Source organism: Beta vulgaris, chromosome 4, assembly GCF_026745355.1.
Source record: "Beta vulgaris subsp. vulgaris cultivar EL10 chromosome 4, EL10.2, whole genome shotgun sequence".
Taxonomy (NCBI): domain Eukaryota; kingdom Viridiplantae; phylum Streptophyta; class Magnoliopsida; order Caryophyllales; family Amaranthaceae; genus Beta; species Beta vulgaris.
Window position 1 is genome coordinate 1,334,002 of NC_079205.1, and position 71,175 is coordinate 1,405,176.

General features: G+C 33.1%; 7 protein-coding genes and 2 non-coding genes across 15 annotated transcripts in view; 5 read left to right on the top strand and 4 right to left on the bottom strand.

Moving 5' to 3' along the window:
* Nucleotides 1–7,669: 7,669 nt before the first annotated feature.
* Nucleotides 7,670–12,988, bottom strand: LOC104891817 (probable beta-1,4-xylosyltransferase IRX10L). Its single transcript, XM_010677573.4, has 5 exons — nucleotides 12,775–12,988; nucleotides 12,490–12,626; nucleotides 9,088–9,476; nucleotides 8,682–8,923; nucleotides 7,670–8,540 (listed from the first exon to the last, which is right to left on the bottom strand). The coding sequence occupies exons 1-5, from the start codon at nucleotides 12,933–12,935 to the stop codon at nucleotides 8,027–8,029; spliced, it is 1,443 nt and encodes a 480-aa protein (XP_010675875.1). The 5' UTR covers nucleotides 12,936–12,988; the 3' UTR covers nucleotides 7,670–8,026.
* Nucleotides 12,989–21,631: 8,643 nt separating this feature from the next.
* LOC104891816 (probable serine/threonine-protein kinase WNK11) lies at nucleotides 21,632–25,481 on the top strand. The gene is made up of 3 exons (XM_010677572.4): nucleotides 21,632–21,987; nucleotides 23,148–23,663; nucleotides 24,673–25,481. Exons 1-3 carry the CDS (start codon nucleotides 21,877–21,879, stop codon nucleotides 25,060–25,062), a joined length of 1,017 nt encoding a protein of 338 aa, XP_010675874.2. The 5' UTR covers nucleotides 21,632–21,876; the 3' UTR covers nucleotides 25,063–25,481.
* Nucleotides 25,482–31,401: 5,920 nt separating this feature from the next.
* TRNAR-CCU (transfer RNA arginine (anticodon CCU)) lies at nucleotides 31,402–31,474 on the bottom strand. The gene has a single exon. It is a non-coding gene; the product is annotated as a tRNA-Arg (tRNA).
* Nucleotides 31,475–32,593: 1,119 nt separating this feature from the next.
* LOC104891815 (probable ubiquitin-like-specific protease 2A) lies at nucleotides 32,594–36,825 on the top strand. 2 transcript variants are annotated; one of them, XM_010677570.4, is made up of 7 exons: nucleotides 32,594–32,847; nucleotides 34,402–34,498; nucleotides 34,584–34,718; nucleotides 34,972–35,100; nucleotides 35,192–35,273; nucleotides 35,790–35,903; nucleotides 36,407–36,825. In XM_010677570.4, the coding sequence occupies exons 1-7, from the start codon at nucleotides 32,775–32,777 to the stop codon at nucleotides 36,626–36,628; spliced, it is 852 nt and encodes a 283-aa protein (XP_010675872.1). In that variant the 5' UTR covers nucleotides 32,594–32,774; the 3' UTR covers nucleotides 36,629–36,825. The 2 variants fall into 2 exon arrangements, with proteins under 2 accessions (XP_010675872.1, XP_010675871.1); XM_010677569.4 differs by having other exon boundaries at nucleotides 32,600–32,847; nucleotides 34,584–34,745.
* Nucleotides 36,826–37,556: 731 nt separating this feature from the next.
* Nucleotides 37,557–37,629, bottom strand: TRNAR-CCU (transfer RNA arginine (anticodon CCU)). The gene has a single exon. It is a non-coding gene; the product is annotated as a tRNA-Arg (tRNA).
* A 1,630-nt stretch (nucleotides 37,630–39,259) lies between these two features.
* Nucleotides 39,260–44,035, top strand: LOC104891813 (heterogeneous nuclear ribonucleoprotein 1). 4 transcript variants are annotated; one of them, XR_789860.4, is made up of 6 exons: nucleotides 39,260–39,420; nucleotides 39,544–39,656; nucleotides 39,915–40,153; nucleotides 40,435–41,620; nucleotides 43,355–43,437; nucleotides 43,591–44,035. XR_789860.4 is itself a non-coding variant. In XM_010677568.4 (5 exons), exons 3-5 carry the CDS (start codon nucleotides 39,932–39,934, stop codon nucleotides 43,366–43,368), a joined length of 1,422 nt encoding a protein of 473 aa, XP_010675870.1. In that variant the 5' UTR covers nucleotides 39,260–39,420; nucleotides 39,544–39,656; nucleotides 39,915–39,931; the 3' UTR covers nucleotides 43,369–44,035. The 4 variants fall into 4 exon arrangements, 2 of the variants coding, with proteins under 2 accessions (XP_010675870.1, XP_048498459.1); XR_789861.4 differs by having other exon boundaries at nucleotides 43,595–44,035; XM_010677568.4 differs by having other exon boundaries at nucleotides 43,355–44,035.
* Nucleotides 44,036–51,413: 7,378 nt separating this feature from the next.
* LOC104891812 (protein TORNADO 1) lies at nucleotides 51,414–56,660 on the top strand. Its single transcript, XM_010677567.4, has 3 exons — nucleotides 51,414–53,247; nucleotides 53,724–54,961; nucleotides 55,155–56,660. The coding sequence occupies exons 1-3, from the start codon at nucleotides 51,741–51,743 to the stop codon at nucleotides 56,520–56,522; spliced, it is 4,113 nt and encodes a 1,370-aa protein (XP_010675869.2). The 5' UTR covers nucleotides 51,414–51,740; the 3' UTR covers nucleotides 56,523–56,660.
* A 3,075-nt stretch (nucleotides 56,661–59,735) lies between these two features.
* LOC104891811 (hypothetical protein) lies at nucleotides 59,736–63,059 on the bottom strand. 3 transcript variants are annotated; one of them, XM_010677564.4, is made up of 2 exons: nucleotides 62,658–63,059; nucleotides 59,736–61,287 (listed from the first exon to the last, which is right to left on the bottom strand). In XM_010677564.4, exon 2 carries the CDS (start codon nucleotides 61,262–61,264, stop codon nucleotides 59,975–59,977), a length of 1,290 nt encoding a protein of 429 aa, XP_010675866.2. In that variant the 5' UTR covers nucleotides 61,265–61,287; nucleotides 62,658–63,059; the 3' UTR covers nucleotides 59,736–59,974. The 3 variants fall into 3 exon arrangements, with proteins under 3 accessions (XP_010675866.2, XP_010675867.2, XP_048498460.1); XM_010677565.3 differs by lacking the exon at nucleotides 62,658–63,059 and adding an exon at nucleotides 62,240–62,639; XM_048642503.1 differs by lacking the exon at nucleotides 62,658–63,059 and adding an exon at nucleotides 61,934–62,233.
* A 7,129-nt stretch (nucleotides 63,060–70,188) lies between these two features.
* LOC104891810 (kinesin-like protein KIN-12F) overlaps nucleotides 70,189–71,175 on the top strand; it is a 6,892-nt gene continuing 5,905 nt past the window's right edge. The window contains exon 1 of the mRNA XM_010677563.4: nucleotides 70,189–71,175. This exon is cut by the window's right edge and continues 26 nt beyond it. Coding sequence (XP_010675865.2) covers nucleotides 70,914–71,175 — 262 coding nt within the window. The 5' untranslated portion in view covers nucleotides 70,189–70,913.

Genomic DNA, 71,175 nt, shown 5'->3' on the forward strand with positions numbered 1-71,175 from the left:
CCACCATACTAATGGGTCGGAAATCTTTAAAATCGGATGGTTTATCAACTTTGGGTATTAAGGCAATGTATGCCATGTTACAGCCCTGAGGGAGGTGAGAAGATCTCCAAAATTCGAAAACTGTTTCATACACATCTTCTTTAATTACCTCCCAAGCACTTTTAATGAAAGCGAAGTTGAAGCCGTCCGGCCCCGGGGCTTTATCCGAATTACAAGATGCAACTGCCATGTCTATTTCTTCCCGGGAGAAGGGTTCAATAAGTGATGCTGCCTGGTGAAATGATAGTTGTTTGAAGTCCAATCCCTCGAGTAAGGGCCTGTTGGTGAAGTCTTCTTTGAATGCTTTTTTAAAAAAATTTGATGCCTCCTTTCTTTTATTGTAAATCCCTATGAAGTCTTATCAACAAAAAATCCCTACTAAATTATAGGAATAAATATTAATATGTGAGAAATTGTTAGATTTTCCATCATGTAAATATCAATTTTTTTCATTTTTTTTTACAAATACATGATGAAATATAATTATTTTCACTTTCAAGCTCCATTCATAAAATAATTAACCACTAACTAATTTTACCGACACCTTTTTATATATAATGATGATTAAACAACCAACATAAACAACAAATGATCTTCTTAAAGGGGGAAAAAAAAGGTCAAAAAAATACCATATTATTAACAACCAACCATCAATTACCGAACACCTTAATAAAATATAGTTTCAGTAGTTAATTAAAACTCCTTTCGAGACAAGTAGAAGAAAATTGTGTTTGAAATTCGAATGCCTTGTTAGTTGTTAGTATACAAATCTGAAATAAGTGAATTTGGACCAAATTTTAGATTTTTCTTCAATAGTACATTATCCTTTGATACATGAATGATGCCAAACATGATAGATTTATGGATAATATTACAATATGATGATCAGAAGTTGAATAGTGGTACATCCTAATGATTGACACTATGAAAGTTTGATTATCGTGTCTAATTAAACACACTAGGTTGATAGACAAAAGGCAAAAAGCACCTAAAATTGGTCACATGGGCAAATCAAAGGACCCAAATCAATAATGATGTTCATGAAGAAAATCTACCAAAGGGTATTGATGGGACCTACAAAATATCCAAAATTTTCTTTTGTGAAACTAAAATAACATGAATATCACAAATGATTTAATTTGATTTCTTTTCCTAATTTAGGCAAACTTTGTCTTTTTTAGCATAAAAATCTTTGAGATATGAGCTAAATACTATTTCATCATAATCACAAGAAGGTAATGCAGAGGAAGTATTCTCTCATATCCGATAGGGGACAATTTGTTTCGCGGTTTTTAATTTCACTAGCAACTTGATATAATGTAACATTTACTCGATATGATTAGATGATGCACTCAGGATATGATATAATAGCTAACTAATATGATAAGATAATGTTAATATATGATATATTAGTCATGTAATACATCAACTAGATTTCAACTAATAATTCTCAAATAAAAATATATGATTTTTTTTAATTTATAATTTTTTAATATTAATTTTTATCATTAAAATTACTAAAATACCATGATATTGGATCATACCGAGTATGTGAATATCATTGCTCGGTTCATGCATGCTCATGCATGCTGCTAAGTTCTAACTGCTTTGCAATCACTTGCATTCCGTAATTTGAAACATGACAATAATGTACTTTGAAATTTCAATCACATGATATAATAATAATTTGGGCAAAATTTGCAGACCAACTAATTATGGATTTATAACCACCTAACCAATCATAACTACTGCTACTCTTGGAGCATTTAAAATACTAAATGTATTCTGGATCTATTGCTCACCATAGTTAACAAGTAACAACTGAAACAAAGAGATCTTGTTGTATGAATGTGAAGAATAATTGTGTTAACCTGATTTGTTAACATTGACTAAAACATGTGTTTTTGGAGCGTAGTACAACTCAAGTGATACAAGGCTTAGATTAAACTTATTAGAGAAAATATAAAACGTCGAAATAACATGATTATGTAAAACTATCTTTTAACAATTTAACGTACTAATATATTGTGTGGATTTCATCTAATTTAAATGGTAAAGTTTTGTAGAAGTGGTATCTAAGACTTGGAATCGAAACTTGTCTACCTAAAGTTCTAATGTATTGTAGACTATAATAGTAGAGATAATTATTTTGCTTGGCACAAGACCAAAAGAAAAAGGCTAACAGGAAGCCCACAAGGGTATATGAGTAAAAAAAAAACTATTTTAGTAGGGGTAGCTTATTATGTATACTCCATTTGATTGTGTAAATGTGCAAGCATAAGAAAGCTACTGATGTCATTAAATCATTAAGTTATGTGAAGACTTGTGATTTGTGAAACTTTATTAAATATTTAATGGGTATGATATACAAAATTTAAACATCAATGTTATAAATTGGAGAAGTTCACAAGTATTGCCTTGAAACCAACCAAATTTTCATGAGAAAACTCAACTAATTAAAATCTCATAATTAGAAGAAAGGCCCAAACGTTCTTTGGTCCTCATTACATTCCATAAGAGATGGTCAAATACAATTGAGAAACTTTTCCTAATAATATTTTTTAAAAGAGAAATTTAATTAATTAAAGACCGAACAACATCTACAATAGGTATTAAAGAAAAACAAAATACAATCAAATAAGATTAAATCAAACTCGTTTTAGATGAAACTATAATGAACTAGGTCGACCAAAGTAGCGCGTGCCCCTTGTATATGTTGAATCTTGCATATATTAATGGAATCGTCTATCATTGACATAGTTTGAAAAAGAACATTCTTGATCTAACAATGTTGACAACGACTGATCTTCCAATACATTCATGTTGATGGTCTTGAACTTCAAACAATAAGAATAATTTCTCATACATACAAACAAACAACAAGACTTGCAACTCCCATAGAGGTGAAAGAAACCTCCACAGCGAAGAAAAACATCCCCATAGTAGGGCTCGAGAAACTCTCATAAAGAGATACTAGTTTATTTTAAAAAACAAGAAAATAAGCTAAAACAAAAAAATGAGATAGGAAAAGGAGCTTATCATGGATGAGAACATCCATCAGCCTCTCACAGATGTAGAGGGGAAAACGAAAGAAAAGAGGAGGAGGTGAGAGAGAACAAGGGAGAAAGGGTTTTCGTTCCTATTAATAGTTAATAGATAAATAACTTATCTGACTCAATTAAACAACTTTTCTCTTTTATTTTCATATTTTTTTTACTTAACAAAAGTTAATTTAGATTCAACCTATCTTATTTCCTAGCATATCATGCTAATAACACTCTGTTCTTTTGGACTAAACTAAACTGAACTGAATGAAAAATGTGAGAGGAAACTAACTGAACTAAACTTGTTTGAACTAAACTGAATTGAATATTTATTAATTCAGTCCAAAAAAAACATAGCCTAAGTTCTAAGGAGCGTTAACCTATCTTATTCACGATCACATATGAGCTTGTATTAGTAATAACAAGTTTAAGTCGAGTGTTATCCTATCTTATTCTCCTAAGATAAGCTTTTTAGAAAATAGAAAGAAAACTACTTTTATGAGCTGTCTCAGTACTGACCTAATCGACTTTATTCTTTTGTGAGACCATCTAAACAAATATCTTTTTGTTAGATAACTTGACTTTCTATGTTTCTTTCATTAAATCTAAACCTTAATTTGAATCTAACTTTCTATATGTAGCTATTTAAATTTATAACTTAGTTTTTTTTACAACTAATTAATAGTACTTTCTCAAATTCTTTTACATTTTATACTTTTACTTTTTACACATGCCAATATAAAATTTTGAGGACATATATCTCTAGTTTTGTATTTAATTTGTAAAAATTATAAAAAATACATATTAAGACGAATTTAATAAGATTACACATGACTATATTTTTTTTCACGTATAAATCACAAATGATGGTCAAAGTGAAAATTTATAAATAGTGTAAAATGTCAAAGTGTAATATGTAAAAAAAGGAAAAAATATGATAAATAAGCTATTTTTATTAAGAATTTGCCATCAACTATTCTTTATCTTTAGTTTACTGAGAATTTGCCATCAAGTTTACACATTATTGGCTTAGAGAATGAAATAACATATACTCCTATAGTCATATCATACTTACCTCAGCGAGTCATGAGTGGAGGTGCTTATCGAACGAGTCGAGCCCAAATAGTATTGGGCTCAGTTCGAGCTCGTTTAACTTTTCATGGGCTCGTCTCGTCTCTTGAGTTCGACAAGTTTGGGGAAGCCGAGCTCGGCTCGAGCTCGTGATTAGTTTTTGCTGCTCGAGCTCGCCTCGAACTCGGGTTCGGTTATGGGTTTGAGCTCGTTTGGGAAATTTATTTGGCGAAAAATCTGTATGAAGTGAGTTCAATGATTCTATCATCATTGATGATTCCAATGTAAAATATTTTTTTAATATAAAATAATAATCGAACTGCTCACGAACTTTTCGAGCCTAACTTTACTTAGCTCAACTCGGCTCATCTAAGCCTCGAGTCGAGCTTTGACCGACCCGAGCCCAAACTGTCCGCGAGCTTGACAGGCTCATTATCACACATAGTAATGAGTGTCAATGTCATACACATAAAAGCTGAGCTACATAGAATCCGACACTCATTCACATAAAAGCTGAGCTATATAGAATCCTTGGTCTCCTGCCATCAGTTCAGCCAAGTGGAGCACAAATTCCCCCAGAAAACAAAAAGTCATTCTCAAATGATCTTGGCTTAAATCTGCTGGGTCACCAACCCATGTTTTTAAGAACCTCAAAAGGCTGCTAAAACTTACACCCCATGTTCAAGTTCAGCACAATATAATTGACTAGGAAGTTGGAACTCAATGAAAAGTTGTTACTACTATTTCGCAAGGAAAATCATTATTGAGAATCATGCGACAAAAGCTCAACCTATGTGAGTTTCACCACAATGGTCAATCACATCATCAAGATTTTTTAATAAAATATCCGAATTAGACACTTGAATGTATGAGTTTTTTATAGAAAATCTTTTACTCGTGTTCAGAAAATGTATATGGTAGCTTACTAGCTTATGCTTAATTACTTTAAGCGTATTTCTCTCTTTAGTTCCAAGTTTTTTTTGCTAGTTGGTACATTACTAACTATGTCACGGAGTTTGATTTTTGAGAGAGGTGGTTGTGGGTTTGTGGCACGGGGTCCAATTCCAAAGAAAACATAGGGAGAAAAAATCGTCAAAATAAAACATAATTGTCGAAGAAAAAAAGGTATACATGAATATTTAATATAGGATGTAATAGAGATGTACCAAGTAAATTGCGACAAAGGGAGTATGTTATAAAGTTTCCTAAATTAATTGGTTACCTACATCATTAGAAAAACGTATTATATGTTTTCTATTATAAAAATTATGTGTTTTCCTCATATTTCTAGTTAGATATCGTATTCTCGATAATCCCATAAGTAAAAGACATGTTATCTATATAATGATATAATCCAATCTTATTTTCTTTCTTTTTGGTATTATGTATCCTTTTTCGATTTGATATCCTACTTCCCTTTCCTTTTCCATATGTTTTACTGCAATTTTATTCCAAGTTAAAAAGTGGAAAAGGAAAGAAAGAAAGTGAAAGGCTCAAAGGTTTGGTGGTCATGGTCTTTACTCTTTACCAGATTTCAAGAGCAATAGAAAAGAGAGAAAATATGGGTAGGGTAAACAGTAAAAAGAGCCAAGAATCCAATAGTAAAACATTTGGAAAGAAGGGTCACAAACTGAAAATTTAATTATCCAATCATATATTTTTATATATAAATTTACTGAGAAATCAACATTTAACATTTCTTTCAAATGTCAATTCTCCTTTTAAAATTAAGAAAACCTCACATATCTGTAAATCATACGGGATACATGTAATAAAAACTTAATATATACACGCTATGCGTGTGAAGTCATTATCCTTTTTTTTTTTACATCGGCAAATCATACAACTAAAATAAACACAAATTATTATCAAAGTTAAATTAATTGTATAATTTCATCTAGTAATAATTTGTAATAAAAATCACGTTTAAGTTTTAAAGACTGATGACTATATATTTTTATTTATTTAAAGATGATTAATAACCGTATTTGCGATTTCTATGTTTAATGGTTGAAGAAGTAGCAAACTAATATGATATATTTCTTGGTCGAGTTTTGTTGTTGTTACGATTACGATTTTGATACATAGGGATACACGGACCGATCCGACCGCGGACCGCGGGCCCAAAACCAGTCCATTTTCAGTTAATCACATCTAGGGCATATATATTCTATACCATCTTAAAAAGTAACAACCAAGTGTGTACCTCATAATTCCTAGGTTCACCTATAAAACAAAGATATTTTGGCTCTTAATGCATTGTTTCTAATGAGGAAAATTGAACCATTCAACTTTTTCGCAATATTCATAGTCTAGCACTCTAGCTTCCTCTTATGCTTACTGTTCTGTGACTAAGGTAGATAGGGCTTTAGTTCATCCAGCCCATATATTGGCAACCAGGGCTCGGAAGAACTTCTTGTTTTCCTTGTAGTTTCTTTTTTGTTATCCATTGCCAAAAAACAAAAAAAAAAAAACATTGAAATCCTTAGTAGCTTGTGCTTTGCCTTCAAACATAGGACATTACGTCCTGTAGTCGCTTAACCTGCTTTTCAATATAGGTCCTGTTTGGCATTAGTGTTTTAAGTAGTGGGTAGAGATTGGATAAGATCAAAACACTACTTGGAAATTTTTTAATATATAAAATTTTGCAGTACCATCCTACTGATAATAACGTGCCTTTTAATATATTAGTATAGATTAATCACTTCTATTTCCCAAAAGTTTTATACCTTCACAATATTTATACAAATTAAGAGAAAGTGTATAGTAAATAAGGTTTGTCAAAATTAGAATAAAGCAAAAGTGTGCACAACTTTTGAAACTGGACTAGATTAAAAAAAACATCAACTTTCAAGAAATGGAGGTACGGATTATATTATGCAATTTGTAGCATATTCGGCTTGATCCAATAGTGAAGGCTAGTTGACAAAGCTGACCTTAAGGTCCCAACTAGTGTTTCCACTAGGGCATATGAGGATTTACCATTTTCCTTTACCCTCTTTCCTTCCTCGTACACTAAGACTCATATACTTGACAACCCACAACTATTGGCTGATCAAGCAGACGATCCACCACATTACCTTCTAATGTTAATGATATCGAGTATGTAATTAGACTGTGTAATTCTAACATTGGGCATGCTTGGATTGAGGGTAATGTATTACTAGGATAACAAAGTCGAACTTAAGAAAATGAATGAGAATATAAAAGAAAAATGAGATAGTAGTGATGTGGTTGCAAGTGGATTAAGAAGTGATGATGTGTTAAAAGTTAAAAAAAAAAAAAAGGAAATTATTAACCTCATTTTGGGGAAATAGTTACATTAGGGGAAGGTGGATAACTATTATCCCCAAATGAGAGTAATAATTTCCCTTCTTATACCTCCCATCAAACCGTTACCATATAATCAACATGCAAATATATCATCACTTTCTCATTTTTCCTTAGATTCACATTCATTTTCTTATTTTTGACTTTTATTACCCTAATAATACATTACCTTCAATCCAAACATGCCGTACGAATAATCGAAACTCAATTTATAGGGCAACAAGCAGCCAATCAGGCTATTAAGTGTAAATACATTACATTACACCATCATACCGAAAACTAATGTTTTACACTGCAAATGGAGCTCGATAAGATTTAGATCTGTGAAACAAATATCACTTTCCTTGAGATAAAAACATCAATGCTGCAAAATTACACAACGCTCTAATTTCGTATTGGCAAAAAAAAAAAAAAAAAAGTTGACAATTTTACACTAAATGAATGAGTATATCATTTACAACAGCAACAAATGCCCACCTCTAGAAGTATTATCTTCATGGGAAAAAATGTTGAGCCACCTTAAGCTTTCTATCAAGAACCTTCTACCAAGGCTTAAGGTCACCCACAGGTCCTGCAGTCCAGTTCAGGACCTTCTCCCCGGGTTTCAGGAAAACGTTTCGGTTGTGTGGCAATTTACGTGCAAGTCCATTCAATATTTGATGAAAAGCATCACCAGGTTGAGCAGGAGTAGGGAACAGCATAGCTTGTTTAACTGAAGGGTTAGCAAGTAACCTTTGTTTCCTCAAGATGACTTCAGGAGGGATTGAAGTAAGTATTGTATCCAAATTCGGCACATCCTTTTCATCCACAAACAACCCAATTTCTTCCCATGGAATGGCATCTGCAAATGGAAGAACGATATCATCTGCGATAATGACAGGAATGCACCCAAATATAACAGCTTCAACCAATCTTGGACTCCAAGGTGCCCAGCCAAGAGGGCATAAGCAAAAAACAGCTCTTTGCATATCCTCGTAGTATGTTGTTGGATGCTCTGTTGAGATGTCAAAAAGCGGGTTGTCCTTGAAGTTTTCCCAAACAGCTGCTCTTGCACCTCTGTATGTTGGAAAAGTAAAATTTAATCAGCATAAGTTGTTCTCAAGTCCACTAGAGCTTAACCAGAAAAACTTTCTTCTCCAACTTTCTTATTATCTTCTATGAGAGAGAGAAAGAGAGAGAGAGAGAGAGAGAGCAAACCTTGCATAGTAACCTCCTTCGGGGTCATTTCCGACATCATAAAAGAGACCTCGGAAGTAAACAAAGATGGAGCGAGGTGTATCTGGAGGGATTAAATGAGCTTGCATTTTCTGTGGAGGAGCATATGGAGGAATGGTAATTGCTCCCTCCTTCAGGCATACATGATTCCGCTGACCAAAAGTCTGAACCAAAGTAGCACGTTGGAGCAAAGGAAGAATGCCTCTTTCGATAGCTTTTTCTTCCTGCACAATCAAGATATGACGTCAAAAAAATGGGGGAAGTAAAAAAGATAAGACAAGCTTGTAAGAATTTTGTTCCCTTCTGAAACATTTCTACAGACCCTTTATTGATTTGATTCAACTGTTACTTTCTGAGGCGGTAGAAAAACGTTCAATACTTTACTCACCTGGTAATGGAAGCAAGCCCCAAAGTCATGAGGTACCACAAAAAAATGATCTGCTCCTTCTGTCCTATTCCAATAAGGCCAGTTTGACGAAATAAGCTGTACAGCACTTCTCATCATGCGTGGGGATTTAAAAGGCAACGGAAGGCCATTTGGTGTCAAATCACAAGTGCTATACACTGGGGTGTAAAACCAATCAGCTTCTTCAGGATTAAGGGTTCGGACCGGGCTAGCAAGAAGAAACCGGTGCATAAATATCTCTGCTGCAAACATGTGGGTAAGACATCTTGGATCTTTCTGTAAAATCTTTTTGTTGTATTTGCTTGGAAGCTCATAAACAAAAACCTTCAATCTTCCAACAGGGTTATCTTCCAGGACATCACCAGCACTACCTGAGATATGAAGTATTGTCAAGACCAATCAGCAAGGCTTTAAGGAGGAGTTCCTTCTTTGTGTAATCGCTGAAAAATCTAGAATAACGGATATACTTCCAATAATTTACCAAATCTAAACTTATAACAGCAATGTTCAACAAACTTGGACTAGTAAAAGACTAAAAGCCAGTCAGGCTCTAATAAGTAAGAACTTCCTCCTTAAATCCTAGATTGATGCTAAAAAAAAGCCAAGAGGAACTTTTGCTTGCATTTTTTGGCCTACGTATTAGGGATCGTTTATTATCAAGATTATGCAAGATGATACAAAAAATAAATTAAGCCTGTCAAAATTTCCCCCTGTATCAACCCAAGAATGGTGGACCTAGACATTCTGGCTAAAATTCCCGGAACCTGATTTTATCTGAATCAGAACAACCAACACAATCTTGACCATATCCAACCTGGTCCATTAAAACCTGACCGATCCGAGAATCGCCATACATATTAGTAGTAAAACAAGATTATGAGTAGTATACTGCATTAAAAAAGAAAAATACTAGCGTTCAGCTATTGCTATTCTGGATTCAAATGGTTTTGGTTGGAATAGGTATCATCCGTAGCAAAATTCACAATTCCTTCGTCATATTGTTTTATCTTGCTACACAAGTGGATCCAGCAAGGAGCAATCTAATCGTGACACTGAATAAGAGTGTTCATTTTTACCCTTACCAATTGTGTGACACGAGCTAGGTTGCTCAAACTTGGATACATTTCCAACTCGGCTTTTTAATGGAGAAAAAAATAATGATTTTTGGTCCAAAAATGAGGGGTTGGGGTATCATTTCCATATCAGAGTATCGAGGATCTCATAACAGCTACATAAGGTAAAATGAAGAATTTGAGTAACATGAAACACAAATGAGTAATTGTTCTACTTATTGAAAATCAGAAACTATGTGATAAGTTCATGAGACATTGATATTACATTTCACTTTTTATTACTTTTTTTCTTTTTTGACACACTTTTTATTACTTAGTTCCACAAAGACCCACCAATTCTTTTGGGAACACGATTTTCGGAGAAATGTTATGATTAGGTTTTGTTGAGAAAATATATGAAAATTAAATATTTGTGGGCAATTGTTTTTTTTTAAAAAAAAATGAGTATGTAATTGGGTTTATGAGAGAAAAGAATGAAAATTGATTTAGAAAGGTCATAGAAATAATATGATAATGAGTCAATGAGATCCACTTCAAATAAGGAAGTGAACAAGGTATTTTAGACAAACCAAAATGGAAACATGGGTAAAGCTTACAAAATGGAGTATTTTTAATAATATTACTGAAATTCTTGTTTGGCATGTTGCATCAATGATTTCTAATATGAAAAAACTATTCTATGCTTTTTAATTAACGTTGCAAAATTCCCTACTAGAATTAGCACACATAGAAAATAGTCCAGAATACCAGGTAGATATTCCTTACAAACTGTAATAACCCTAACTCAACCATGAATTGGCTAAACTAATGCATTATTTTCAGTTTAAAGCTGTAAAAAGTTGACGTTCAGATAATAGGTTATGAAAGCAATGGTAAATGCTAGATAACCCAAATTCTATGTTGACTAAAAAAGTAGCAAGCATTCTTCAAATTCGAAACCAACACATAAAATTTTCAAAAGCAACACTTTCTTTTATTCCTTTCAACTAATCGATATGGTCAATTGAATTGGCCAGTTTTTTGAAAACACACTTCATATTCCCAAAATAATAAGTCAATCAACTTGTTTTTACTACAAGTATGCAACTTCTAAACACCTCAACAACTCATCAGAACAATTTCTATTGTAAGTTTACTAGTAAGCTATCAACCATGCTCTCCATGGGAACATTGACAACATTAATAATAGTCCAATGCAGGGTAAGGATGGCTAAATAAACTACCACCAAAAATCTATAACTATAGGAGTCGTTTACAATAGATCTTTGAGACCTTGATCCAAAAAGTAACGACAGTTTTGCTGATGACAACGCATGAAAGGTGTAGCTAGATTGATAAGTCATTGCACACCATAATAAAGCATATGTACATTTCTTTCCACAAGTACACACTAACTTGTAGAATGATAAAGACAAACAGTGCAATTTGCTTGTCAGCATGGAGAATAACCAAAAGGTTTCACCCAAACATACAATTGCTTGTGACACCTAGGAAACTAAGAGATTATTGATGAAATGGAACATGTCAAACCGATGAATCTATCATAGTTTCTAAATTTTCAGTATCTAACAACTTACCACCTATTTTACATGGACTCTTCATTTCACCTCAAGAACCTGTGTCGGACCCTCACGCTTGGACATAAGAATCTTCATTATTGTAGGACAAGGATTAATCTTTGCTAGGGGCACACTCAGTTAAAATGGCTTTTTCAGTTCAATCAGCTGTGTCACTACCACATCCGTGATCTTTAACACGACTACACAAGGATTGGAGATTCTAAATAGATACTTTACATAGCATGATTTCTTCTAGGAGTTCACAAGACACTAAATTAATCAGCACAAACCTATTGGTACAATATAACACCACTTGTTATCGGAATCCATATCAAACATTTATCAAAAGAACATCAGAAGAATCTCATTAAAAAAAACCAAACGTCTTTAATTAAGCAAAACTCAACACATTCAAATCATCATAAACACATTCAAAATCAAGAATAAAACTCAATCTAATAATACAAAACAACTTATTGAAACTTTCAATTGCTCACCCAACACAGGGAAACATGAGTATTTTCAAAATCTAACATACTTATACAATAAAAACCAGAAATTGGTACTAAAAACAATCCCAAAAGAGCAAAACAATCAACCAAAATCAGAAATTCACCAAAAACAACAAAAACCCAACTTCACAGAAACCCTAAAAACAAAAAGATTATACTTCAAATCTAGTACTAATCAACACACATTTCAATCAAACAATTATACACCCAGATACTAAAATCAAAGCCAATCTATCTAACCTGAAATTCGCTCAGTTGGATGAGGCTGAGACATCCTCTTCGCATCAATACTCACCCCAGAAAACGAAATTACAGCAACCAGAAACAAACCCAACTTCCAAATCTCCATTTTTACTCTTTCTTTCTCCTCAACAAAGCTTAACAAAATCAAACTTCTGGGTTATGATAGAACCATAAAAATCAACTAAATCTCATCAAATTATTGTGTTTTTTGAAGGGAAAAAAGTGGGTATATGAAACAGAAATTGTTGGATAGAAAGTCTACTTCATACACCAGACCTTTACCTTGGAAATTGTTTGCTGGGATTGCAAGATAGTATCGTTGTCTGATGAGCTGAGATGTGCGCAGTAAATTGCAATAGCTTATAATAGTGGTCTTTTTGTGCAAGAATTTTGTTTTCAGTAAATTTGATTAGTGTAGTAGATTGGTAGATAGTCAACTTCATGTACCAATATCTTTCTTATTACAACCTGATTTTTCGCCTTTTAACTGCTGTTATCATTGTTTCCTTTCTTTTCTTACGCCGACCACCTCGCCCACGGTAAATGAGAGCAAAGATATTCCCGGGTATGTCCGTATGTGTCAATACCATGATATTTATGTAATTTTGATGATAAAAGTAATATTAAAAAATTATAAATTTTTTGTTTTTTTTTTTTTTTTTTTTGGGATTTGTTAGTTGAAATCTTATATCATATCCTAACAATATCTTATCATATCAGTTAGCTATTAAATCATATCTGAGCTACGTCTAATCATATCAAGTATCTTGTATGGGAAAAGTTTCCCCATACCGAATATGGGAGTATACTTTCTCCGGTAAATGAGTGTATATATATGAAATTTCATTTGCATGACTATCTGTTTTTTCCGACATAAAATAACTTAACTGAACTGAAATTATAATTTTATTATTATTATTATTATTATTATTATTATTATTATTATTATTATTATTTTACTTTAGTTCATCAGTTTAGTTCAATTTCTCTCAATCTAAAAGAACGGAGTGTCGGAGTCTTAATGCATTGTTTTTAATGAAGAAAACTAATTATTAGGCTCGGGCTATGCTCCTGGTAAGAAAAAAATTATTTATTAATATAATACTTTATGATAATAACACTAAATACAACTTAGTCTAGTGGTTAAGACTTTAGTATATGTACTTGAGGTATCGGGATCAAACCTTTATACTAAGCAAATTCTTAAAAAAATTATTGTACATGAATTACATGAACTAAAACTCCCTAGAGAAAACGACATGTGGCACCGGGGTAGCTAATTAGAAAAGAACAAAAGAAAGGGTTCCTAAAGATGGCAGAGATGATAGCTTGAACCAAACTTGCTGAAAATGAAATCCTTAGTGGCTTGTGCTTTGGCTTCAAACACCGGACATTATGTCCTCTAATCGCTTAACCAGCTTTATATCATACGTCATTCGTTCTTTTTAATTGCAATATTTCTTAAATTTGAAAGTTTCATATTAATTGCAACGTTTTCTTATTTGGTAATATCTTCTCTTTATCTCTCTCCTATCACATAAGTTATATCTCTCTCATGTTCACATGATTCTCTTAAAAAATGTGTCAGTAAGATATATTGCAATAATAAAAGGAAGAACAGAGAAAGTAGCCTTTAACTGTACAACAGTTAGGGTGCGTTCTGTTCAACTTAAAAAATTAAGTTTCAGGTCCAATAAGTTCAGATAAGTTGCAATAAGGTCTAATAAGTGCAATAAGTTCCAATAAGGTCTAATAAGGTCCAATAAGTTCCAATCAGGTGCAATAAGTTCCAATCAGGTGCAATAAGTTCCAATCAGGTCTAATAAGGTCCAATAAGTTCCAATCAGGTCTAATAAGGTCCAATAAGGTCCAAATAGTCAATGTTTAATAAACATTTATATTATTGTCCACTATTTTGTTATTCATAATTTCATATCACTATTAGCGGATTATGTTATTATTAGAATTTTAATTAAAGTACCACAATGATTATATAGTATTATACTTGTATTAGTGTCTATTATTTTATTTATTTATTGTATTATGTCTATTATTTTATTATTTATTTGTATTATGTCTATTATTTTATTATTCATATTACTATTAGCTGATTATGTTATTATTAGAATTTTTTATTAAAGTACCACAATGTATAGTATTATACTTGTATTATTGTCTATTATTTGATTATTCATATTGCTATTGAATAATATTATAATCATGGTCAAATAATTAAGGTTAATAATAATAATAATAATAATAATAATAATAATAATATAATAATAATAATAATAATAATTACAATATTTTGCAATTCGTCTTTAAATAACTAGAGATAACATGTTTTCGTTACTAATAACTATGAAAGATATAAATGTTATCAATTGATTGCTTCATTATCATCACTGGAGTATCTTTCTTTATCGGAGTATATTTCTTCATCTTCTACATCATCCTCTTCAATCAATACGTTTTCTTCATCAACAGCCAACCATATTTCATCTGCAATTCGCACGAGTTGAAGCTACTGTGACTTTGAACATTTTTTCCTCTTGCTTCTAGTAACATTCAAATAAATGAAAGGTGAAGAAAGCTGAAGAAATGAATGAAGGAGTTGTTGTTAGTAATAAATTGTTTAGCTTATTTTCATTGATTAGGAAAAGGAGAATCAGGCCCATAATCAAGCCCTTTACAATGAAAGTTCACTGCCTTTTGCTCAGCTTAAATTAGTAACTACTAGTATTTTATAAAATTAATTTTTTGATTTTCTACTAGTGTTTTATAAAATTAAAACAACACTATTAGATATATTAGTGATGAAAGTTATGTATAGGCAAATATATAAATAGTAATTTTTTTTGTTAAATTAATTATCATAAGAGATAATTAATAATCATTATTTTTTAAAGGACGAATTATAATAATTATTATTCCATAAAAAATTTTGAGGGGTAGTATTTCGTTAGTGGTAATATTTATGTTATTCATGGTCAATGTTTTTGTCTAATAAGGTCAAATAAATTTCAATCAGGTCCAATAAGGTCTAATAAGTTTCAATCAGGTCCAATAAGGTCTAATAAGTTTCAATCAGGGTCAATAAGTTCCAATAAGGTCTAATAGGTCAATCAGGTTCAATCAGGTCCAATAAGTTCCAATCAGGTTCAATCAGGTCCAATAAGTTGAATCAGGTCCAATCAGGTTTAATAAGTTCCAATAAGTTCAGTTCAGATAAGTTCCAATAAGTTCAGGTCCAATAAGTTGAATAGAACGCACCCTTAGGGTGCGTTCTGTTCAACTTAAAAAATTAAGTTTCAGGTCCAATAAGTTCAGATAAGTTCAGATAAGTTCAGATAAGTTCAGATAAGTTGCAATAAGGTCTAATAAGTGCAATAAGTTCCAATAAGGTCTAATAAGGTCCAATAAGTTCCAATCAGGTGCAATAAGTTCCAATCAGGTGCAATAAGTTCCAATCAGGTCTAATAAGGTCCAATAAGTTCCAATCAGGTCTAATAAAGTCCAATAAAGTCCAAATAGTCAATGTTTAATAAACATTTGTATTATTGTCCACTATTTTGTTATTCATAATTTCATATCACTATTAGCGGATTATGTTATTATTAGAATTTCATTTAAAGTACCACAATGATCATATAGTATTATACTTGTATTAGTGTCTATTATTTTATTATTTATTTGTATTATGTCTATTATTTTATTATTTATTTGTATTATGTCTATTATTTTATTATTTATTTGTATTATGTCTATTATTTTATTATTCATATTACTATTAGCTGATTATGTTATTATTAGAATTTTTTATTAAAGTACCACAATGTATAGTATTATACTTGTATTATTGTCTATTATTTGATTATTCATATTGCTATTGAATAATATTATAATCATGGTCAAATAATTAAGGTTAACAATAATAATAATAATAATAATAATAATAATAATTAATTTTTTGATTTTCTACTAGTGTTTTATAAAATTAAAACAACACTATTAGATATATTAGTGATGAAAGTTATGTATAGGCAAATATATAAATAGTAATTTTTTTGTTAAATTAATTATCATAAGAGATAATTAATAATCATTATTTTTTAAAGGACGAATTATAATAATAATTATTCCATAAAAAATTTGGAGGGGTAGTATTTCATTAGTGGTAATATTTATGTTATTCATGGTCAATGTTTTTGTCTAATAAGGTCAAATAAATTTCAATCAGGTCCAATAAGGTCTAATAAGTTTCAATCAGGTCCAATAAGGTCTAATAAGTTTCAATCAGGGTCAATAAGTTTCAATAAGGTCTAATAAGGTCAATCAGGTTCAATCAGGTCTAATAAGTTCCAATCAGGTTCAATCAGGTCCAATAAGTTGAATCAGGTCCAATCAGGTTTAATAAGTTCCAATAAGTTCAGTTCAGGTTCAATAAGTTCAGTTCAGATAAGTTCTAATAAGTTCAGGTCCAATAAGTTGAATAGAACGCACCCTTAATAGTGTCAAATATGGGTAATTAGTCACACATCATCCAGGATGAAAAGGAATAAGAATTGCATCAAGCCAGAAATTTTAGTACTTCCCTCGTTTCAAATTAGTTGTACTAGTTTCATTTTTCTCGCATGTCAATGCAAATATTTGAGGACCTATATCTCTAATTTTGTTTTTTGTAAAAATTATAAAAATTACATATCAAAACGAATTTAACAAGATCCCACATGACTATAATTTTTATTCACATATAAATTACAAACGATGGCCAAAGTAAAATTCGTAAATAGTATAAAATGTCAAAGTATCACATTTAATTTGAAACGGAAAAAGTATAAAATTGGAATTTATTACACCTACTAGATATGGAATTCAAGATAGTAACACTAGTAGTCTAGTGTCTTAACAATTAACATCATCTGCAAAGGGCCAAAGGCAGGCCCAATATAGCTCGTAACTTGTAAGCACTAACTACAAACAAAAGTACACACCCAAAAACAGTGAAGGGAATTCTAAGCATGTTCTATAGCTTTACTGCATTAATGGACCAGCATCTGGTTCAATGGCCCATCCGAATTCCGAATGCATCAGATCTTTTTTTGCATGATATCTAGGTCTAGGTTCTTAGGCTATGTTTAGTTCACCTGAAATTTTCTGATCTGAACTTATCTGATCTGATCTGAATTTATTTTTTCTGATCTGATTTGATCTGATCTGATAACAAGATCTTATCATTTAGATTTTTCTCAATATATAAGAAAAAATATAGTCATGTGGGGTCTTGTTTGATTTGTTTCAATAAGTACTTTATTAATATTCAATTATTATAATTTTTACTAATATGTAATGAAAGATATAGTGATTTTTAAATATAAGCATGATCTGAACATTTCTGATCTGAACTTATTTTTTCTGATCTGATCTGATCTGATCTGATTAGATCTGAAATAAGCAAAAATAAGGTGAACTGAACATAGCCTTAGTACTACGAACCTCCGTATCTGAATAAGTGATACATTTTTTTCAAAAAGGTCTTTAAAATGAAAAAAAAAAGTGTGTCACTTATTTAAATACGGAGGAAGTATATTCTAAAATGGCTTTTCTTCTATTAATAATAATAAAAAAAAGGCTAGGCTATTTAATAATCCATTATATAGACTTGTCAATAATATTAATTTTATTATGGCATCGGTAAACAATAAGACTGGTAATATGTTCACCAATAGTAAGAAAGATTCAAAAGTATTGCTATAGAAGCCAATGCTTGTTCTCTCTATTATCCATTTCATAGTCCATCATCTAATTTAAATACGTAGAAGGTAACATTTTTGTATAAAAAAGAAAAATTGATTGTAATAATCTCAATTTTTAGTTTTTACCCATTCGCTTTTATTAATCCCAACTATAAGTTATTATCTAACAATACAAACTTTTATATGTATTGTCTAACAAGTAACGTTTGAGATTTATAGGTAGCGGTCTAGCGAATAAACACTATATAAAAGGATAAGGTAGAATTGTTAACCAATATATAATTAATATCTCGCAAATATATTATACTACAAATTCCACAAGCATTTTAGTTTAAGAAAGGCGATATAATTTTTTTGAGATTTGGATATTATCTTGAATATATACTAAATCCGTCCCTAAATAGAGTGCCCATTTCTTTTGGACACATGTATTAAGAACAAAATCATGTGTATGTATGACTTTATTTGTATTAAATCATAATTAAATATAGAAGTTGGTACACTTTTTATAAATTATTTATTAAGGAGAGAGAATGTGGGCCATATGAAAAAGTGGGTGATATTGTAAAAGTTGAAAGCAAAATAATAATTTAATTAGTGGACCCATTCCAAATAAGGCAATTGGAAATTTATTTGGGACAAACAAAACTGGAAAAATCGGCACTCTATTAGGGACGGAAGAGTACATTTCTTTGAGTAGCTTAAGTCGTATACTCCTTTTTTCTATGTAAATTATTTGAAAAATAAATATTGAACTAACTAAAAAAAATTTGCAGCTCATTTCATATTTGGATAAATGTCATTTATTTTCTATTTCAACAACTATTTTTGACAAATACTTCTACTTAAACAACTATTTTAAACGCTAATCGCTAACAACTACTAGTAGACAACTAGCAATTATCTTCAACAGTTACAACTATCGCAACAGCTAACAGCTACTAGAACCGCTAGTTTTGTTGAACAAGCTCTAGAAAAAGGCTCATATTTTCTCAAAAGACCCCATTTTGATAATAATCGAGATATCAGATATCTAAAATCCGAAAAACAATATCTAAAACTTCCGATTGAATTCGAAACCAATTTCATCGTACACCCATTTTGACATCCTTAGGGTTAGGGATGGAAATGGATCGGATTCGGGGTGGGTGGAACATCACCCGCATCCACCACCCGCATTTGTTTACTCCACCCGCATCCATCCATCCATCATCCATCGGGTGAAACGGGTGGGTCGGGTGCTAAACGGGTGATGATATTTAGTATATTTTTAAAAGAAATTAGTGAAATAATATAAAATAATTATATCAAAAACATAAAATATAAGTAATTTACATGTAAAATTTAGTAATTGGGTAATGAGTTGGATGTTAAACGGGTGATGAATCGGGTGGCGGATGAAAAAATTCTCACCCACCACCCACTTTCCATCCATTTAAATTCGGGTTTTCATCCATTTAAAATACCGGGTTAAGCGGGTGATGGATGATCCATCACCCATTTCCATCCTTACTTAGGGTAAAAAAAATATTTTTGTAAAATGACTCATTTTGGACATGAAAAGCGATCTTTTAATTTTTTACTTAAAAAGTGACCCTGTTAGACTAAGTTAAATGGCTTATAACAATTTTAATTTAATATACACCCAAATATACGTAAGATTATCATTATAATTGTGTTTAGGAATGACAACGGGTCGGATTTGGACCGGATTATGCATAATTCGACTCCGACCCTACAGAAAGTCGGATTTTAAATCTGAGTCCGACTCCGACATCCGACTTTGAAAATCCAAATCCGACCAGACTTAAAATCCGAACATCCGACTCCGAGATCCGGCCCGACTTAAAATCCGGACATCCGACTTAAAATCCGAATATCCGACTTCGAACCTGATCCGACTTACTTTTCTTCCAATTTTTTATAATAGAATAGTCTTCTATAATACAATAATTTAATCATTACAATTCATTCTAATCATCATATGGAAATCATATATAGTACAAATAATCTAATTATTACTATTATTTTTAACAATCATTTTTTCTATGGGAAAATCCTATATAATATAATTGGCTGGAAGTCGAAGTCAGATTATACATAAATAATACATTACATAAATACGAAAAAAGGATTGATTGACCCAAAGTCGGAGTCGGAGTCGGATGTCGGATTATTTTATGAGATCCGACTCCGACCCTCCTCTGACTCAGAGTCGGATTTTTTAAACGGAGTCGGATTACTTTTTTGTCGGAGTCAACTCGGATTTTTTCCTTCGGATCGGAGCGGACTAGGGTCGGATTCGGATTGGATTGCCATCCCTAATTGTGTTGGTGCAAAATCAGTTAGTTGACTTTGCAAACAAGTCAATGCACACCCAGTAATTTGATACTGAATATCTTAGGAGGCTTAGCCCATGAGGGTTACCGGTTTTAATTAGATAAATTCTTGCTAATGTACTTGTTGCAATTTATTTTAGGATTAAACTACAAAGCTTAATAAAGTCAGGCGAAATGCAATGAATAGAGCAAGCAATAACTAATCTATTAATTAAAGCACAACATTCCCATACATGCCACAAACTTTAAGAAAGAATTTTACAACACATAGGAGGATAAGCCATGCTGGACAACTAAAGGGAAGACACGAAGGTGATTACCTCCAAGGTTCATTGCTTCAATCGGAGAATTACAGAACCCGTCGCCAGAACATATTCTACACCTAAGGAACTAAACTATAACTCCATAAGGGGGTTGGCTAAGCTAAGGCTACACTACACTAAGAAAAGTGTAATTGCAAGTTGTTGTGTGTGTTTGTTGTCGTTTGCTTGATGACCATTGTTCTATTTATAGAGAAACATTGTGTGTGACTTTCATACTTGCTTGAAGGGAAAACATTTGAATCATCTTTTATTCAAATCTCAACCATATTATGACGTTGAATAACCGTAGCCTTGCACGTTCTTCTTTACGTGGATTTGTCTAATAATTGTTCTTTAACCGCCCACACGTTCATCATTATTGACTTTCTTCTCATGATGGTCTTGATCGTATCCTCTCTTGACTTTGACTTGTATTGACTTTATCCAATGGGATTTATGCTCTTGTTAGGCCTTTATATTAGGACGAAATTAAACCTTTTGATGTCTAATACAATGTACCATAATAAATACTGCTCGACATCTAAAAATGATGGTGACAAATTAGATCATATATTAATATATAAATATTCAAATTTCAAATACTTTTCTTTGCGCAGTAAAAAATTTGGGATTGAATTTCTTAATCCACCCCTTGAGTCATCTAGGAGCTCCTCTTCATTTAAACAGCCCAAAATCCAAAGTAACTATCAATAGTTCAATACCGTGAATCCGTGATAACATAAAATACAAATAATAACAAAAATGAAGATTATCATGTAATATATACCTTGTATAGGAATATTATTTCCATATAAACCACTACATTATTCATTATTTCTCCATTTCTCTTCCCTTTTATTTCCTTGAGATAAAAAAAAAAGTATTACTATATCCAAGATAAACTACTTTACCTAACCCTTAAATTTAAAGTCTCCTAATCTTTATATATAACTAATTTTCCAAGAGTCCTATATATATATATAATATATGGGCATAATTTCTTGCTATGAGTTTTTCTCTCTCTTCAAATTGTGCTGCTTTCTCTCTCCTCCTCGCCGCTGCAAACACTCTCTCCCTCCTCCTACAGAGTCTAACAAGGTAAATTTTTGGCTAATTAATATGCTTAGCTTGTTAATTATTAATTAGTGTTTTGGTGCAACACTAACTTATTACAAATAACACCAAAGAAAAAGATTAAGTTTTTCTGTATATTCTTGTGTTTGAGAAAACATTGATTGATAATATGTTTATAATAATACTCCATGTAGTTCTTTACTTGCTTTTGTATGATCTATAAACTCTACGTCTGATTTTGATTTTTGACATGCCCATGTATTGGTTTTCTAAAGTTTGACCTTTTTTTTTTTTACCTTGTAATGGTTTAGTATATGAAAGATCGTCTCTTTTAATAATTTTTTTTGTTAGGGTAAACGTCATAATTTGTTGAGATTTTATTTTATTATATTCAAATTTTTTATGCAAAATAATGATGAAAAATATATATAGGTTTTTATATTTTCCAATTTATTTATTTTTTCTTAATATATGAAAGTGTAAATATATGGTGGGTTGGTGCTTAGATGATATAATTAGGGTAAAATTTATAATCTGTTGAGATTTTATTTTATTAACTTTAAATTTGTTATGCAAAATAATGGTGAAAAATATATATAGGTTTTTATATTTTCTAATTTATTTATTTTTTCTTAATATATGAAAGTGTAAATATATGGTGGGTTGGTGCTTAGATGATATAATTAGGGTAAAAGTCATAATTTGTTGAGATTTTTCTATTATATTCAAATTTGTTATGCAAAATGATAATAATATATGTATAGGTTTATATTTTTTTAAAAAAAATTGTGAGCATAGATTATTCAAAAGGAGTGAAATTGAAATTCATATACAAAGTGACCCATCAAGTTGTTTGAAGCGCAATCTAGAGTTGCCTTTAATTATTTCATGTCTAGCATCATGCCATCACCATTACTAATTCTCTTTTGTGCTGTAGGAAAAGTCATCCTTCATTTGAATAATATATTGATATAGATGTTATTGTCTTTACCCTTTATTTATTTCCGTAGTAGGTGGAATATACGAGCTCTTAAGGATTCTTTAGGTTTATTTGTTTGTTTTAGTTTAGGTTATATTAGCATTAGATTGTACTTCCTCTTTTAATTAATGTATGATTTCTCGATGTCTGAAAAAAAATCATGCAATATAAAATTTAATACAAAGAATAACAATGTCAATTACAGATGACGATTGAAACAGTAGATTCAGATCCACCTGATACTGATACTGACTCGGAGCCATTTGTGGAGGTAGATCCCACGGGAAGGTACGGTCGTTACGACGAGCTCCTAGGGGCGGGTGCCGTAAAAAAAGTGTATAGGGCATTTGATCAAGAAGAAGGCATAGAGGTGGCATGGAACCAAGTTAAGCTGAAACAATTTTTGGGTGATGAGTCTATGATAGACAGGTTATTTTCTGAGGTGAGGCTATTAAGGAGTTTGAAGAACAAAAATATAATTGCCTTGTATAGTGTTTGGGAGGATAAGACACATAATACACTAAACTTCATAACTGAAGTTTGTACCTCTGGAAATTTAAGGGAGTATAGGAAGAAACACAAACATGTTTCTTTAAGGGCATTGAAGAAATGGTCTAAGCAAATTTTGAAAGGGTTGGAATATTTGCATACTCATGAACCTTGTATTATACATCGGGACCTCAATTGCAGCAATCTTTTTGTCAATGGTAACATTGGTCAGGTAACAATCTTTGCCTTTTTTTTTCTAGCTTCCTCGCTCTTATGTTATTTTCCTCTTTCCTGTGATATTAAAATATGTTGCTCGTAATTGACTGTATAAATAGATGTCATCTAATTTAGAGCTTGCTCTTCGGCATTAAACTGAACTAAATAGTGATATGTGAGAGTAAAAGTATTGTCCAGAATTGAACTGAACTGAAAATAAGCTTGGAATAACAAGCCCTTAGTTGGTAAAATCTTATTAGTCGCTCATTTACACCAAAGAAACAAATTAAAAAAGAACTATATAAGTGTTACATGCCAATTTTTGTGGTACGAGATGGACAATAGTCACTAGTATCTATAATTATGTCATAGTTGAGGTTAGAGACGAGGTAGTGCTGAATGTGAAATAATAAAATTATATTAAAGTAGGATAAGATTTTATTGCATTGTGATATTTAGGGCAAAAATCTTGCTACAGTGTGGATGCTCATGAACTTTCCTTGTATAATTGATTATATTGCTAGTTAAATTGGTATGTGATTTCCACAAGTTGATATTGCATTATTTATAATTTTCTTTTTTTGGTACATATTACATAATCTTCTTGTTAAAGTTGAGGATATTATCATATTTCAACCTCTATCTATCTTTAGTTTATGTCTCCTTTTTTTAAAAATTAGATAGAAATAGGATTATATCATTCAAAATAATTACGAACTTGTTCTTTCATTATGTTGTTAGACTTTACCATCTCATTATACATTTATAGAGAATAAATAAATCAATCATGCATGTAGAAGGTTCATCCTACACTCGGGTATAATTTTACATGTAGGTGTAGGATGAATTGGAATTGGAATTGGAATATAAGAAGTTTATGTGCGAGATTATATGTGATTTAACTAGACATGTTATCAAATACGTACGTGTTTCAATTAATTATTATGTTTAGACTATAATTTTCAAGTTCGATTACTGCTACCCACCTATTGTATATTCACTTGGTAAGAGTGGTATTGCAATAGGTCAAGATTGGTGATTTGGGTCTAGCAGCAATAGTAGGAAAGAGTCATATTGCACATTCCATCTTGGGTACACCAGAATTCATGGCGCCGGAGCTTTATGAAGAGGACTACACCGAGATGGTCGATATCTACTCATTTGGGATGTGCCTAATTGAATTGGTAACTATGGAAATTCCTTATAGTGAATGTAATAATGTGGCTAGAATTTATAAGAAGGTAACGTCTGGGTTAAGACCACAGGCCTTTAACAAGGTCAAGGATTTAGAGGTGAAGACATTTATAGAGAAGTGCCTAGCTCGACCGAGGGCAAGGCCCTCAGCGACAGAGCTCCTCGCGGATCCTTTCTTTGATGAAATTATTGATGATGACGAAAATGATGAAGAAGCGTAGTGTGTGTTTGGATCAACTGGTAAAGAGTTGTTCTAACTAAAGTGTAGTGTGCAGTGTGCTCGAGCCCGCTGACGTTTCAGACCCTAATTTGGAAATTTCAAAGTTTGGTAGGCTTTGAATTAACGGGTGGTTATTAAAAAAATTGTTGAAGGAGAACATGGATTTAAGTCTTGCGTGGAATTTTAGGAGTTAGTTGAGCCTCCAAATTTTATTTTTTTTATGAATTGTATTGGCAAGTTATGTAATATTTGTTTGATCCAAGTTCTTGTATACAGAGAAAAAGGGTTTTTCTAAAGGTGGGTAATAAATGGTTTGTTAGATTTTGCAAGGGGTGGTGCAAGAAAATATATCTCTGGAATTGCTAATTGTAAATAGAATTTACCAGAGATTATTTGAATGATATTTTCTTGTGTGTGAAACTATGGATATTGTACTATATTTGATGTATACTTCAGTTTCATTTTAATCTGCACACTTACACTTTTAATGCATGTCAATGCAAAACTTTGACATATATCTTTGGTTTTGTATTTGTAAAAATTATAAAAAGTACATATTAATAAAATACATACTAAGACGAATTTAACAAGATCTCACATGACTTTGTTTTTATTCACGTATAAATCACAAACGAGGGTCAAATTGCAATTTGTGAATAGTGTAAAATGTCGAAGTAATGAAACGAAGGGAGTACTTAATTAACGTGGAAATGTGTTGCACATCATGTTTGAACTTTGATGGGAACACAATGTACTTGGTGTTTACTTAATACTTAATACTACCCTAAATAATATTATTATTCCGTTGATTTAGGAATAAAACAACTTCTAGTGTATTAGGTGAAGAAGTCAAGTCAAAGCTAAGAAATAATATAGAAAGTCATTATTACAAAGTCTCATGATGCTAAAATTCTAACAGAAACTTACCAGGGCAAAATTGCATAATCACAGCTCATTATCATTAATTTGATATTCTTATTAGCACAAATAAGACCTTTATACACGTCTTCTCTCTTAACACATTCATATCCATGACTAATATATTTGTATCAATGTCTTGTGTTCATACTCATTATACGAATATTTTTATCTCAAACATGTGTGCTTTTGCATATAATTCTCCATTGACATTGCTTAATATCACAAGGATTGGTAATGAGTGGAATGAAAATTTTGTGAAAGAAATGTCTTTTAGGGTTAAACGAGTATTACGATGAAAACTTTTCCTCCCAAAATTACATTATATTTAGAGGGTGTAAGATGTTATACTATTAACTTACTATTTAACATGCGTAATGACATACACTTCAATAAAAATGACGTGGACTATATACATATAATGACATGATCAAGGATGTCTTGGCCTAGTGGTTAAGATTGAGGTGCTGTGAACTGTAGGTCACAGGTTCGAATCCCCCTTCCCCTTCATTGTACTTTCTACTGCCTTCGTGACTCATATGGATTAAAAAAAAAACATATAATGACATGAATCTTATGTCATTTATTTCATGTCATTTTTGAACTTTTTTTACAAAAAAAAATTGTGATTTGTAGATTATTACACCATAAATTATAGTGTAACAGTTACACTTAAGAATGTATGTTAAATTTGTGTGACAGAAAGATATAGAAAAAAAAACTTGTACTATAAACATATATAATGACAATTATTTTGAAATTGAAGAAGTACTTTTTGTTTTCAAACACAATAACTCAAGCTTAATAAAGTGATTATAGTTCAAAATTATTCTTTGAATTGATGCATAACACCACCCAAAAAGAAGGAAAAGGAAAACATAACTTTGAAGAGAACCATTATATTGCTTTATGTTCACACCTTTATAAACTTGTATGAAAGTTATACTACAAAGCACAATTTTGTTATTAAGGGTGTAGTATATATATTAATAATTGCTTTAAATTAAACATGTTTACTAAAGGTGGTGCAATGCCATAATATTATAATGGAAGCTAAATAAAGTTCAAATTCGAAATCAATTACAGTTCCACCATGACAATTATCAAATATACTTTTGAGCTATAAAATTAGCAGAGAAATTAATGAGCAAAAATTAATAAAAGAGACGGTCTAATTTTAATATAATAGTAGACCTAGTCACTAAATAAATTAAATTAGTCATCGAAAGAAATTAACCTAGGGCATGTTCTCCCCAACTTATTTTCAGTTCAATTAATTTCAGTTCGGTTCAATTCAGTTCAATTCAAATCAATTCAGTTCAGCTATGGACAATACTTCTACTCTCACATATCACTATTCAATTCAATTTAGTTTAGCTCTTTTATATCGAATAAAACATGCCTCTAGTCACTATTGAATTAATTTTCTTTTTGATATTAGACCTACTATTGCCTAATTGTAATTTAAAAGTAGGCGATCTTTTAAAAAAAAGCAACAATTTGGTGCAACAAATCTATCATGTACTTTTTGAGTGTGTTGCTTAAAAGATTTGCTAGTGTCCCCTAAAAAAAAATTGGTGTTAGTGCTACGAGCACGCATTAATATTCTTCTTTCTTTTCTTAATTTTTTGTGGCAAAAATTAATTAAATAGAGTGATTAAGCAATACTTCTATAAGCCTGCGAAAGCTTTCGGCGCTTTATATAAATTACATTATTATAAATATGCATGATTGCTTCCTCTTTAATCTTTATATCCTTTTTTCAGGGACCTCTTTATATCCTCTTAGGATCTTCTCATAATTTTGCTTCTGTTTGTTCCTTTATTATTTATAATAATAATACATAGTACAATTTGCATTTGTAGTACGTACTTGCCCATAAAACACTCCATTTGATTTTTTTAGTGTATAGAAGATGCATCTTCGAGCCACTATATTTCTAATTGTGCTTTAGTAAAAATTATAAAAAATTTAATATTATGATATACACATTTAAAAGTATTTTAACAATGTTGGGATTTGATTTGGACTCCTCCAGTCCAACAACGAATTAGAGCCTTCTTATGGGTCGCTTGCCATGATAGAATTATGAGTAACTCTATGCGATTCAAAAGAAAGTTAACTGAAAACTCGCGCTGCTACATATGTGGAGTTGAAGAAGAATCAACTCTACACATTTTGCGTGATTGCCCGACTGCTAAAGTGGTGTGGAGAAATTTAGGTGGGCCGACTGACAAGCCCTAGTTTTACCAAAGCTCTTTAAAACATTGGATCAATGTCAACCTACAACATAAAGATGACAAGGGGTATCCTATATGGGCCACACCTTTCTGTATTTCTGTCTGGTGGATATGGAGGTGGCGAAACTGCATTACTTTTGGAAGAAGTTAAGAGGTGCCTCAAGATATGGGAGATTTTATCCATGTGCATTATAATGAGACTCGTAGGAGCTTTGAAAAACAAAACGACTACTACGGTCAGACCAAATTGCAAGGAATGAAGGAAGGAAGAGGTGGGTGTAAACTAGAAGCATCCTCCTATTGATTGGTATGCACTTAATACTGACGGTGCTGCCAAAGGCTCCCCTGGTCCAGCAGGAGGAGGAGTGATCATTCTAGACCATTGTGGAGGTATGATTTCGGCTCTAACAATTAACATTGGCCATAGTCATGCTTTCAAATTTGAAGTGGTGGCCCTTACCAAGGAGCTGGAACTGGCTAAAGAGTTGCAGATTAAGAAGCTCATGGTTCAGATGGATAACCTTGCTTGTGTGACAATGATAAAAAATAATGACTGGGGCCGAAATGAATGCTCTCATATGCTAAAAAAGGTGTATCAACTTGATCCATCAAGAAGAATGAGAAGTTAAAATTTCGCATATCTATCGCGAGGGCAATCGAGCCGCAGATTGGCTTGCCAATCATGGAGTCACTCAACTCCTCCCTATTTCTATATTTTCTTTTGTTCCTATTGGTCTTCGTTCTATCTTAGATGAGGATGTTAGGGGTGTTGTTGTTCCCCATTTTATGCCTCCCTAGTCTTGTTTTTTGTTTTTGTAGTTTGGTTGTTTTCTTTTTTTTTTTTTTTGGTGTTTGTACCTCTCTTGGATAAAAAAAAAGGTATTCTAATAAAATTATACATGACCATATTGTTGCCTATGTATGGACAAAAATACATGATTAGATATAGATTTCATTTTTTTTTAATTGCTAAGGAGAAATGTCTTACTGGACCAAAACTTCTCACAAGTTAAACTTGTCCAACTACGCAAGCAAGACCTTGAGCAGTGCGAGAGATTGGAAAATGGGTTGAGTAAACTCCCTTGGGGCCAGAAAAATAACAAACAAAGCCCTTGGAAGTGGCGCGAACGATAAGAGAATTCCTCCCCCCAAAGTGCCTATAGTAGAGTTTGAACCCACAACTTTGAGGTTGTGAAATGCAAGCTTTAACTATATACCAAATACCACTTAATATTTGTTATAATGGATGTGAGAAAAAATATAATGAATAAAGAAATCAATGAAGAACACTCAGATTAACGTGATTCACCAACGAAGTGTTGGCTACGTTACGTCCACGAGCAGAGAGGGTGACAAATTTTATTACTCTTGAGAAATTTCAGATTACAGATGTGATTAATGACTCAATCAACAAACAAAAGAATTAGGTTAAAAGCCTATTTATAACCCGACCCGAAAATCGCTTCCCGGCGTCAAAATCACGCTCGCCCGATCGCCTGGGCCAAATTCCCCCGGTCGGGCGCGTAAACCAAAAACAACAGCAATCAACGAACATCTCGCCGGGTCACCCAGGCCAAACCGCCCGGTCGGGAGAGCACACAAACTTGCCATTTTGCTCCACGCTTCACCATATTCAAGGCACTCGATTTTACAATTTTAAACTCAAAAAATTACAATTATGCCCACATCTAGAGATAAAAGGGAGTAAAAGTAAAATTTGCCAAACATATCAATCTCAGATAAAAAGAAAAATTATGGTACTTCCAATAGATGTCGTGATATATCATATACTACCTCCGTTTCTTAATAAGTGCAACATTTCCCTTATTTAATAGTCACAATAAGTACAACCAAGCTCAAAATGGTAAAAAAAGTTCAATATTATTACAAATATGCCACCAAAAAGCAAGAGGGGACCACAACTTTTTTGTTTCATCACTTGAATTACTCTACTTTATTGTGGTCCCAACTTTCTCTCTCTACATTCCTTGGTAGTCCCCCACTTTCTTTATGTTGCACTTATTAAGAAACGAAGGAAGTATATAATTATGTTAATACATTTATATAGAGGTACCTCTAATTTATGTAATGATAGATCAGATGCTCTATCTATGGTAGTTGGAATGTGCTGGAGTTGTTGTCTAGCTATGATGATCTAGATGTATAACTGAAATATAGAGTTAGAAATAAAAATTTCCCTATGTTGGTTATGTATCCTGTAATGTTTTGATTTTAGCCCATAGATTTTCTGATCCATATTCCATAAGCTGGCACAGTGGCACGTCGCAAAAAACCCAACACAAGGACCAGCCAAAGCCCATGAGTGCTGCTAGCATTTGTACTACCGATACTTGGCTCATCGAACTTCTTCCAAGCCCAAAAAGCCCAGCACATATACCAAAACATAGTTTTACCAACTACTCCCTCTGTTTCAAAATATAAAACATTCACGCTTTACGAAAATTTGCTTTGACCATAAATATCTCTCAAATACGATAAGTAAAATTTATAAAAATTATACCGTTGGATTCGTCTTGAAAAATACTATAATAATATTATTTTTTAAAATTTTATATCAATATAAATTGAGAGTAATTAACGGTCAAAATTCGATCTCGAATATCATGCGTGCGTTATATTGTGAAACGGAAGGAGTAATTCTATAATTAATGCAAAGACTTGATTATTATATTTGAAACTCCTTAAAAAATGAACTGTCAAAGGATTTTCTTTTGAGCTATTTGAGAGTTATTCAATCTAATTCATGACTTCTTTTTTCTTCTTATCAGAGTTATTTCGCAAATACTTGCCATGGTAAGAAGGAGGAAGGGAAGAACAAGCACACTTGAAGGGCGCACTACAACATAAAATTGTAAAAACAATTACGAAAACGTAAAAATATTCTTCTAAAGATTACCATTGATATTACCACATTGCTATTAACAAACTTTATGTATGTTTGATAATTTACAAAATGTACAAAGTATAGAAACATAAACCGTACATAAATATTTCTAGGACATCATCATGATTCATGATGTTTAAGCTATATGGTGCACATTAATATTTAACACAAAAAATCACTAGTTTATAACTGTATGATGATATACTGAAAACTATTATTACTAGTATTTCATATTCTTTATGCATCTCCATAATTGCATAGGCAACTATAAAAATTACGCGTCAGGTAGGGGTCGAACCTACGACCTTCTGCTTAGGAAACAGACGCTCTATCCACTGAGCTACAGACGCTTGTGATGTTATTGCAAGTTATGTGTTTTTATTATCAGTTGAGTATGATAATGAAAAAAGTATGACAATGACAAATGTAATCAAAGATATACATTTTAAACAAATATAATTTGTCTCTTTAATTTTTTCCTTTAGAATGGAACATAAAGAAAAAGACTAATAATGGATTCAACAAAATATGATATGCTTTATGATAAGTGATATTACAAGTTCCCGTTAGTAAAGGAGAAAAATTAATTCAAACTATAACTATTTGTAATCCTCGTATAAGGTTCTAAAATTAACTCAAACTATAACAATTTGTAATTCTCGTTACTGAACACTAGATTAAACTGATTACAAAATAGATTAAACTGGTCACAAAATATATTAAACTCTTCCTAAATAGATTAAACAAGTCACTATATTAAAAAATGACATGTTATCCTCTTAATATTGAGCTTAGACCGTGCCTATTCTATAAAAATATATTAAAAGACGTTCATGACAATATATACATGCCACGTTAGCTTGCAACAAGATTTGAACTCATGACCTCTTACTATTATACATGGCATAATTACCATCTCCACCAACTTTTAATCATGCTTTAAGTATTCACATTATTATATTATATCTTTTGAATGTCGAGTTTTCCTTAGTACATTTTAGGGGAAATGGAAAAAAATGCATATCAAGTTCGAAAACACAATACCTACCTGGAACAATACACAAACTCAAATACTATTTTCAAGTTAAAATTAGGCGATTTCTCACTAAACCATTTTGACTTTATTGAATACTTGGGCGGTTGGGCCACGAGAAAGGCTTGGTAACCAACGGTTTGAGTCCAAAAAAGACTCAAACACCCAAAATAAAACACAATGGTACCATTATAACCTGACATTGGTATCAAATTGTTATCAGGACTGGTACCAAGGTATCAATATTTTCGGAGAATGGTACCATTATAACCTAGCATTGGTACCAAGCAAATGTCAACCACACGCGTGTGAAATCTTCCAACGCATAAAATGACCAAATTACCCCTATTTGAGTCCCCTAAGAGACTCAAACGGTTGGTTGCCAAGACAAGGTCGTTGGCCCACACTATCACTTAATGAACTCCATTATTATTGGAACTTGGAAGCAAATGAGTTTCATTATATAAATGCATGCACCAATTACAATTTTAAATTGAATCAAACTCAAAGTGACGGTCCACACTCCAATTTTCCTGCTATTTGAAGGTGAAGAAAAAATAAAAGAAGAAGAGATATTAGTAAATTACCCAGGAAAAAAAAAATTCATTTTGCAAGAAATGAGGAAAAGAAAGAATAGAATTTCGACTAAGAGTAAAGATGATACTGATGATCATGAAACACCCTTTTCAGGTTTGATTTTCTATAATTTCTTTCGCATTTGAAGTTTAAGTTTAGTTGCAAATATGCCAAATTTAACTGGGTTTTTTATGGGAATTTTTTTTTGGGTATTAGTTGTTAATTATCCTTAAATTGCTATTTACATCTGCTAAATAATCTAATATTGGGTTTCAGCGAATTTTCTGCTCAAGTTTGCATAATTAGAAGTTTGAATTGCAATCATTTTCATGCTATTTTGTGAATTTAACTTATAAATATCAATTTTATTTTGTTTTAGGGTATTTGTTGTTTCCTTTTTTGGGTAATGTACTACTAACCTGCTATTTTTTTTTGTTATTGTGATTTAAGTACTGTATGAAAGTAAAATGATTAGTATAATTTGGTGAAAATGTACATTAATTGAGGCTAAATTGAAACTGATAAGTAGCAATAATTTGATAAAAAATGTTAACATTTGAGGTTTTTGTGTTTGTTTCCAAACTAAAAGATTTTGACTTTAGCATTATATGGATTAGAAAGATTAGTGAATTTAGGAGTTTTGTAATGGGGATGCAATTAAACATCAAAGTTGGTAATTTTTCTGCTTCAAAATTTTACCTTGTGATAGTAGTTGTATGAATTTAGAAGTGTAATTAGAATTTAGAAGTGTAATTAGAATCAAGTTGGTAACTTTCTATTTTCCGTTCAGAAATTACTTGAAGTAGCTGATATTCTTCTAAAAGAAATTGGGGATGCCGGAATACGGAATTCAGTGTTACCTAATTCCCCGGAATCGCGAATTGAGAAAAGCGAATTATGGTCGGTTTTGGTTCATTTTGGGCGAATTGTCGAATTCAGAAGGCGAAATAGATAGCGAATTAGGTAACACTGTGCTGGATGCTACAACTCACTGTTGAACTCGAAATTTGTAACTGTTATAACAGACTAAAACACTTGCATTTCTTACCTTTCTTTTCAAAACTACCCCTATTTTCCCCCGAGTTCTTCCCAAAATTCTATGCTATTAGTTAATAACAGTTTGGAATACGTTACTCCTCTAACTCATTGTAGGGTTATGATATTATAAATGCGCATGATCAGAATTGTATACTGTCTACGAATGGAGGTTTCTTGGATTTGTTTTCACTAAAGGAAAAAAAAAAGAAAGATACTATATCATCTGTTTCACAATAACCTTGACATTTTTCTTGCCACAAGAAAGAAAATATAGGAGAGGCCTAGGTAGAGAGGAAAATGGGGCGCACATGATAGGAGAGATAGATAGAGAAAACAGACGACGAATAAATGTAGTATGCAAATGTTGAGCTTATCATGAAGCGTTCATTTTTATTTAGTGTTAAGGCTTTTGAGAAACAAAGGGATTGTAGAAAATGCTATGTGTCATTGTGTTGGACTACCAAAGCAAACCAACTCTACCACCAAGTCTTTGAGGTGCTGGTCTTGTGAAGAATCATTGGCTTGTTGAAATCATTAGTTGATTTTAACACTAATTTTAACCTAATACAATATAATTTTATCAACTTATATGTGTTCTTTTACTTCAACATACTCCATGGTGTCTTTCAGGCTTTATACCATGTCGCACTCGTTCAAAACGCAGAAGTATTCATCTCTCTGGGAAGCGCTCAAAGATGGATGATGGTACATTTAACAACCACTTGGAGTAAGTTATACTTGCTACTCTATGGAACAATAGGATCATCTATACTTAATTCATGATTCTCAATTCATATTCCTGGAACCTGTAGGAATATTTGGAGGAGTTTCTCTGAAGACAAAAGGGCGGCATTTGCTCACTTGGATTGCCTGTTTTTCATGATTTACAAGAACGAAAATACTCATGCTTTGGAACAAATGAAAAGGAAGGAAATTTTTTCAAAGAAGTATGTGTTTGTTCCTATTGTTTGCTGGTATGTATTGCCATATTCCCTCTCTCATCTACTCTTTTTACTACATTGTAAGGTAACCTTTTGTTGTTCATTGGGTTTTTTTTCTTGGCACAAAAAGAAATACTTGGAACTATTTCGGAATTGGACTTGAATCAACCATTGTCTGAACTCATCTGAACTTGTTTTATTTAAAACATAAAGAACGAATCCTTTGTTCTTGATGTCATTCTGATCTGCCTTGGTGTAGGGGTCACTGGAGACTTGTGATTTTTTGTCATTTTGGTGAGGCTGTACGCTCAAGAACCAGAAATAGGTGCATCTTGTTGCTTGATTCTGTTGAGATGTGCGCAAAGTTAATTGGACCTGATTTGAGAAAGTATGGTCTTAGTCATTTTTAAATGCTATTTGATAATATGGATAAAGATTTATTATCTGTTGATATAGATTTATAAAATGTTACTTTGTAGGTTTGTTTTCGATATATTTAAAGCTGAGGGCCGACCTGAAAGCAAAGATGTCATATATCGAATTCCCCTGTTGGTGCCTAAGGTAGATGATCTATGAGCTGTCATGAAATGTGGTGTATGTCGTTCTTATAATTGTAGTTCATTTTCTCTCTGAAATTTCAACTTGTATGCTGTATGTTGTATGTTTCCTTTTAAATCAAGCGTGTTATTGTTGTGCTTGATGTAAGTGACTTATTATTTAACTGGTCGATCTTTTGTAACAGACAACAGTAATCTCTGGCTGATTGATTTTTCTGATTCTTGCATCATGTTGGACTTTGCATACATGGGTTGCAAATGAGATGAGTTCTAGCTTGTTCGAGCTAAATATGATAAAATTATTAGATTTTGAGCATGCTCTATCTCAAATGAGATTTTAGATGTCTTATTTGAGCTCTGCTCTTTATTTTAGATCAATTTACATGGATTTTTTTGATTACAATTTGTGCTCATCATCAGCATATGTCACTATGACTTAACTCAACTGTTTGTGAATGCCCAACTTCATTGTCTTCACTTCATGAAAGTCTTGTTACTTATAATTTGATAACCCTTACAGGTTCCTCAGCAGACAAACGACTTCGACTGCGGCAGATTTGTCCTTTATTTCATTAAACTGTTTATGAATGCTGCTCCAGAAAATTTCTGCATTTCTAAAGGCAAACCGGATTTTGTATGATCTCTTTTCTCTCTCTCAGGAAACTATCACATTGGTTTCTGTGTCTGAGTTTGTGTTTGATCTTGCATCTCATCTCCTCTTAATTTTTGCACATCATGACTCTGACTTTAGCTATTTTATCTATGTTACTCGCACTCTTTAATTTAAGTCAAGTACCCGTGTTGGATCCTCAACACTCCAATATGAATATGGACATTTCGACCATATCATTTTGGTTGAAATCTTGGACTTACATCGGTGTTTGACAAGAGGACCCGGGTTAGAGGAACATAGATACCATTATTAAATGCAAGGATACATTCTCTTCACCTTAAAAAATGAGTTGGAAAATTAAGTTCAGTTAAGCCTAACAAAATTCAGGTGAAGTGAAAGCACCCTAATGAATGATATGGCAAAATCTACCTTAATGAGACATAAGATAAGACGCACAATGAAGCTGAAGATCCCCTCTGCCATATCGTAACAAGGGTCTTATATTTCTTTCATTCATGCTGCAGTTTGCATCTGACTGGTTTGATCCCGAGTGTTTTGCTAAGTTCTGTGATGAACTCGAAGAAAATATACCAAGCACACATGAACGAGGAGTAGAACGAAGGTTTTCGCAGAGGATCAGAAACACAAGAGCTTTGGCACAAAATAAGTCCGGACAAAATTCACAGAACTCTTTTTCACAAGTTAAAGAAGTCATTTTGGTGGATGATTCTGAGACCTCCTCTTAGGTTGAAGTACACTATTCTTAAGAAATTAAGGAAACAGTGTTAATTTATATACACTTTAGAGTAGTGGCTCAAGAATCTTGATTGAGGATGATGGATGTTTTGTCTTAGGTTAAGGTGTTCATGAACATGTAATTCTATATTGTATTTGTGTTGAATTTAAATGTATATATATTGAGATGTGTATACTTTCAACTTGATTTTAGAGGATTAGTGGCAAAAACGTTTTTTTTATTAAAGGATGTTAGCAGGTTATTTGTTCTTTCATTGTATGTAGAAGTGTAAACGATATGAGTCGAGTTCGAGTTTAGGTTAGCTCAACTCGACTTGTTAGCATCTCGAGTTGAGCGAAGCTCACTCGAGTCGAGTAGATTTCGAGTAACTTGTAGATGTCTCGGCTTAAAAGCAACTATAAGTTTAGAAAATATGTCAAATTTAGATATGTTTCTATACATAATTGGGTATTCGAACTTTAAAAAAAAAAGATATACGCGTCAGGTATAATTGGGTATTCAATCTTAAGAAAATGATATCAAAGTTAGCATCTCGAGTCGAGCTAAGATCACTCGAGTCGAGCTAAGATCACTCGAGTCGAGCTAAGATCACTCGAGTCGAGCTAAGATCACTCGAGTCGAGTTTTGACCAAGTAGATCTCGAGTAACTTACAAGTATTTTGGGTTAAAAGCAACTATAAATTTTAGTCTTTAAAAAATATGTCAATTTTAGATATGATCTTATACATAATTGGGCATCTCGAGTCGAGCTAAGATCACTCGAGTCGAGTTTTGACCAAGTAGATCTTGAGTAACTTACAAATATCTTGGGTTAAAAGCAACTATAGGTTTTAGTCTTTAAAAAAAATGTCAAATTTAGATATGATCTTATACATAATTCATAATTGGGTATTTGAGCTTAAAAAAAAATTAATGTACGCGTCAGGTAGGGGTCGAACCTACGACCTTCTGCTTAGGAAACAGACGCTCTATCCACTGAGCTACAGACGCTTGTATTAATTACTTATGCTTTTGAGATCATATAAATGGAAGATTAGATTACCTCTTTATACAAAGGAGGTTTTGATAAATTAATAAATAAAACAAAGAGGCAATAACATGCATGAAGCCTGAAGAAAAAGAAACATAAAACATCACTATCAATATCAGTTCTTTTTTCATGAAAGTGTCACTTAACTTTAGATTTCGTAATAGTAAAAGATTAGTTTTTACTTAATCTTTAATTTTGAAAAGGACGTGTTCTTTAACATAACTCAATTTAATGTCTTAAAATATTTTTAGTGGATATTAAATCTATATGCAATTGAAGGTGATAAATGATACTTTATAGTTTATGGAAAAATAAAATTATTCTATTAAGGAAAATTAAAAATTTTATGACGTGTTGTGTCGTGTCGTGATGACAATCTTATGTATCACATGTCGAGGTCATAACATGTTATAGCCAATCTTAATCTTGTGCAAACTTTAAGTTTAATATGAGTCTTTTTGGAGTAATGGATTCACTTATCCTCAATGGAAATGAAGGAATGGTCCATATTCTTAATTATTGGTTCATAATGGACGAAGGAGGAAATTGGAGGACTTGTTATTGTTTAGTGACCTCGTTGCATCAGACTCAGTCATAAATCAAGAAACCTTCGTGCCATAATATGAACATAGGTTATGAAAAAAACAAATTGCGATAATTTTAAATAATCCTAGATAATAAATATAAAACCGTTTTTTATATGTGCAACTCTGAAGGTTGTATACTTATATATAAGCATTAAATAAAATGGTATTATTTCAAAAGTTTATGATAACAAAATCACAAGTCAATTAATGCTACCAATACTTAGTTATTGCGTAATATTTTCATTTACACCTTTTCTCATGTAGATGCATATATCATTTTCGTTTAAACTAAAAAAAGTTGAAGCTACATGTAGAAAAAAAAGCTTTGAATGGAGCAATATAGTCATTATTAGACCTTGACATGGACTGAGTCGGGCCTGTTCACGGGGTTGGGAAATGACTGGCCGTGAGAGGCCCGAAATTTCTAGATTTTGTCTACGGTCCGGCTCAGACCCACGACACGCGGGTTAGGCTCGTATCTCTTGCGGGCCTAACCCGTGTTTCATATTGTTTTTTATTTCGGATTTTTTGACAGTTTTAAGCTAAAAAACAAAGGGAAGGGACGTTCGGCCCACAGACCATCTAGACGTGCTCGTGCCGGTGCGGGCTTGAAATAAAATTTCTTAACCGCGACAAGCCTACAAACCACGTAGGCCGTAGCTGACAACGGACCGAGTCGGGCTCTTGCCTTGCCAGCCCTGCCCGGCCCGCGTGCTGGCTCGACCGATGCCCACCTCTAATAAACATTATGTGGAACAAAGTATATGATTATTCAGCAAATTACAATCTTTCTATAAACATCAAAGAATTTTCTTAGTTTTATTACAACTAGTATTGAGTTGTGACCCTTCCAAATATTCTCTTACACACTATACATAAAGAAAATGATAATATAAATTGATTGTCTCTTCTTTCATTCTCTCTCTCAAATCAACTATTTATATATTTTCTCTTCTTTCCTATTTTTTTTTTAAAATTTAATTATTTTTTTGGGATTTTTTATTATTAAAAGCAGAAGTGGAATTAACCAAAGAAATATAGAAAAAAGGGAGAGAAAGAAGAGAAAGAAAGAGCCTTGTAGAGGATGACCTCATCCTCTCTTCTTCTCCTTCTTATCATTCCTCTTCTTAGATCTTAGTTTTCGCATCTGGGTTCCTTCAAACGGTGTGTTTTCTCTCTCTTATTTTTTACCTTTATCTCAAATGAATTCTGGGTTTTTGTATAATTTTGATTGTTTTTTTTTGTTGTTTATGTTTATGTTTATGTTTATGTTTATGATTGATTCAGGAATCCTAGATTGATATATACACGATCCGATGTCCCTCAATTGAATTGAACAATACCCAACTTTTGGTTGATCAGAATTATTACTGGGTTCTGTTCATTTCTCATAAAAAAAGGTGATTTTTTTTGGGTGTATATTATCGATTTAGTTCATTAATTTGGATTAGTTTCATTGAATTGGTTATTTTATGAGTTGGGTAATTTGAATTTGGTGATATTGATGTAGTAATGGTGAATTGTTGCATAATTTTGATTGTATACATTTATAAATGTGAGTTTTTGGTATGATTTTATGTTTTTGTAGTTTATGATAATGATGGGATGTTGAGAAGAGTATTATGAGGTTTATGATGTTTATTGTGATTGAATTGCAGAAAAAAAAGAAAAAAAAATGGAATCGGATCTTGGTAAGCTTTTCATTGGTGGGATCTCATGGGACACGGATGAAAGTAGGCTTAAGGAGTATTTTGGTCAGTATGGAGAAGTAGTGGAGGCTGTTATCATGAGGGATCGTATCACAGGTCGTGCCCGTGGCTTTGGTTTTATTGTGTTTGCGGATCCTGTTGTTGCGGAGAGAGTTGTGATGGACAAGCACATGATCGATGGCCGAACAGTGAGTAGATTGCTGTGATTGTTGATGTTCTACATTCCTTGGAAATGTAATTTTAGATTGTACATTATCTATTAGTTGATTGCATTTTGCTATGTGCATTAGTACATTATGAGTAGATTGCAACTTGCATAGCTTGAAACAGCTATGTATACTGGTGATCTCTTGGTGGTAGTTTTTTTTGTTTTCTGTACTGAGATTTAGATACTAACTTGATGTTTAAACTTTAAATTGACCTGGACTGATTTGTGATAAAATTTGTTTGACTCTGACCTTTTACTTAGGTTGAAGCAAAGAAAGCAGTCCCAAGGGACGATCAACAGATTCTGAGTAGAAACAATAATATCATACAAGGATCTCCTGGTCCTGGACGTACCAAAAAGATTTTTGTAGGTGGTTTAGCTTCAACAGTTACAGAGAGTGACTTCAAGAAGTACTTTGATCAGTTTGGTATCATCACGGATGTTGTGGTAATGTATGATCACAACACCCAAAGGCCAAGAGGGTTTGGGTTTATTACTTATGATTCAGAAGATGCTGTTGATAGGGTGTTGCATAGAACTTTCCATGAACTTAATGGAAAAATGGTTGAGGTAAAGCGGGCAGTACCAAAAGAGCTGTCCCCTGGCCCCAGTCGCAGCCCCCTAGTAGGATACAACTATGGTATGAGTAGGGCTAGCAACTTCATTAATAATTATGCTCAAGGATACAATCTTAACTCCATTGCAGGATATGGTAGACTTAATCCACTTGTTACTGGTAGAACTGGGCTTCCTCCATTTGCTAATCCTGGATATGGAATGAGTATGAATATGGAGCCAGCATTGACTGCTGGCTATGGTGGTAACTCTAATTTCAGCAACAACCAGGGTTACGGTCGTGTATTGGGACCTTTTTATAGCACTGGCAACTCAAGTAGGTACAGCACTCCTATTGGGTATAATGTGGGTAATACAAGGGGTGATTCAATGGCAAACTCGACATCAAGAAATGTATGGGGAAATGGGTCTTTTAACAATCCTCAAAATCCCCCCAGTCCTGGTGCTTTTTTGGGATCTGGTAGTGGAAACTTTGGAGTCTCATTCGGAAATAGTGGAGCCAACTGGGGCTCATCTCCTGCCACATCCCAAGGTGGAGGTAATGGTTCTGGATATAGCAGTGGGAATCTTGGGTATGGTTTTGGTGATAGTTATGGGTTGGGAGGTGGAGGTTATGGAAGAACTCATACTACTGATGCAGCTCCGGCATCTACATTTGCCTCATCAACAGGTGGTTTTGACACATCTTATGGGGAGCTATATCGTGGTGGATCAGGGTACGGTGATTCAACATGGCGTTCTACTTCTCCAGAGCTCGATGGATCCAGTTCATTTGGTTTTGGTCTCGGCAATGCAGCTACAGATATTGCTTCTAGAACTTCTGACGGTCTAATGGGAAGCTATAGTTCAGCAAATAGACAAGCAAATAGAGGTAAAGAAACAGAATTTCGCTGCCATTTCATTTCATGACTTATAGTCTATAATTGTCTACCATGAAATAGAGTAGGGGAACGAATATTCATGTGCTAGCTTAAGGCTAGGTTCCTCCTTCAACCCTAGAAGCTTCAGTAAAATGCCTGAATGTAGGGGATTGTAGGATATAGATATTAAATGCCCAAGTATGGTGGTGCCGGATAATTGTTATTTGTTGTTGTTATATAGTTGGTTTGTTCTGTGCACAGCTTGAGTCCTTTTAGTTTAAATTTTGCTGTGCCCTTGCTGGATTTATCTATATGATTTGGACGCTTGAAACTGAGCTTTCAGCCATAGCTTTCTGTCGTATGGAACATGACTAGGTGTGTGATCCTTTCAGGTCATATATGATGGGATGTAGTCTGGCAAACTCCGTGTTTATTTTCTAGCCCTTTTCTTCCAATTTATACACGTAGCTTCTTCTTGCAGATACCCTCTTTTCGTTCCCAAAAACGGAAAAAAAGTTGCTTGCTGTGAACTTAAGTTGGTAATAGCATATTTTGTCAAGGATTTTCTTGAAGGATACATCACTAATAAGTGATTTAAATGTCCATAGAATGCTTTAGTGGAGTGTACTTACTAACTACTATCCTTGTCAACAAGATTCCTTCCTTTCAGCTTAAGTTAGGAGAAAACTCAAGAAGTTTTGGTTTATATGGGTCAGTCTCTTGGTTAGGGATGTCACCCTGTGTATTTCGAGTAGATCAGCACCTTAGAATGCCACATGATTGCATGAGTAGGTTTTTATATTCTACCAACTACCAAGGATCTCGTCATCCCTCATTGTTCTCACTTGGGTTGTTTATACTCTACCAAGCCTTCTTTTGTGCTAATTGTCTCTGGCGACTTGTCGGGTGATATCTTTTACGGCCCGTTTGGTAGTCTTTAATAAATTGCGGTAATGGGAATGAATTTTAAGTGTAATTTTATTAGGGAAGCACCCTTAAAATCTCCATGGGGAGGCATTTTTTCTCCATGGACAAGCAATCTCACCCCTAAACTTGTGTTTTTGTCTCCAAGGGGAAGCAATTTTCATTACCACTCATTACCACCCTACAAGGTAGTATTGGATGGGAATGAAAATTCAAGAAGGAAAGTGGACACTTTAGGATAAATTAGCATTACCATGGTAATGGACAATGATATTTTTCACAAATTTACACACAAATTCATTCCCATTACCACCATTTATGACCAACTACCAAACGGGCCGTTATAGTTGTCAATATGTTATGGTTTATCTTTTAAGATAGACAAAGGTTATTTACCTATGTGTTCTCTAAAATCAAAGAGGTATGTTGATAGTCTAACCTTTCTAGCTCTGGCATAAGTACATTGGTTGTTTCGTGAAGGATTATTAGGTAAAAAGCCTCACTCTTTCAAATAATTAGCCGTCAGATGTCCCAGGTACTTGAATGAATTTCAGTCCCACAACCCGGAGTTCTTTTTGCAAAATGTAATTTTCTAGCTTTCTATCTAGTCACTATAGGTTTCTCAGAGATTCTATTATTCCACAAAAAATCTTGGACCTTCTTTGTGTTTTCTTAGCGTTATATTTTGATATATTTGATACTGCTGCCGTAAAATATGCCAAGTTTATCTTCTCTAGCTGGTTTTAAACATGCATTAACTGTATAGCAATATTCATAATCTTAATGTTATTCACTTATTCTTCTTTTAAAAACTTCCTCAGGAATTGCTGCATAGAAGACTTCAATTGAACAGCAGATGGTAACTGTTAGGATCCAGAAAGTCCAGCTAAACACTTTAGACTGTGTGAGTTCATACATTCCCTCGTTAATAAATATCGGCTTATAAGGAAATTCAGCATACGGTAGTAACAGGGATTTTGTCTCAGCATATCTTGAATGGTCTTTTTTCGGATAAGGTCTGAGACTTCAACTTTTTTCTTTTCTTCTTTCTTTGAAGTTAGGTTATTGGCGTTTGGTTGAGCTGTAAAATCAGATTGCGGGATATACTCAAAACGCTCATTCAAGATAGTTTGTCAGTGCACGATAAGTGAGGGAGCGAGCGATAGTATATCAGACATAGATCAGTGTTTTCTTCCGTTTTTTTTTTTGTTTTTATAATTTTTTTTCCCGTTTAACATGCTGTAACGACTAGCTAGTCGAATTTCTGTACTCATTACGTATATTTACTATTTTGTCCTCAGATTGTATGCATGAGGTGTTCTTTTGATTTCATAGTGTGAAACATTAGAGGGATACCCATCTAGGGTTCCCATTAAATAAGCTTACTGGATACTCAATATTCATTTGTGTTTGAATATGTAATGTTGTTGAAACAAACAATTTTAATTGTGTATTGATGAAATGGAGGTTATGAGGTTATGATCACCTTTTTTCCCCTCTCATTTTCTTTGTTCCTTTTTGCAGTTGAACAGAGAAAGTTCTTTTCTTTTCCCCCATATAGCAACTAGCATATGCCCATTTTTTGCTGTAAACTTTATCTGATTCTTAGATATCTTCACTCTTTTCCACTGCTTGCTTTTCTGACAACTTGGCTGCAACCTTTGCAGCACTTTAACTACACCAAGCACATCCAAGAATAGGTAGTAACTAGTAAGTTCTCCACTTCTTCCCTGATTATTGGTTTTCAATATTTCCGGTGATGAACTTACGACCTGTTTGGTATGTGGTTATAAACGGTGTTAAATGTTTACGATAATGGTATAAGTAAATTTGTGAAGAGAGTTTTACCCTAATGTCTACATAAATCTTTGTAATTGTCTGTCATTAGATACCTCCTTTTCTTTCTAAGTTCATATTACCATCCATTACCATTCTACGTACACGTGGTATTGAGAACACATATTTCATTTTGGGATGAAATTTCGTTTCCATGAGATTTGACGTGAGACTTCTCTTACAAAACTCTCGCCTCTATCGAAAATTTGAAATGGGTATGAAAATTTTCTTGATCTTTTTCCTAAATGTGTGTGGACAAACAAGCTCATCATAGAAATGACAAAACCATAGGATTGCTAGACATGAAATCTCAATCACCATGGTTGTTTGTGTTCTTAGTAGAAGTCTAAATAGCCTCAAAACATATTCTTTTGTGTGGTCATTGTGTCATCTTATCCACCCAACCTGCATACCCCCACCATTTTCAAAACAAAGAAATCAGAAAAATCTGCTCTTGTAAAAGGAGGGATTTTGAGGATTGATGGATGAGAATTATGTGGTCCTTTCTATATTGGATAGAAAAGGCAAAGATCCACTCTGAGTGAAAAAAAAAAAAAAAAGAACAGAAAAAAAATTCCTCACAGAAAAAAAGGAAAAAAATGTGAGGGAGATGTTAATTACACCTTTTGCTACCTCTGCCCATACCGCGATACCCTATATTTTGATTGTATCCCGCTTTTCTTTAATACCTATTATATATGTTGTTTGGCCTTTAATTAATAAAATTTCTCTCTACCTGTGCCCATATTGCCATACCCTACATTTTGAGCCGTTCAACTAGACCTTACATTGGGTTTTGGTGAGTTTTGTTTTTTGATCTTAAGTTTCTAAATTCCAAACAAGAAGTTTGATTGTTATTGAAAGTGAATGAAGCAAAAAAGAACTATTTGCTGATATAGGATACAAGTGCATTGCTAAATTGCTATAGTCCATATATATTTTCTTTTGATTTACTATTAGGATCAACAATTGAAATAATTTACGTATAAGTTTTTCTTCTTTTCACCATATTTTTGCTTAACGTATCTTTTTTTTTTATAACTTATTTATTTAGTTACTCTAAACTTTCCTTAACTTTTCTTATTGTTTTTTATAAACTTTTTTTGTTTTGAAATTTTCATAGTTGTTCTAAACGTTTTTTTATTTCTTTTGAACTTTTCTTATATTTTCTCAGAGTTTTCTTATGGTTTTTTTATTTTTTCCCTAAAAATAAGCAAAAATAAGATAAAAAGAGACGATTAATTTATTTTTAATTTTATTTTAACTATTAACCTAAGCTTCTCAAGAATTGGAAAGTGGGAGGCAATATCTACAATGTTTTTCTATGTGCACACACCATCTTTTTGAGATTATAACTCTTATATTATTATTGTTGTTGTTATGTGCATTCATATTGCATACATCATCTCCACACATCTACTTACTTCAAATGTTGGCAAAGTTCTCAGTCGTGCATGCAACGAATTAACAACATTGAAGTCTAATTGAAGCAAAGAGAGATGAATTGTTTAAAGTTTTAACCCTTGTTCTTTCTTGAATATATTGCCTTTAGTTGTAAGCTCACATAAAATCTCAACACCCTCTTGTACATCCTCCTCTCTTTTAATCTCGCGTCTTTATTAGAATATAAAGCTAATTTTAGAATTGTAATTATTAGTTTAAGATTTTGGTTGAGTTAGATTTTTTTTTTTTTTTTTTGCATGGAATTGAACATAATTTAATTTGTCTGAACTTAATTGAATTTGCCTAAACTGAACTGAATAGTATTTAATTTCTTTGAACTGAATTGAATTTAATTAAAACTATGAGAGGAAACTAATTGAACCGAACTTAACTGAATTTTTCTGAACTAAACTAAATTTCCATTAATTCAATCCAAAGAACGTAGCCTTATTCTCTGATACCAGTTTTTTTATGCTCTAAAGAAAAAAAACATATAACTAATACTTAAATACTTAATACAAAATAAAATTATCAAATAGTTATTTTCCACACTCATTCATTAACCTGTAATTACTTTTAATAATATAACTAGTTATTAGGTCCGAACAAAGCCCCGAGTTATTAATATTTTCATGTCAAAAAAGAACATCTAATGTTGCACAATTCATTGGTTAAAACTTTATTATAGTAACTTGAAGTCACGTGGTCGAATCTTGTATGAAATATATCTCTAATTTTTTAATATATGTTGATATTTTCATGTCAAAAAAGAGCATCTAATGTTGCATAGTTCATTGGTTAGAACTTTATTATAGTAACTTGAGATCACGTAGTCCGAATCTTGTACGAAACATATTTTTAATTTTTTTAATATATGTTGATGACATGAAACGAAACACCTAAAGGGAGAGTGCCACATGACATATATACTTGCTTCAGAACGTATTTTAATATATTTGTATATATAATCGTCAAATATTTAATATATATTGAATATTTAAAAATATTCTCCAAAAAGAAAAAGTAGGAGTATAAAAAAAGGACCCAAAATAGGTGATGAAAACAACTTCCAACGAGCAAAATGACCTTTTGATTTGACTTTGGTGTTGGCCCATTTCAACTGTTAACGTATTTCGGCGCCTTAACCAATTCAAAGGTCGTTGATTTTATGCAACCGCCTTTTTTTTGTCCTTTTTCTTTTTTCTATAAATGTCCCTTTTGTTTCGGCCCAGATATTTGACCATTTATACTATTATCGGCCCAGTATTCTTTTGGGCCCACCATTTACAATAATTCCACTATTTGTACTTTATAGTTGTATTTAATTTTTAAGTATTATTACTACTATTTCTTTAGTTGGTGCCAGAAATAAATATGCTTTTGAATATGTTGTTATAATGTTATCCACATTTTATGTACATCTTTCCCACGTCGCCACATCTCCTTTCTACGGCGCAAGAAACGGAGAAACTATGTTGTATGATTTTAGATCATACTTTTCAACCCTTACAATAACAAGTAACTATTTAAAAGCTCCCTCTAATTGAACTTTTATTCATCTTCCTGAAATTATTTAAAATCGCCTTAATTATCATATAAACGTACTATTATATCCTTGGTTGTTTTTACAACTCTTTTCTCTCCACCACCACCTAAAATCACTAACCACCAATTGCTACCTCCAACCCACCGACGATCACCACCGACGACAACAATGTCTTTCGATGACGTAATCTTTTTCCCGGCAAGGTTTTTTCTTAACGAATTCCATGGGGCTAACGTGTGGCCTGCACGTTGCCCCCATGGACACAACGTCTGGCTTGCACGTTACCCCCATGGACACAACGTCTGACCTGCACGTTGCCCCCATGGAAACAACGTGCAGGCCACACGTTGTGTCCATGGGGGGCAACGTGCAGGCCACATGTTATCCCCATGAAATTCGTTAAAAAAAGTTTACCTCGTCAAAATTTTGTGCTGGTCAGAATTTTGTGCTCGTCGCTGGTGCTCGTAGGTGTTGATTGTCGGTGAAGATGAGAGAGAATATGAATTAGAGGAGGAGTTAAGTTGGAACTAAAAATCAAAAAATATATAGTAAGGGTGTAATAGTACTTTTAGAGGAGAGTTAGGGCGTTTTAAGTAATTTGAGGAGATGTTAACCAATCCCTTTTTTTTTTCTTGTTATCCTCCTGCATCATTTAAATTTTGTTATTTTTTATGAGCTTAATGATGTTTTTAGGGTTTATTATATTTTAAAAATAAAAACTTGATGTAAGCTATTATATATGAAATATTATATGTACGTATCAAACAAGTTTTATGTACCGTTTTATCATAAAAGCTAAGTAGTATAAGTCCAACTTTCCTTACTCGTTCAAAATGTCATTTTGTAGGTTAAAAGAGTCACTTTAATATAATAGGTCACCTCCTGTTTGTAAAAAAAATCAATTGTACCCTAAGTGATGATTTCATTATCTCGACATAGTGAGTCCTTTAGTTCCATGTTTATATCAACCAATATAAAAGTTACAAGGTTTTCGCTTCAAAGTTGCAATTATATTGAATTTTTTTCTTGGATAATGTAAAAGTGGGTTTTAATTCCCAAAATATGCCCAAAAAAATTAAAATTCCCTGCGTACCGTCCACATAGGACGGCATGCGAGAATTTTTTTTTATAGTAAAACCGCTACTTGCAGTAGCGGTTTACAAGTGCCGAGAATATTTTTTTTTTCAACTTAGGTAAAACCGCTACTCCGAGTAGCGGTTTATTATGAAAACTGATATTTGCTTACCATATTTTGCGCAGGTAAACCGCTACTCAGAGTAGCGGTTTCCATGGGTTAAAACAAAAAAAAAAAACAGTTTTCTCGCGTGCCGTCCTACGTGGACGGTAAGCAGGGAATTTTAATATTTTTGGGCATATTTTGGGAATTAAAACCCATTTTTGCATTATTCAAGAAAAAAATCAATTATATTTAGAATTTCATGGCAAGAAAATTATTATAAATTTTACCTAAAAGATAAAGAAAATAATATTACAAAAGTTATGGCAGTGACTTAAGTAATTGGGTCTTTTCTTTTATATCTTGTGTAATGCATGAGATGTATGGTTTGTTAGACTTTATCCTAAGTAATCTATTGATCATTGAGCAGTAGGTGATTACCTAATGATGTTGGTATCACTTTCAATCGATCCCAGAGATCCTGGGATCGAGTCTCACCAAGAAGGGTTCCCCCTATGCTTGCAAGGAACTTCATCTTACCTTTTGAAAAAAAATAATCTATTGATCATTATTTAATAATAGTATATGTTATGTATTTTATTCTGTATTTCATAGATTAGGTTATAGTTTTTTGTTGTTTAGAGGAGGTTACAATAAAGCATATAATATATATCTCAAACACTCAAAACAATTATTCAAATAAAAAGAACTTTACAAAAATAGAAGATAAATGATGCTCTCTAGAAACTGTTAAGGAAGAAGAACATATATGTTGTTCTTTTGTCCGATTAACTCAAGTCATATGCACAGCACAACCCAATAGATAGGCCCATATCATTGGGCATTAGCCATATACAAGTGTTTGACATTATAAACACTACAATTCCTTCTTACCCTCCATTATGTTTTTTTTTGGCCTCCTTCCAAAAAACCTCTTTGTAAGAAGATTGATCTCTAAGGGCCTGTTCTTCCCAGCTTATTTTCAGTTCAGTTTAGTTCAGTTCAGTTCAGATCAGTTCAGATCAGTTCAGATCAGTTCAGTTTAGTTCAGCTCTTGACAATACTTTTACTCTCACATATCACTATTCATTTCAGTTCAATTCAGTTCAGTTCAATTCAGTTCAGTTCAGATCAGTTCAGTTCAGTTCAATTCAGTTCAGTTCAGATCAGTCCAGCTGTTTTATGCCGAAGAGAACATGCCCTAAGTTGCTCGCATACAAGGTCACTCGCCCAGAAGCACAATAATTCCCAATCACCCCCCTCTAATCTTGATTTTTTTGCTTCTACCAAGATTTAAACCTTGGTCTCCCATGTGTAAGGTAGGAAGTCATATTATTGAATCCAAAGGTCCTTATTGCAATATACGATAATGTTGAAACATGTAAAACTAATCCAAATTTACATTCAAATTTCAAATATAATTTACGAATGGTAGTCACAAGGTTTATTTTTTGTTGTGATGCATGTCGAGACACCTTTTGTTAACCATTTTAATCTCTTATGCGAAATCACAAAGTTGGCGTTAGAAGTTATATTGCAATTCTTATGAAGTTAAAACGACGTGAACCTTTCTTAAAATTAAAACTATTGCAATAATAATTTTGTAGGACTTCAATAATTTTACATGATTAAAATAACTTTATATAGTATATAGGGTAACTTTTTTGCTTTAACTACTTTTAAGTTAAAGGCCTGTTCGTTATCGTTTTTGTTTTTAGTTTTCAGTTTTTTTAAAAAAACTAAAAACCAAAAACTTAAAACCATAAAAAGTGGTTTTCATTTTTCAGTTGTCAGTTTTCAAAACCATCATGTTCCCAAATCGATTCACAAGAATTCTTCCATTTTTTCCTATTCATATAATATATATTTGTCATTTCATATTCTAAATTTGAATTTAGAGAGAATTTCATATTCTATAATATAGAAATATCTAAAAAAAATTTGACTACTTTTTTATTTATTATAGGACATATATCATATGACTTTAAAAATCAAAAACTAAAAAACAGTTTACCACAGTAAAGCTGAACGGAAGTTCTCATATCGTGTCGATGTTAAGTTATGATAAATCGTGTCTATCTAAAACTTGTTTGAAATACATCTCACGTTCGTTTGCACCCAAAAAATTGACAAAAAAATGTCACAGAGACCCTACTAAGAAAAGGATTGGGTCTAATTGAACCACCAAGATAATAATATTGACTATTGAGGCAAAACAAGGTAAAATTTAAGCAGTTGGTCTTGTAAGATAATGCTTATTTTTAGTTTAAAATTAGGCATGGTTCAAGTTCAATATTAAAAATAGCATATGTTATTTTTTTTAATATAGTGACTAGTTTAATTTTATTTAGGGACCAATTTAATTTATTTAAGGACCAGTCTAATTTATTTCGTGACAAGTTTAATATATTCAGTAATGACATTCTCTAACTCATTCAGTGACTAGCTTAATCCATATAGTGACTAGTTTAATCCGTTCGATATGACTGTCTAATTATTTTTCAAAATTGTCTGTTTTAATTCGAGAATCAACAAAACAAGGAAAGAAAAGAGAATGGATGACTAGAATAGTGTTGCATTATAGTAAAATAGAATGGACTTATTAGAAAAATTCAATATTAAATTCGTCTAATTTTATATTAAAATTAGACTACCTATTCTAATAATTTGTGAAAATTAAGTGGTCTAAGAGACACAAAAGTCAAGTGTGAACTTGGATAGTATTAGTCAATTTTTACCCCCAATTTTTACCCCCAATTTTTTGATATCAGTGATTCAGTGCATAGAGATTCCCCAACAGAAAAAAACAACCTTAGCAAAGAAGATTATTTACATACAAAACATTTGATACCTACCCACCATTTAAGGATGAAATTATTACAAACAACAATTTACAAAGAAAAGCATCAAACCTATAAAGTGGGAACATGGTTTCTTAAAAAAGCAATGTCTTGAAATAAAAGATCAGAATATTTGTTGCTGCCCACATCTTCCTAGGTAATGTCCTAAAGCTGATTATCTCCACACCAAAATGGCAGCAGTCTTTTTTCAGCTTAGCTTAACTAGAGGTCTCGAGTTCAAATCTTGATAATGCAGCGACAGTTTAAAGGGCGAATTTTTCCGGGTTTGGAGCGTAACTTGGCTTGAACCCGGATTAGTCGAAGTCGAAAAGGTCAAGATAGTGAGTTTAGTTTGCAAAAAGAGTATGGCATCCAACCAAAACTTGAAGGACCTGCAATGTGTACTGCAAGAGTTAGAATCAGGAACCATAAACTTGCAAAATATTTCCTTCTTTCTTTCTCATCAAACTTCAGGCTGTTACCAAGAGACAGAATCATCCATCAACATAAACTTTTCAAAAGAGGACAATGCTGTCTTCTGTTACCTCCTTACACAACTCTCAACAATGAAGATAAACAGCACCAGTTCCTTAAGAAACTTGGAGTTCCATAGAGTTTTATGGGAAGCTGAGTATATGCAGAGCCTGAAATCGTTGCTCGAAAGCAGCTCAGGAATCAAGCAAATCGTGTTTCGAAGAAATGATTTTAGTTCAGACTGTTTGAAGGAGTTGTCAGAGATTCTGAAAGGAAATGAAAATGTTAAGGAACTCATATTTTGTGAATCAAGTATTGGAACAAGAGGTGCTGGGATAATAGCTGATACTTTAAAGGTGAATAATACCTTAGAAGAGTTGCAAATTTGGGAAGACTCAATTGGGTTAAGAGGTGCAGAGGAGCTATCTAAGATGATTGAAGTTAACACATCTCTGAAACTACTGACAGTATTCGATTACAGCTCGTTGACAGCAACACCGCTAATTTCAGCAGTTTTAGCAAGGAATAGAGATATAGAAGTTCACATTTGGAGCTTAGAAAAGCATGAAAAATGCACAAAAATAGTGGAGTTTGTACCAGGAAATAGTACACTCAGAATATACAGGCTTGACATATCAGGAGCTTGCAGAGTTGCCTGTGCTCTCGGGATGAACACGACAGTTAAGGTTCTCGATATGACAGGAGTTAGATTGAAATCAAAATGGGCGAGGGAGTTTAGATGGGTGTTGGAGCAGAATAAAACTTTAAAAGAGGTGATATTGTCAAGATGTTGTTTGAAAGATAAAGGAGCAGTCTATATATCAGCAGGTCTATTTAAGAACAGAAGTTTGGAGATTTTACATATTGATAAAAACTGGTTTAGTGGGGTAGGAGTAGAACATTTGCTTTGTCCATTGAGCAGATTTTCTGCACTTCAATACCAAGCAAACACGACATTGAAATCTCTTACATTTGGAGGCGAAAGGATGAGGATAGGGAGGGTTGGTTTGGAAGCGATCCTACAGATGATCACGACTAATGAAAGCGTCACTAGGCTCAGGATTCTTGATGATCAGGGACTGAAACCTGGTGACATTGTCAGAATTATCCAGAGTTTGGAGAAAAATGCATCATTGAAGTATTTGTCTTTAAAGGGTTGTAAGGGGGTAAAAGGGGAGATGGTTTTACAGGTGATTATCGAAATCTTACAGGTTAATCCTTGGATTGAGGAGATTGATCTTGAGAACACACCATTGCATAAGGCCGGAATGGCTGAAGGAATATATCAGAAACTTGGGCAGAATGCAAAGTCTGAACCAGATGTGGATATGTTCAAGGACATGCCTATGATTACACCGAAGAGCACCAGGGTTTTTATATGTGGCCAAGAATCTGCAGGTAAACCTCTCTGACTTATATATGTGCATGATGTTTCTTCTGTTTTAACTGATATTAAACTAGAATGTAGTTGCTTTGGAATAGAATAGAGATACTAATATAGCCCAGATTGGTATTAGCCAACTGGTTCCTAGACCAGGATTCGATGTTCAGGCCGTCCCAAACAACTTTGTAATATAATTGAATCATATAATTTGGTCATAAATACATTTTGATAATATAATTTGGTCATGAATACATTTTGATAATATAATTTGGTCATAAATACATTTTGATAATATAATTTGGTCATGAATACATTTTGATAATATAATTTGGTAATCTTGTGTGCAAAGGATGGTCAAATGTGAACCTTTTAGTTATGGTTGATCATGAGATAATTAAAACAAATGGATGTTTGTTATGAAATTCAACTCTTGAATTTTGCTGTTGGGAGGAAAAAGAAGTTGCAGGTCTAATTGCACTTTGTGATGCAGGTAAAACCACACTTTGCAATTCAATGTCTTATAATTTTTCATCAACGAAACTACCCTATGCAAACCAAGTCCGGACATTGGTAAACCCAGTTGAGCAAGCAATTAAATCATCAGAAGGGATGAAAATCACAAGTTTCAAAGATGAAGACACAAAGATTTCCATATGGAATCTGGCTGGTCAGCAAGGACTCTATTCTTTGCATGACTTCATGTTCCCTGGCCATGGAAGTGCATCATTTTTCCTAGTCGTAATAAGTTTGTCCAGAAACACGAACAACAAAGAGACTAAAAACCCAGCTGAGATTGAAGAAGACTTAAAATATTGGCTCAGGTTCATAGTCTCTAACTCAAAAAGAGCAGTCCAACAATGCATGCTACCAAATGTGACCATAGTCCTAACACACTTTGATAAGTTCACTCAACCCTCTCAGAACTTTCAGGCTATTGTCAACTCGATCCAAGGATTGAGAGACAATTTTCAAGGGTATATCGAGTTTTATCCTACTGTGTTTACAGTTGATGCGAGATCATCAACATCTGTTAGTAAACTCGCTCAACATATAAGGAACACGAGCAAGATGATCCTACAAAGGGTTCCTCGAGTCTATGAGCTATGTAATGACTTAATCGAGATACTATTGGACTGGAGGAAAGACAATGACAAGCCTGTTATGAGTTGGAAAGAATTCAGTGCACTTTGCCAAGTTAAGGTTCCGCCTTTAAGTGTTCGGTCCAGGTTTGAGAACAGAGACAAAACGGAAATGAGAAGGCGAGTAGTTGCTGGCTGCCTTCATCAAATAGGAGAAGTTATTTACTTTGGTGATCCTGGTTTTTTTGTACTAGATTGTGAATGGTTTTGCCAAGAAGTTCTAGGACAATTAGTCAGATTAAATGTTCGAAAGCAAGGTTCGAAAAATGGATTCATTAGTAGGCAAGAGTTAGGAAAAATACTGAAAGGGAGTTTTCAGAGTCAGATTCCAAGGATGGGTTCTAAGATTTTTGACAATTTGGAGGTTGGTGATCTTGTGAAGGTGATGCTGAAAGTTGAACTTTGTTATGAACAAGACCCAAATGATCCAAACTCTGCTGTATTCGTCCCTTCATTTCTTGAAGAGGGGAGACAAAAACCACAAAGATGGCAGTTCAGTTCATCTGATTGTGTGTACGCAGGACGACATCTTGAATGCGATGATTCAAGCCACACATTTCTAACTCCGGGCTTCTTTCCTCAACTACAGGCAAGATTCATTCTTCCATTGATATTGCTGTATAATAAAGCATGTTGACACTCCATTATGAACCAAAAACATCGAAATTTTTCATAATAAATTTGCATTAACCTATGTCTGATAGCTGGCCGAGTCTGAACAACATAGATTTTACTACTTTGAGCAATGACGACAAATGACAACTCTATTTTTTGCAACGCAGGTACACCTCCAGAATAAAATCATGGCACTGAAGGACCAGCATGGAGCAACTTACAGCTTGGAAAACTCTCTCATTTCGATCAACATCAATGGCATCGATGTAAGAGTTGAGCTTGGAGGAAAGTTAAGCCATTACATCGACATCCTGGCGTGCTCTACCAAGAATCTAACAGAAACACTTCGACTCATCCACCAGCTCATAATCCCAGCAATTCATGGCCTATGCCAAGGAGTTCTATTGATCGAGAACATCATCAGACCTGAATGTGTGAAAACTTTAACACCTCCAAGATATAGAAAAACACAGTTTCTTGCACTACAGAAACTGAAAGAAGCACTTCTCACTGTCCCAGCAGATGGAATGTATGATTACCAGCATACCTGGAGTGCCGTATCTGATGCAGGAAAGCCCATCATAAGAGCAGGCTTTGATTTTGCTAGGGACCTCTTATCAGACGATGATTTTCGAGAGGTGCTTGATAGAAGATATCATGATCTTTACAACCTTGCAAATGAACTTGAGATACCACCAGAAAATGATCTTCAAAGTGTATCAGAAAATAACGCAATAGTTGATCCATCATTCAGTGGGATAGCTAAAGGAGTGGAGCAAGTTTTACAGAGGCTAAAGATCATTGAACAGGAGATTAGAGATTTGAAGCAAGAGATCCAAGGGTTGAGATACTACGAGCACAGGCTTCTGCTTGAACTTCATCGCAAAGTTGATCATCTAGTCAACTATAATGTTCAAATTGAAGAAAGGAAAGTGCCTAATATGTTCTTCTTTGTCAGAACAGAAAACTACTCCAGAAGACTTGTAACCACTATTGTTTCAGGAATGACTGCCATGAGACTCCACATGTTGTGTGAGTTTAGGAGAGAAATGCACGTGGTAGAAGATCAAATGGGGTGTGAAATTATGCAAGTTGATAACCTGGCAGTTAAATGCTTAGCACCCTACATGACAAAGTTTATGACATTGTTAACATTCGCGCTAAAAATAGGTGCACATTTGGCTACAGGAATGGGAGCAATGATACCTGATTTGGGCCGAGAAGCTTCCCATCTGCTCAATTCTTCGCTTCTGACAGGGGCAGCTGGTGCAGCTGGAGCAGCAGCTTTCGGAGCAATGGCAGTAGGGAGTAGCAGTAGGATGAGACAGAGATCACGAGATATTCAGCAGGATCAGAGAGCTGCACAACAGTGGGTTCTGGATTTCTTGAGGGACCGAGAGTGTTCAACTGGAAGAGATATCGCGGAGAAGTTTGGACTGTGGAGAGTTAAGTATAGAGATACAGGCCAGGTTGCATGGATTTGTAGGAGACACATGAGTTTAAGGAACAATGAAATAATTGAAGTCCCCCTTTAAAACTTGCTGTTTTGAAACAAATTACTATTCTAGATTGCTTCTATTTTGATGAAATGTCTTGTTTTTATGTCCTGTAGAAGCCACCAATCTTCATAATCTGTTATGATCTCTTCTGGTTGGAGTGCTTTCAGATTTCAATCATTGTTGAATAATGCAATATGTCATGAAGACGCAATACACACACGTCACTGAGACATATAAGCAAAGACTAGATACAGAAAGAACTTAACATTACAGATTTACAATGAGTAGGAACTTATGCCTCTGCACTATATTCTGAAGCACTATCTAAAAACCATCATGTGAACTTGACACCACCAACAAGAGGAGCAAACCCTTTTGGGTCCCCCCTTGCCCACCTAAATACTTTAGAAGGTTGCCATGATCTAGGAGCATTCATTCGTCATATCATCCTATGTTAGTTGCACTCTGGTACTTGTGTAGGACACGATCCTTACTCTGGTACTTGTGTAGGACACGATCCTTGTTTAAGTGTCAGACTCGGTTATGTTATGAAAAAAACTGCAAGGTTACAGCCCCAAATGAAGGGTCCAAGTGTCATATTTATGTTGGAGTGTAAGTGAAGAGTTTGAGTAACTCGGGTATTATTTATACTTTATAGCATAGGGTTCAAAAGTGAACCTAAAATCTCTACTTGGATCTGAATAACATATACATAGTCATGTTAAATGATCTGAAACATTTGTGACCATTGGTAATGCCTATGACTAATACAGAGAATGGTTCTGTTGTTCATACTCCATAAATCCTGAACAGTGTTACCTAATTCGCCTTTTGAATTCGCCAATTCGCCCAAATTGAGCCAAAAATGAACCAAAACCGACCATAATTCACTTTTCTCAATTCGCGATTCGCGGGGGAATTAGGAAACACTGATCTGAATGATCATTAAGTCAAAGTAACAACAGTTGCTAGTCCTAATCTACTACTACTATTAACTAACAAGTTCTATTATGATTTTCAAGCATTTTTGCAAACCATGTCAACTTCTTAAATAAAGTTCCACAAGACCACAACCCAATTTTAACATGCACTAATGGTTCAATTATGCCTAGACAAAGTACACTGACTTAACAATTTTCATTTCCCAAGAAAAACGAAAGAAAAAGGTAAAGAGTAGCTAATTTGATGATGTCTCAAATGACCTGATGTCACCATTTCCCATAATAGCAATTCAATATGGAAAAAAAAACTTGGTTCATGGCCATCACACAGTAGTTAGATTACCCACTCTCTAATAGACGTTAACGGATAATTGTACAATATTGTATAATTGTATTAGAGGTGGGTAATCTACCTAATAAGTAGATGTAGCAATCTCCGATTAATATTACTTGTTAAGTACTCAGCTTCCTCCGACCTATTTGTTCTTCTTCTATAGATTCTTTTTGAGAGCGAAAGAAAAATCAAAGTAGGAAGAACAAATAATAATAAGGAGAGTATTAATATATTAAGTAATAACAATGCAAATTTTTGATGACTTGTATAAATATTAGTACTAATCAAAGGTGGAGCCACACTGGGAGCAAAGTAGTCCACTAACCCCACTTGGCCCACAATAAAAATTGTTTTGTAAATGGAAAAGTTAAGTCACATTTAAGTATTTAACACCATACATATAAAGTTATTCATATTAAATAACAACCCTTGTGAACATAGGGACCTCATACCCATAGTATGGATCCTTTATAAGGTTAAGGTGGCTTAAGAGAAAGAAGAAGACATAACATATCTTAGAGGGTAAACTAATGAGAAAGAAATCCCAAAATACCCTTCTTTTGGTTTGGAAACTTCCCAAAAACACCCTTAATAGCCCATGCCATAACAAATGTCAACTAATTTAGCTATTTTCGAAAGTGTAATATCTAAAAGCGAATCTTGTCTACATCACTGTTACAGCCTTCATGTACACACAAAAAAATAATCCAGGAGAAAACCAAAGTTAACCCCTCAAAAACAGATCAAATATTCACTCTTGCAAATCTATGTATCAGCTCACACAAATTATTAGAATAGACGGTCTACTTTTAACAGAAAATTAGACTAATTTAAAACTGGATTTTTCTAACAAGTTCATTCCATTTCACTCTAACCCAACACTATCCTAGTCATCCCTTCTTTTCTCCTTCTTTTTTTTTTCTTGATTATCGAACTAAAACAGATAATTTCAAAAAAAACACTTTGATAGTTTTACCAAACGTATTAAACTAGTCACCGAAAGGATTAAAGAATATCATTACTCAATAAATCAAACTGGTCACAAAATATTAACCTGATCCCTAAATATATTTAACTAATCACTATATTAAAACAGTTGGCATGTTGTCATGTTCTACTCGTAATATTAGGTTTGGACCGTCTCTTACAAAACCAACTGAAATTTAGATTCTATAAGCTGATACTTTTAAGGGCTCAAAAAAGAGGGGCCCTTTCTACAATGCCTTGGTAACTCAGAGGATAATGCGTTCCTCATCCTTGAGCTGTGTGACTATTTTAAGAGAAATGCATGATCATTACATACACACTTTACCCCATTATACAATACTCTTTATTAATCAGTCCAATATGTAAGGCTGCTTTAAAGCAGCAATTGTGATCATCAAAGCACAGATAAAAGTAGAAATAAGGGACAATTTTGTATGCAAGTGGAGTAAACTTTTTGGGAAAAAAAAAGTGGCTTAAACTACATTTGTTTCTCTCAAGTACTTTCTTTTTTCTTCCTTTCTTTAGCCTCCATTATGAAGCTTAGCACTAAAGAAGTTAAGGGAAATTGATACTATCAGAAATACCCATAATGAATCTTTTACATACTACTTCCTAGGACCACCTTACATGAATATTGTGGAATCAACATAATTGCATACACGAGCATACATACACTGTATTTGCATGTCATAATAATTGCAAAGTAGAAACTTGTAAACTGAAGGATAGAAAACAAGAAGCTAAAGGCACAAAGGTAAAAATGAACTCATTTTCGACCATATAATCGCTTTTTTGCCTTCGTCAACAGAGAGGGTTCGATTGTTTCGACACAATTGGGTTAGGAGTAAGTTACTCGGAATATCAGGTCCGTGTTCAAGTATATAAGTCCCCGCTATATATCATAAAAGTTCCTTAGTTTTCAATAATGGCACTTGAGGACGAGGTGAATAAAGAGTTCGAGTAACATAGATTAGGAGCATACAGGTATGACAGAAGAAACTTGTTCATTTAATGACAGGAAATGTAACAGAACAAAGTTTGCACCTAGTACAGCCATTGCTCAATATCTCCTACCATCATCTAAGACATCTTGACATACAAAGGTAAAAGACTAGAAGCACAAATTACATCACAACATACATTAGTAATTGCTAAATATTGGCTTTTGATTCTAAAATCTAAAAGTCACCTGTTTTAGCTTTCTACCATGACCATAAAAAAGCATATTAGAAGAAAGCCCTACTCCCATAGAAGACCCGCGATCCAGTACTCTTTGGTGTTTCCAACTTCTGATCAGAACTCGATGAATTCCCTGATTTGGTTGGTTGAGACTCAAGATCCATTGGAAGCTTCATTTTCGCCAAGGATTCGGTAAACTGCTGCATGCTCTTCATGTACATATCCACAATGTCCTGCTGCACCATCTTCTCTTCTGGCTCAACATTGACAGTAACAAGTGGGGTTATAATGGTATTTTTCGATGGTTTATGAGCTTCGGTAGAATTGCTTTCACCAGCTCCCTCGTCGTTCTTCTGGTCCTTTAGGGGGGAAACGTGCTCATGGCTCGGAGATTTTGAAGTGACTGGAGCCTCAGAAGATTGAGAGCTTGTAGGGAGACAAACTGATGGAGATCCATTGGTGGAAACACTGCTAGGAGGGGAATCAGCATTAGGGATTGGCTTGGAGTCTTCACTGTTTGCCGAGAAGCTCTCCACAATACGAACACCAAGCTCGTGACTCTCGGTGTCAGATGAAATCAAACTCTCAGTAGTTTGAGAATCTAAGCTCATACCAAAGTACTCAGATACCATCATTTGGTTTTCATTCACGATATTTGGGTCGGGAAACTCGATATTGTCAAAAGCACAAGGAACAGACTCCACAGATTCTGATTTCTGAACTGCATTTTCGGTTTCCATGGGTTGTTTAGGAATTTCCATGACTTCAGGGGAAGCTCCAGAGTATGAGAGAGACAATTGGACAAATCCAGATGGAGAATGAAAGAGATCAGTCGACGAAAGAGTGAATTCTCTTTCTAACTTCCCATTCTTGAGAAGGATTTCTGACAATGGAACAAGAGTGAACCCAAGAAGCTGGTCTTCAAGGTAGTTTCTGACACGACTAAGCATCCAAATCTCACATTTTAAGGAACACTCAATGGTCCTGACATTCAGCTGAAGGCTTTGATTGAAGACGGGATTCCTCCCACCGCCATTAATGGTTTGCGTGGATACAGCAGTTTCAGGATCGCTTGTCAGGCAAAGCTTGGCATAAACATCTTGCTTGTGGTATATACAGATGTTCTGTATGTCCCTTGCCTGATGTACATACACATCAATGGCACCAATAAAATCTTCTGGGTTATTATCACTAATCTTCACCCCATTCTTATCAGTTCCATTAGACATGTGAGTGGGAGATCCCCGGACCAATATTTCGGATCTCTGTTTCTCTGGCTCAGCACCACTTACAGTCAGGTTCTTGAATGGTGACACAACAGATTGCGGTGAGTCCATTATACAATACAAGTATTATAAACCTGGAAAAGCATAGGAATTATGAAGCAAGTTTAGCAACGCTAAAATAAGAGCAATCTACAATTACAGAAAGTCATTCATAATGAAATATAACAAGTCCAACAAAAATCAACATTCACATTACAGCAAAATTAACAACTAAAAGAACTCTGGCTACGGAAAAGTTTTCTACACATCGCTCCTCGATAAACAATTCTAACCTATTACTATGATGAAACTTTTTCACATTACCAAGATTCCAAGATAGTATATCCCAGAGCAAAGAAGCCTAATCAATACGATTATACAAGTATCAGCTACACAGATTTCTTTCCACTAAATAGTAAAGGAGATCCATGCTAGCAGAAAGTTCAAGTACAAACTTAATATATCCAAAGCTAACATAGTAAGACCAAAACAAAAACGAAACACGATAGTGCGAGCCTGAAATCTTCTAAGTCCCAAGATCCACATACTGAATTGGATAAATTCCAACTATTGACAGCATTCACAAGCAACATTCCAGTGATCTTAAAGCATATATATGCATTTGAACAAATATCAAAATATCAAAAAAGGATCACATAGTAATTATCTGAGTTGCACTTGTACACATGCTCACCAAACCCAGAATCCATAAACTCAATTATTGTCATAAACTCATCATACCATCATATCATATCCAAGTACAGAATCTCTCACTTAATTCTTCAAATTTAGCAAAAATTCATGTGCCAAAACCTAAGATTAGCTCATTTAAGCTACTATTACAACAACAATGAAAAAGAAATCCAAATTTAACAGAAACCCAATTAAACCCTCATTTAGCTACACTAAACCCAATACAAAAATTCCATCAAAGAACCCTAAATTCACAAACAAAAAATTATCAAAATTATTCATTTTCACTAAATCTACTTCATTCATACTAAGATAAATATAAACCCAAAACCCTTAACAGAAATATAAACATACCTCCAATAAGTTAAGCTCCAAATTACACCAGCTAAAAGAAAGTGAAACCCCAAAAAAGCTTTAAAAGGAGCAAGATTAAAACTATTCAATCAGGAAAAAAAAACCCACAATTTAACAGATACCAATAAAGCAAAACAAACCCCACTTAATCAGAAGCACTAGCACAACAATCAAAGTAAAATTGAAACAGTCACACACAAAAGATATTAGGAGAGAGAAATAAGCAAACAAAAAAAAGAAAACCCAGATCACATATCAGATTTCAGAAACTGAAACCCCAAATTTCAGCTTCAATTATTCAATAGAAAGCAATAAATGCAAAGTAGTAGAATTCAAAACCCAGAAAAAGACATCAACTTTATTTCTTATTTTTCATCTTTATGCCAAGAAAAATGAGAAATAGTGTGAAATTTCTTGCCTTTCAAGTTCAAAAGTCAAAGCTAAATTTGCTGTTGAAAAAAGATGGAAGCTTTAATAGCAAGCACAGAGCTCAAGAACGTTAAATTTCAAAGATTTGTGGACTACCCAATATCTATAATCGAGGAAAAATTAGCAAAAAAAATGAGTAAGAAACTAAAAATTGAAGCTTGAAATTTGTGCACAAAAGAAGAAAAAAGAAAGAAGGGTGAAGAAAAAGTTGAAGAATGAAATCTCTGCACACAAGAAAAAGGTAGTGAGTGGATTTCTGCTTGAGTTTGGGTAATTTTTGGATGTTTGTTTGAGATGTGTGTGTATTTGTACAGAGTAATGGATTAACAATTCAACATTTTTATCCTTTATATTCATTTGTCAAAAAGGTGCAACCTTACTTTCTAAAGTTGTGAATAAAAATCAATTGAAAAAATCTAGCATTATGCTTCTTGGGTTTGGCCAATCTTGGAACTTTAATTGACAATAATACACTTGATTACTTAATTTTTGTTCTTTTGGGTCCTACTAAATCAACTTATCTTGGGAGTATTAATCCAAATCTTGTAAGTTACACTAATAATTTGAAGGATCATTTTCTTTGATAGGAAAGGATTTACATCTTGGTTAAGTTTAAAGAGGTGAAACCGTGAAAGATTATGATTGTTTGTGGATTGGGTTGGTGTGATTTGAGATGTAATCACCAAACCGTAAAATATACATTTTGAAATTTTCCAACCTCAGTCACAAATATATCGTCTGACATATTTTCAATCCAAATAACATCGTACTTTTGCCCAAACAACCCAAATTATACCACATAAAACGGTTTGGTGCATTGCGGTTTCTAGTGTAACCATATTTTCCTCCGCGATATGAGTTTTGTAAACTAATATTTTAAACTGTTACAAAGTTGTTGAAAAACCAAATACATAATTCTCTAAAACTTGATAATAAATACAAAGAGTCTAAATAAAATTAAAAAATACTTCACAATTCACAAGCTCCCACTGGCAGACGAACTTAGAAGACAACTAACAATAAACGAAGGAGAGCGAAAAAATAAGAGAATAGCAGATAAGTGAGGGAGACAGGGGGTTGCAAAGAGGAGCAGATGAGTGACGAGTGCAAAGACTTGACGTCCTAACCTAATGCTCGTATGGTCATATCAACTTGTAGTATTGTATATTGTATTATCTCGTGTACCCACATGCTTGTGAGTTTCCCAAGTGTATTTTTTAAAAAATAAATAGATAAACTTTATTTTCTTTAAAAAGAAACATATAAGTCTATGGTTTACTGTGCGGTTTCGGTTTAAAGATATTCAAACCTAACAAAAATCGTAAAAATGCAGTTTGTTCGAAATCACAAATCAAACCACAATTTTGAAACCGCAAAACCAACTCAGAGTACCGAGAAAAAACGTTTTGGGTTGCGGTTTGGTGCGGTCTAGACCGCATTCTGAAGATCCTTATGAAAGATAGTATCATACTTGATTTAAGCATTTCATTCATTAGTGTTAGCTTTATTTTAGGATGATATATATAACAAGATTGGCTTGCGATTTTAAGTCTTTTAGTTATTGTCATGTTAAGGCCCTGTTCTTTTGGGAACTATTTCAATTCAGTTTAATTTAGTTCAATTTTGCTCGCTTCAGTTCAGTTCATCGCAAAAGAGCATGACTTATGAGGGCAACTCAGTAACTACTAGATATATAACTAGTGATGAGAGGTAAATGAATTGTAATAATTCTCTAAAACTTGATAATAAATACAAAGAGTCTAAATAAAATTAAAAAATACTTCACAATTCACAAGCTCCCATCGGCAGACGAACTTAGAAGACAACTAACAAACAATAAACAAAGGAGAGCAAAAAAATAACAGAATATAGCAGATAAGTGAGGGAGACAGGGGGTTGCAAAGAGGAGCAGATGAGTGATGAGTGCAAAGACTTAACGTCTTAACCTAATGCTCGTATGGTCATATCAACTTGTAGTATTGTATATTGTATTATCTCGTGTACTCATATGCTTGTGAGTTTCCCAAGTGTATTTTTTAATAAATAAATAGATAAACTTTATTTTTTAAAAAAGAAGCATATAAGTTTATGGTTTACTGTGTGGTTTCGGTTTAAAAATATTCAAACCTAACAAAAATCGTAAAAATGCAGTTTGTTCGAAATCACAAATCAAACCACAATTTTGAAACCGCAAAACCAACTCAGAGTACCGCAAAAAAACATTTTGGGTTGTGGTTTGGTGCGGTCTAGACCGCATTCTGAACATCCTTATGAAAGATAGTATCATACTTGATTTAAGCATTTCATTCATTAGTGCAATCAATAAGTATTTTCTCGTTAGTTTTATTTTAGGATGATATATATAACAAGATTGGCTTGCGATTTTAAGTCTTTTAGTTATTGTCATGTTAAGGCCCTGTTCTTTTGGGAATTATTTCAATTCAGTTTAATTTAGTTCAATTCTGCTCGCTTCAGTTCAGTTCATCGCAAAAGAACATGACTTATGAGGGCAACTCAGTAACTATTAGTATTATAACTAGTTATTGTTAGAGGTAAATGAATTGTAGAAGATCTTATTTCAAAGCTAAAATTGTAACTTTTGACTCTTAAAGATAGTATTGTTAGCTTTTGTAAGCATTATGGGAATGTTCTATAACTATCTATTGATTGGTTTTTCTATTGGCTTTTGGCTATTTCATGTGGTCAAACAATTAAAAAAAGTGTTTGGTACATGACTTTTTCATTGACTGAAAAGTCAACTTTTCAGCCAAAAGTTGGTGTTAATGACTTTTTATATTGAATTTTGGCTTATACATCCGTTTTGCATTAAATAAGTAATATTAGTGGTTAATTTTACCAAAAACTTTTACAAATATTCAATAGTCAAACGACCAACATAGAAAGCAAGTAACAACAACAATTTCAATTATTGTAGTGTTCCTCATTTTTGGGTAACTAATGGTTCCCTAGTTAGCCACACTTAAAGGAAAATATTATCAACTAGGCAACTACAAGTCACTAATTACCAAGAATGTCTTGGCCTAATCGTTAAGATTGAGGTGTTATGAATGATAGGTCACACGTTCGAATCCCCCTTCCCCTTCCTTATACTTTGTACTGTATTTGTGTCTCATATCATCATATGGATAAAAAAACAAGTCACTAATTTCTAACCTACCCATATACATAATGCACTGAGAATAAAACAGGATTACAAAGTACAAACCTTTTAACCAATAAATGACTACTAATGTTAGGATAATCTTTTTAATATATAAAATGTGGACTATAATTTTTGATTCACAGTGCAACATTATCGTTGTGGAAGAAAACAGTAACAATAATGTAAGTTAAAAAGGCCCAATTTTATATTGTTGAATGTTTGGGGATGAAGTAGTAAAACAATAAAATATGGAGTACGGTTAGAAAGGAGGGTCCAAATTTTGGACTTAATTGGGACGACAATGGTGAGCCGACCCACGAGGTGGGCATAGATTCATTTGCAGTCCAATGAGTTTCTTGTTTAGTGCTTTTTATAGTTGTAGGCCATATTTATTTGGGACCCACACAAGGAAATTCTAAGTATATCTTTAAACTTTGTAATTACCCAAAATTTTGGAGTTCTTGGTATATGGTTTAATCTTGTTTTTCTAAAAAAAATCATTAATTGATAAGCTAAACGATATTCACAATAGGTATTAGAAGGAAAAAAAGATACAATTAAATAAGATTAAATCAAATTTGTCTTCAGAAAAATCTATACCGAACCAAATCGAGCAATGCAGCGGAACCTTTTGTATTTGCTGAATCAAGCAATTATTGATGGTGTGAGTATCATACACACTCTACTCACAACTGAAATGTCAAATTGGTAAAGAAAAGAGGTAATTTTGAAAAATCGGTATCGAATTGCCGATTGTTAATGTAGAAAATTACCGGATTATGGCTAATATTATACTAGCAATCTAGCACATAAAGGGGAAGCACGCAAAACATAAAGAAAAAATATACGTAATAAAATAAATAAAATACTTAATAGAAATTTTTTGTGGAAAGACTAAGGGTAGTGTTACTGAGCCTAACTGGCTCACGAACAGCTCGAGTTCGCCTTGAGATTTCTATGAGCGGAGCATATATACCACTCGAGAAGCTCCTGAACAGGCTTGAAATGTTTTTTTAGCTATTTTATTTTACATATTATGTAATTCAATTGTAAATGACATAAATGTTCATAATATTGATTAGAAGGTCAAAGAAGTAGCAAAAATCTAATTATGAAATTATTTTAACATAATTTTCAAACGCAAATTGAATTTGATATAAGTTGAACTTGAAAAAAATTAAAGCTTAAAAAAGCTTAAGACTCAACTTGAGTTCGTGTGCAAGTGTTACGAGTCGAGCCAAACAACTCTAAACTCAAGCTCGATTCAACTTGTTAACGTACTAGGAAAGGCCCCTTCTCATTTTGAGTACAATAATTACAAGTATCTCACCATCAATTATGTAGAGACTAGAGACTTGTACCAAACTACCAATATACAAAAGGTCAACAATGACAAACTCAATCTCTTTTATTTAATGTAGACAAACTCCAACAACTCATCTTCAGCTAATACGTAAATGATACTAGTACTTGGCACAAAAGAGATGTTTGTTGTTGCAAATCAAATTATAAATGACTTTTTAGAAAGATTAATTGACACATATCTTTAAAGTTTAAATAAAACCACTTATTGTAAAAATAGAAGAAAATGACAAGAAAAGGAGGTGAAAATACAAAAATAGTAACATATTAGTTTGTTTGTTGTTAGTAAGGGCTGTTTTCAACAATAAAAATAATGTAAAAAGCTTGTATAGACCTGGTTCACATTAATTTGTGTGGACCTAATGCTAATTTATGTGATTTATGAAAAAAAAAAGATTACTATATAAAAAAATAGATATAAAAGATGAGTAAATATAGATTGTAAAGTTTTACTATGTGAAAAAAAAAAAGTTTACTATGTTATAAAGTGAATTTTATTATGACAAACTAATGTAAGAAAGAGTTGACTATATAAAAAAACGGTTACTATGGTAGTTAGTAACTGTGTAGTGTAATTTAAGATTTTAAAAGGTTACTATATGGAAAAAAAAGTATTACTATGTTAAATAAGTGGCTTTGGTTTACAATATTGTAGATCAGGGTCCAAGCAAGACTAACTCAAAAATAATAGCCTTAAGGGTACGAGAAGATCTAATTTCAAAGAATATAGGAATATGTTGATTTTTTTTACTAAATCTCAAAAATAGATTAAAGAAATTGTTAATAAGGAAAAGACAAAAACCACCCTAGCCATTTTGTCAAAGAAGTAACTTAGGGTTATAGTCATACAAATCACTATTACAGTCATACAAATCACTATTACAGTCATACAAAGTGGTAATATAGATTAAAGAACAAATGCAACTTGTATAGTTATTTTTTAAGGAGTGTTTTCCGTTGGTTTTTATTAATTTACCCACGTTCTTTTTATGTCACTTATTAATTTATCTAATTCTTTTTTTTTTTCTGTCTTATTAGAATGGTTCACCATCCACCAATTATTTATCATTATCTTTATCATCTTAGGGCCTGTTCTCCCTAGCTTATTTTCAGTTCAGTTCAGTTCAGTTCAGTTCAGTTCAATTCAGTCCAGTTCAGTTCAATTCAGTTCAGTTCAGTTCAGACCAGAAAGTTCAGTTCAGTTCAGTTCAGCTCTTGACAATACTTTTACTCTCACATATCACTATTCATTTCAGTTCAGTTCAGTTCAGTTCAGTTCAGTTCAGATCAGTTCAGTTCAGTTCAATTCAGTTCAGTTCAATTCAGTTGAGTTCAGTTCAGTTCAGTTCAGTTCAGCTGTTTTATGCAGAAGAGAACAGGCCCTTACTTGATCTACTTTTCTTCGTTTACAACATTAACTTCGATACAATATGTCAATAAATAAATATATGTTCTTTTTCTGTCTATGAAACTATGACCCACCTACATATTTCTCCTACAACTCTGTGTTTAAAAAAGAAGGCAAACTAATAAAAATCGATAGGAGTAATTATATATGGAAGCTTAGACACATAAAAGGTCCAAGATCATCTAGAAAACTTGTAGTAATGAGTGTTACTCTTATTATAATAGCATAACTAGTTTTTAAGCTCGGTATATATTATATTTTTCATTTATTAATATTTTACTTTGAAATAATAACATCAATTATCACTTGGTTTAGTGGTTAAGAAATTAGTCGATTACATAACAACGAATGCGTCACGTGGCGTCATTCCTTGCTTAAGAACACCTTTTAATATATTAGTATAGATATGTAGGGCATGTTCACTTCGGCATAAAATAGCTGAATTGAACTGAACTGAATTGAATTGAACTGCCCTGAATTGAACTGAAATGAATAGTGATATATAAGAGTAAAAATATTGTCCAGAGCTGAACTTAACTGAACTGAATTAAACTGAACTGAACTGAAATAAGTTGGAGAGACTAGACCCGTAGTTAAAAAAAATCCTGGTATCATACTATTCCGTTTTAATTTAAGTGAATGTCTGGCAGAAAGTCACTTGCTTGGCTATGTGCTCACGTAAGTGTAGAAGTTTCCTTCATTGCTACCGGTGGAAGGGCACACAATAATCTTCCCATGTTATGATTACTCATTACTCATTACCCAAATGTTAATTTTTTTGAATTTACAAATTATTGATACTGAGAAAAAGTAGTGATGATTATTTCTACTCGTATAAGATCCACTTCGGGCATTAGAAGATGGGCAGCAATAAAATAAAGAATTTGGATCAGTCGATAAGATTTGTTCCAACTTATTTATAGATCTCGAGTTAGAGTCAAGAGAATCAATATCACTTATCGAGAGGTTATTGCCTCTATTAGGAATCGACCATTAAGGCTTAATTACCTAATAAAAATCCCGTAGAAAAAAAAATTGAAATAAAAAATAGATAAAATTATCCTATGTGGTATTCCATGTGATTAATTTGATCCCTACACCAAAGGCATGGTCTCAAAACGGTTTGAACACAAATAAATACGATAAAAGACTTATTATCTTCTACATTAATATCTTGAAGAGTTTAAGGGTCCAATAAACTAAAATATAGTAGGTTTTATTCTTCAATGCGATTTTCAGTCACCAAAAGGGGATGTCCATGACCTGCAAAACGTCAATTCCAATGCTTTTCAATCGGCAAAACGCCTTTCGGACTTACAATAAGAAAATATAAATTTTTATACAGCTTAACGAATAAACTAAAGTTAATTAGTGAGAGTTAAGGAAGAAAAACATACAGTTAAACAAACTATTTGAGAGTTAGATACAATTTGAGCGTTTGAAAAGATCTTGAGTGTTTAAATAAACAGATGCAGTAAGATTTTTTATTGAGATTTAGTGGGTTGAGAACTAAATTGGAGCCATAGTACTTAATAGGTTTACACAATTAACTAAATAGATTATCCTAAGTAAGTTTTCACCAATTTAGCTATTGTGTGTTAAAAATGAACATACTCTCAAGTTTAGATACATAAAAGGCTACACTTTAAATATACTTTAGAACACCAAATTGGGTTAACGTGAGTGGTTAAGGGCCTCTCGCTCTTTAATCAAGATCTCGGGTTCGAGCCTTGGGTATGGAGAAAATCTCAAATGGGAGAGATGCTGCCCTTTGAGATACCCATGCAAACTCCCACAGGAGATCAATCCACTCGTCAAAAACGATGGAAAATTCCTCGTAGTAAAACCAAAAAAAATACACATAAATAGTTAATAATTACATTCATGAATAAGTCCAAAAGTATGTTTCAACCCTAATGTGCCTGATTGGATTAAGGCTTAAGATGCTAGCCTAATCTAGAGGCTAATCTTACTCCCCCCAAAGAAAAGAAAGAAGACAAACAACCCCTCAAAAAAAAAAAAAAAGACAAACAATGAGTGAAGGGCATTTTAGTCTATTCCTTCCAAAATTCAAATGTTTAAACCCTAATTTGCTAACGGATCTTAAACTCCAAAACAACAGAAAAAATTCAAAAAAATCATTTCTCAACGGTCATCTTTTCTTTTCTCCTCTCACAAAACACCCTCCTTCCTCAAATTTTGAACTCAAAACTTCAAATCCACATCTTTCTCTCTCTATTCTTCATTTGTTCATACCATTTCTCTCTCTAACATACTAAGCTCTAACAATTTTTTTTAAAAAATCAGCAAAAATGTCAATTTATTCAGTAAAAAAACTCCTAAACAAATCTCTCTCTTCATCTAAGCAACAATCAATCCTAAAACCATCAAAGATCACCTCAAAGTCTCAATCTTTCGGGGACGAAAACTCGCCTCCGATTGATCCCAATGTTCAAGTGATCAAACCCCAATTTCCCCATCTTTCAAACCCAAAAAAATCACCATCAAAGCTCTCACTTTCAAACAACAATGTTCTTGATTTTTCCAAATCAGACCCAATTAATGAACATTCCT

Bases quoted from the DNA above. Each gene is read 5' to 3' on its own strand.
- LOC104891813 (XM_010677568.4), top strand. From the start codon at position 39,932: ATGGAATCGGATCTTGGTAAGCTTTTCATTGGTGGGATCTCATGGGAC. The intron at 40,154-40,434 runs GTGAGTAGATTG...CCTTTTACTTAG, and splicing joins ACATGATCGATGGCCGAACA to GTTGAAGCAAAGAAAGCAGT.
- LOC104891817 (XM_010677573.4), bottom strand. From the start codon at position 12,935: ATGAAGTTGACTATCTACCAATCTACTACACTAATCAAATTTACTGAA. The intron at 12,627-12,774 runs GTAAAGGTCTGG...GATTTTGTTAAG, and splicing joins CCCAGCAAACAATTTCCAAG to CTTTGTTGAGGAGAAAGAAA. The intron at 9,477-12,489 runs GTTAGATAGATT...TTCATATCTCAG, and splicing joins TCCAACTGAGCGAATTTCAG to GTAGTGCTGGTGATGTCCTG.
- LOC104891811 (XM_010677564.4), bottom strand. From the start codon at position 61,264: ATGGACTCACCGCAATCTGTTGTGTCACCATTCAAGAACCTGACTGTA.
- LOC104891815 (XM_010677569.4), top strand. From the start codon at position 32,775: ATGAGGAAAAGAAAGAATAGAATTTCGACTAAGAGTAAAGATGATACT. The intron at 34,499-34,583 runs GTAAGTTATACT...TGGAACCTGTAG, and splicing joins ACATTTAACAACCACTTGGA to GAATATTTGGAGGAGTTTCT. The intron at 35,904-36,406 runs GTATGATCTCTT...TTCATGCTGCAG, and splicing joins CTAAAGGCAAACCGGATTTT to TTTGCATCTGACTGGTTTGA.
- LOC104891816 (XM_010677572.4), top strand. From the start codon at position 21,877: ATGGGCATAATTTCTTGCTATGAGTTTTTCTCTCTCTTCAAATTGTGC. The intron at 21,988-23,147 runs GTAAATTTTTGG...TGTCAATTACAG, and splicing joins CTCCTACAGAGTCTAACAAG to ATGACGATTGAAACAGTAGA. The intron at 23,664-24,672 runs GTAACAATCTTT...GTATTGCAATAG, and splicing joins TCAATGGTAACATTGGTCAG to GTCAAGATTGGTGATTTGGG.
- LOC104891812 (XM_010677567.4), top strand. From the start codon at position 51,741: ATGGCATCCAACCAAAACTTGAAGGACCTGCAATGTGTACTGCAAGAG. The intron at 53,248-53,723 runs GTAAACCTCTCT...TTTGTGATGCAG, and splicing joins ATGTGGCCAAGAATCTGCAG to GTAAAACCACACTTTGCAAT. The intron at 54,962-55,154 runs GCAAGATTCATT...TTTGCAACGCAG, and splicing joins GCTTCTTTCCTCAACTACAG to GTACACCTCCAGAATAAAAT.